The sequence below is a fragment of the Helianthus annuus genome, chromosome 13, assembly GCF_002127325.2.
Source record: "Helianthus annuus cultivar XRQ/B chromosome 13, HanXRQr2.0-SUNRISE, whole genome shotgun sequence".
Taxonomy (NCBI): domain Eukaryota; kingdom Viridiplantae; phylum Streptophyta; class Magnoliopsida; order Asterales; family Asteraceae; genus Helianthus; species Helianthus annuus.
Genome location: NC_035445.2, coordinates 2,867,571 through 2,939,659, shown reverse-complemented (window position 1 = coordinate 2,939,659; position 72,089 = coordinate 2,867,571). Strand labels below are relative to the sequence as shown.

The window sequence follows — 72,089 nt, the reverse complement described above, 5'->3', positions numbered from 1 at the left end:
CGGATGATTATACAAGATTTTCATGGGTCGTTTGTTTGGAAAAAAAGGATGAAACGTTCGAGGCTTTAATGGTTTTGTTCAAAAAGATGGAAACAGTGTACAAGCTGCCGATCAGAAGAATTCGAAGCGATAATGGAACTGAGTTCAAAAACAACAAAATGTACGAATTCTGCAATGAAAAGGGGATACTTCACGAATTCAGTGCGCCATATACACCACAACAGAACGGCGTGGCTGAACGAAAGAATAGAACCCTGATTGAGACTGCACGTACTATGTTGGCCGATTCAAAGCTTCCGATTTTCTTCTGGAGTGAAGCGGTGTCAGCAGCTTGCTATACTCTGAATAGAGTTCTGACAGTGAAGAAATATAAGAAGACTTGTTTTGAGTTGTTGCATCGCTATAAGCCAAATCTTGAGTTCTTGGAACCTTTTGGCTCTCCGTGTACGTTCATCGATGCTGATGGTAAATTCGGAGCGAAAGCAAATGAAGGATTTTTCGTAGGATACGCCAGCCCATTAAAGAGGGTATTTGTACCGTTTCTGGGGAAGGTGATTCAGGTCCTTCATGTGGATTGTCAGAAGCACACGTCGTCGCAACAACTTCCCGGACAAAGATTCCTATTTGATTACGACAAACTCTGGGAATCATTTCATCTGCCGTCCGAGCCGAGTGAGGAGGAAATTGCTCTTATGTACCTATATCAACAAAGTCAGTCGCCAGAGCCATTATCTAGTCCGCTAGATATTCCTACGCCCACCGTGGGTACTCACGATGATGAAGCAGGACCAAGTGGAACTGTTCATATATCGCCAGAGGAGCCAGAGGAACCAGCTCCGTCATTTGACGTTTCTGACGACTCAGAGGAGGAACCCGCTCCTACCTTTGAAGAGGAACCAGAGGAGGCTGTTGATCAAATCGTTGATCTCGACATTTCAAATCTGGAATCGGAAGTTGTGGTGCCTGATACTGTGATGCCACGGACACTGACTTATCATCCTTCAGAACAAATTATCGGCGATTTACAGAGTGGTGTCAAAACAAGACATCAGATAGACCAAGCTTTTACATGTTTTTATTCTGATATAGCTAATATGCAGAAAGAAGTCTCATACAAATGTTTTATTTCGCAGATTGAGCCCAGGACTTACAAAGAAGCATTGACCGAGGACAGCTGGGTGAATGCTATGCAGGAGGAACTGCAACAATTTGAGAAACTGGGCGTCTGGAGACTGGTCGATCTGCCGAAGAATCAGAAGCTGATAAAAACAAAATGGGTGTTTAAATGTAAACGTGATGATAGAGGAGTCGTGGTGAGGAACAAAGCACGTCTCGTGGTCCAGGGCTTCAGCCAGCAGGAGGGAATAGACTATGAAGAAGTTTATGCGCCGGTTGCAAGGCTTGAACCAATCTGCATCTTTCTAGCCTTTGCTTCATGGAAAGATTTCAAAGTCTATCAACTCGACGTTAAATCGGCATTCCTGTATGGCAAGATTCGAGAAGAAGTTTACGTGGGGCAACCACCGGGGTTTGCAGATCCGCTAAACAGAGACAAAGTGTATCTGCTGGATAAAGCTTTATACGGTCTCCACCAGGCCCCGAGAGCCTGGTATGAGACGCTATCGACCTACTTGCTGGACAACGGGTTCACAAGAGGCACAGTAGATAGCACCTTGTTTACAAAAGAAGTAGCTGGCCACTTGCTGATTGTGCAGATCTATGTCGACGATATTATTTTTGGTTCCACCAACGACGAGCTATGCAAAGAGTTTGAAGTTGTGATGAAGAAGAAATTTGAGATGAGTTCTATGGGGGAGATGAAGTTCTTCCTCGGGTTACAAGTTGAACAACTACCCGACGGAATCTTCATTCATCAATCAAAGTATGTAAAGGACGTGCTGGATAAGTTTGACATGACAGAATGCAGTCCTGCATCAACCCCCTCGCACAAAATCATGGTATATGTCCGGATGAACAAGGTGTGAAGATGGATGAAACATTATACAGATCGATCATCGGCTCGTTGATGTATCTTACAGCTTCCCAGCCCGACATCATGTATCCGACATGTTTGTGCGCACGATATCAGTCAAACCCGAAGCAATCACATCTGACAATCGTCAAACGAATTCTACGGTATTTGAAGGGATGCCCAAGCATCGGCTTGTGGTACCCTCGCTCGGGTGATTTTACATTATCTGGTTTTGCTGATTCAGACTTCGGTAGTTGTAAGCAGAACGCCAAGTCCACCACTGCTGGGTGCCAGTTCTTCGGAACTCGGCTCGTTACCTGGCAGTGCAAGAAGCAAACTGCAGTCGCGCTCTCAACTTGCGAGGCTGAGTACGTCTCAGCCTCTAGCTGTTGTTCTCAGATTCTCTGGATTCAACAGCAGATGCGCGATTTCGGTGTGCAATTCTTGGATACACTAATATTTGTGGACAACGAAGCGGCCATCAATGTTACGAAAAATCCGGTTCACCACTCAAAAACGAAACACATAGAAATCCGTCACCATTTTATTCGAGATTGTTACGAAAAGAAATTAATACGGATTGAACATGTGTGCACCGATGATCAGAAAGCTGATTTTTACACAAAACCGTTTGATAAATAGAGATTTTATTATCTTTTAAGGTTAAATGGGTTAAAAAATCTACAATCTGGGAGGGTTATCGAGTGTGAAGCCGAATTGGGCGGCGATCTGACTTGAACCGTATCGTGTTGTCAACTTTTGTTTGTTCAGTTGTATTTCCTGCTTTTCGTTAAAAACAAAAACACAAAAATATGTTTTAGTTTTAGGGGGAGATATTCGCAGAAAAATACAAAAACATGATAAAATCATAAAAATCCAAAAACATTAAAAATGCAAAAAGAGCTGTGTAGTATAGGGGAAATGATAGTACATCAGCTAGACATGCACAGTACGCTAGTGATATGTATTGTAAAAATGCAATTAAGCAGTCTCGCTAAAGATGTGCCGGTAGGTTCTTACAGATTTAGTAGATCAGTTTGGGATATAAACTAAATTTAACTTGCGTTTTCGTGGGGAACACCTCCAGGATATATAGGTAACCCCTGAAATCCTGTTTGAAAGGTCCCGTATTCTGAGATACTAGGTCTTTATACTCGGTGATATCTGGGGTACTATCCCGGGACTTCTGCTGTATGGAAATACTGACCTAGTCCCCGGATAATACTTTATGCAAAAAGCTTTGAAACATAAGCTTCACCCTCAGCATGCTGATGAAACAATAAAATTGGTAGTCGCTGCTGTTGAAATGCAAAAGATCCTCTAAAGGGGACCCACCGAAAAGTCGAGCCGTCATCTCTCTGCTGAACGGAAGTTCTGACCTGAGCTCTCACGTTTCGCATCTAACCCCAACAGATATCAGCTGTGGTATATTCACCTGTAAGACTGAATACTGGGATCCGGATACGGGAGTATATACTGAGGTGGGAACACACGTTGACGTTTAAGTCTCTAAAACACTAAATAACGTATCCCGAACAGATTGAAAATTCTGTGAGAATTTAAAGTGGATCAATATACCGACAATCAATACGAATTGCTTAAATGTTTAAAATGAAATAAGCTTAACGGTGCTTGTATTCTGTCGGCAGCTGATATGATCCCCTAACACGCTCGAAAAAATATTGTGTGTATATATTTCTGTTTGTACAGCTTTAAACCCAAAAAGATTTTTTTTCTCATTTTAGTTTCGACACCTGATACTGGGGATTGGAAGTTCAAAGCCTGTGTGCAGATCTTGTAAGTGTCTGATGAGGGTTGGGTAAGCTGTGATTGCAAACATAGATCTGGTATGATGTTTGAAAGATAAAAGGTGCAAATGTTTGAAAAGTTGAAAAGTTCATTAATTTGAACTGTTTTTGAAACAAAACGACAATGAACTTCATAAATCTGATCAACGAGGGCCATTAATTTGGACTTGGTAGGTCAAACAGCTGTCCAGGGTCATTAACTTGGACTTGGTCAACTGGGTGCCAGCATGTGATATCGAAAAAGTTGAAAAATGTATAAAAATTAATTTCTTGAAAAATCAAAGTTTGGATCGCTTTTGTGTCAATGGGTCGCTCTTTTGTCATAGTAACATTGTGGACCGCTCATAAGAACATGACAAATAAGCGGTTCAGACCTCATATATAAGGAACATGGTCCGCTTTTTCTGTCATTACCTAAACCGCTTTTACGTCATCTTCTCTGGGCGATTTTGAGCGATCCCATCTGGTTCATCGTGTTCATCGAGATTTACTGCTATTTGATCTGATTTTCCTCTAGTTTTTGATAGATCTCCATTGTTTACATCATGGGAAAGGTAAGTATCCTCTCAATTTCAGTTCTTTTGTGTTAAAACCTGTTTGTCGGTGTGTTTGTATGCTCAAAGCATGTTTTAAGCCTTTTAACTGTCATATTTGTCTAAACTGAATAGTATAGTTGTGTCGTATAATGATTCCGAGTATAGTGTTAGGCTTTAGATGATGTAATTTGAATGTTTAATGAGTGTTGTCGGAACTGAGTGGGTTCAATCTCAGATCTAGAGAGTTTTAGGCATGATTGTAAGAATCCAAAGACACCATTAGACTCAGATTTCTTAGTAGAATCTGATTTTAGAATCAATTTTAGGGTATAAGATATTTTTACATGTTGTTAATATGTGGACCGCTTTTACAATCAGGTAGTTTGAACCGCTCATAGGTCAATAGGTTGAATCGCTCTTAGTCACATCTTATAGAACCGCTTTTATGAACAGGTAAATCAGGATCGCTCATAGATCATCTGTTGAACCGCTTATAGATCATTTGTTGAACCGCCTATGTGTACCATGTTAGAACCGCTCATATGTACTAATTTCAGGATCGCTTTTAGGGCTGTAAAGGGTTGAATCGCCTATGTGGTTAGGGAGGTTCGCTTTTTGAGTATTTTCTAAGTAGGACCGCTTTTTAAGTCATATCTATGGTTCGCTTATAGTGTGCAAAGTGTTTGAACCTCTTTTATGGTAGTATAATCTTTGAATCGCTTATGTGGTCCGCTTTTTAGACATTGATCATAAATTCAAAATTTTCTAAGTCTGTGTTTATGATGTTGTTGTGCAGGCATCTCTAAATGTTTTATTTGATCCAGTACACAACAGTTGTGTTGATCTAGATGTGGAAAAGTGTCCGTTACTTTCAGAATTCAGCAGTATATTGGACTATATGAATCGTATTCCAGTGAAGAAAGCGATGACTGATCAGAGGCCTTTGTACCGATCTCACATTAGTCGATTTTGGCTGAATGCAAAGTATGACGATGCAAGCAAAGTGATATCATCTGTGGTGGAAGTGGATGGAAAATTGGAGACCATACTGGTGACTGAAGCGTTAGTTCGCGAAGTGATGAACTTTCCTGATGAAGCCAACTATCCAACAAGATTTCCTGAACGAATGGTGAAGGGGTGTATGCTATGTTTGGGATACAGAAGCACATTGAACACCGGGAACTACTTAAAGTCAAAATTTCAAAAATCGTTCAAGTTTTTAATCCATTGTATTTTGATTTCTCTAAGTCACACGAAGGGCAGTTATGATCAGATGAGGGATTACCAGATGAACATGCTAACGGCATTGGTGTTGAATAAGAAATATAACTTCTCACATATAGTATTTCATTATATGGTGGAAAACCTCTCGTCGGATGTTAGAGTCTGGAGATATCCACGTTTTGTACAAATGATGATTGATCGTGCATACCCTGGAATTGATAGAAACATTAAGGATGATCTTCTTGTTCAAGCTCACATGTCTAATATCTCGTTAAAGAATCTTGTCAAGTATCATCCTCATCATCCAGAGCCGGAGTTAGTGATTGAAAACTTCGGATTGCTTAGAGATGCGAACTATGTGGATCCTGATCCAGAAAATCATCAGAATTGGAGAAATCAAGAAGAAATGAAAGAAGCATTGTATGCTATGGAGTTGAAGATAATTCAGGGTTTCAAACCAACAAAGAATGAGTGGTATGTGAAGGAGTATGGACGCAGACGTAGACTTGCAACTCCTGTAGCTGAAGGTGAAGGTTCTTCTTCAAAGCCAAAGAAGAAACAAAAGAAGCAGGCTGAAACTGTGTTAGTAGATGAGTCTGAAGAAGAAGTTCCTGAGGAAAGAGAGAAAGCAGTAGAAGATGTTGAAGGTGATGATGTTGATAAAGACACTACTAGTTCTTCTAGTGGGTCTGTTTTTGAAGTAGTTGATGCAAAAGAACGTGAAAGGCGAATGAGAGAGGAGGTAGAAAAGGAGAAGTTACTCAGAAAGAGGAAGAGAGAAGAGAAAGAAGATGCACCTTATGAACCTTCTCCAGAGCATGTTTCAGCATCACAATCTACTCCTAAGAGTAAAAAGAAAGCTGGAGGTCGAAAGAAGGCTACTCCAAAGATTAAAGTGTCAAAGCGCCCTCAGAAGATTATGCAAACACAATCTACACCTCCACGTCAACAAACACCTCTACAATCTCCAATACATCAAACTCCTCCTAGACAACCAACACCACAACAATCACCAAAACAACCTACTCCTCCATCACATTCAACACCACCCAGACAACCTACTCCACAACAACAACCATCTCCTCTGTTTCCACCATCACCACCTCCACATCAACAATATTATTCTTCACAAGATCTTTTTGGCACACCTCCAATCGCCCAAGCACAACCTGGTTCTTCAAGTAGAGGTCTTGCAATACCGCATGATAATCTGCTAGATGTTGATTTCGATTTTGCAAAAAATTCTCAAGTATTGAAGTTAGAAAAGAGAATTGATGAGGTGATAGCAGAAAACAAAAAGTTGGCGGATGAATGAAAAAAGATTGCTGAAAGAGAAAAGTCTCTTGCTGGTAAGGTGCAGAGGTTAGAAGGTGAAAACAAAGTGTTGGCACTGAAGATTGAAGTTGATCAGACGGAAATTGACGTTTTGAAAGCTCGAGTGTCTGAATTAGAAGAGGAGAAGAATCGTCGAGAAAGTGAAAACGAGTACTATAAGTTGAAGAATAAAGAGCTTATGGCTGCTAAAGCGTTGCATGAACACAAGTTCTACATGCTGAATAGAGTTGTGGAAAGCATGTTAGAAACAACAGTGGATCAGAAGTATGAAGAGTTGAAGTTAGAGGACCTTCGTGCAGAACGTAAAGCAGAAGTAGAAAGGCAAATGAAAGATAAAGGTAAAGGTGTTGAAGGAAGTTCTGTAATGTCTATTGTGCCTTCAATGGTGATAGATAATCCAGTGCCTATATCTTCAGTTCCTGGTATAGTCGAAGAAGAAATTCCATCGCCAAAGTTAATTAGTGGCGAAGAAGAAGAGGATGATGAAGATGATGATGAGGAAGAGTTTGTTTATTCTGCAAGCAGTCACAGTTCGAAAGGTGATGATGATGATGACGCTGCAGGAGGTTCAGGTGTTAGAATAACCGAAGCTTCAAAAGAAAAAGTCGTTGAAGATCTGCTAAACGATACAGTCAATGAAGAAAGTGGGGAAGCTGAGAGAAAGGGGGAGTCGAGTAAGACTCAGATTGTAGAACATCATGAACCATTGTTCTTATGTCTAGATGTGTATAGGGAGATGTTAAACGATGTAAATCCCGAGAATCCAATTGATCTTGAAGCTGATCTGGAATCTTTTGATATCAATAAACAGAAAGATTACAAGTATAACTATGTTGAGGATGCAGATCAGTATGATAGGGTTGAAGTAGAGGTTGGTTCGGATAATGAAGATGTTCCTGAAGACACTTCAAAACTTCCGACGTTAATGGAGTTCTTCGCAGCAGAAAACAGAGAAGAGTTGCGACAAAAGGTGACTGAAGCTGTGAATGAAAAGGTGTTGAAAACTTGAAGAAAGATACTGAAAAAGAAAGTCAATCAAATGTTGAAAAAGAAGATCATTCAAAATGGTTTAAAGACAGTCATGAGAGAAAGTTCAAAAGGCCTTTGAAGTTTTTTCAACGTGATAGATCTATTTCTCTTGGTGACATTATAAGTTGGGGTTTTCTTCCACAAGTAAATGCTTATGCTATTCGTAGGGAGTATGGTGTACAATACTTTAAACGTTTATATGACATTATGTCATTACCATGGTGGGATGTCGATGAGTTGTCTCAGGTGAGAACGTTGGAGTATCAGGTGAGGCAGAATGATAAGGCGATGTGGGGATATATTAAGTACGAGACTCTGAGAAGATATCTGAAATGGAAGCCTCATCGTCCAAGACGCATTCAAAGAATAGATCCAGTGACTGGTGTGACAGAAACTATTTTGAATGTAAAGCCTCCAAGAACCATGACAACAATTCCTATGCCAGAAATGGAGCAAGATTTTTATAAAGGGTTCATTGATTGGGTTTACAGCTGTTTGACAACTGAAGCAATCATAACGTACAGAGCTGGTGGTGAACTGAGATATATTCGTGTCTATGATCCGATGTGGCTGGTGAATTGTTCGGCAAAAGACATCGAATGCTTGTTTATTCACAAGATTCGTTATAAAGCAGAAGATAAAGATCAAGCTCAACAGTTGACGGGTGGTCCTTTGGACAACCCTTAAGCATGTTAAAAGATGAAATAATCCTCCATTTAATCGTGTAATTATCTTGAATTAGATAACTACGATGCTTATGTTTCAGGTGCGATTTAGGAGCTAAAAGATGGATCAAACGCAGCTTTGGAGGCTTTGGTGAAGAACGGGTCAAGCGTGGAACAAAAGAAACAACAAAGAAGACAAGGCAGCTGACCACCGTAAATTACGGTCCTGCCGTAATTTACGGTAGACCTGGATTTTGCATTTTTCTTCACCGTAACACAGTTCATTTGTGCCGTAAAAGAACAACGTCCACCATAAATTACGGTGGAGCCGTAATTTACGGTGGAGCTTGCGAGCAAAATGTGTAACTGCCGTTTTTAAGTTGGTTTTTGAGTGTCTTTTCAGATCTTCTCATCATTGGACGGTTCTAGGATAGCATAGGGGCGATTTTTGGCTTGTGGCTTGGTTTGTGAACAATTTCTATCATTCGGTTTGTTTTCTTGATTCGTATGAACAATAGTTTGATTATGATGATGATTCACCGAGCCATGTCCGGCTAAACTCTTCGGTGATCATCTTAGGTGAATGTTTCTTGAACTTTTGTGTGTTTAATTTCTGCATTTCTAGAATGACAACTTGCGTTGCTTGAATGTCATGGTGTATGTTTGATTGTTTGTAGTTTGTTAATCAATATTGCAATTTCTAGTCTTAATCGTACGTTCTTGGTGCCGTTGGCAACCGAGATATCACGGGAAGGGTTAGGGTTATTGATTAATAGGTCATTGGGAAACAACCTCGCGTTTATCTAATCCGAGTACTTTGTTCCCTTTTATCACTTCAATCATATATACACGAGTTATGTCTATGTAACTCTTTCTAGTGGAATTACACACAATTGTTTAAAGAAACTGAAACCTAAGGTGATCATTGTTCTCTCCTATTTGTTTTACAACCAATCTTGATTTGAATTAGTTTTTAATTTAGTTTTCTAAAACAACAATCCAAACTCTTGAATTTTACTTTTTCTGCAATTTAGTCTAATAATTAGTTTAAGTACAAAGCTATACAATCGACACATCTTCCGCATACTCCCTGAGTTCGATACCCTACTACCACTAACTACAGTTGTTTGGGGATTAAATTTGCGTGACCCACGACAATCACGTCAAATTTTGGCGCCGTTGCCGGGGAGTAGTGCGCAACGTGTGTTAGTTTAATAGTTTTGTTTGTTATTTTCGGGTTTACGCTGGTTGTGTTTAGTGTGCAGGTACTTCAGGTGTATGCATACTAGAGGCTCTCACAGGTCATCACCGCTATCGTTTGATCCGGAAATTGAAAGAACGCTACGACAAAACCGAGTTTTAGTGCGAGAAAACAAAATCATTGGTTCACCCACTTCACCCATTACACCGAGAAACATAATGGCTGATTCTCAAATTCCACCTACAACCAGTCAATCATCCTCATCCTTTATACCTACTTCCACCCAACCATCACCAAACACTACATTACCTAATACCACTGCTGAATTTACACCATCCAATGTCACCCAACCAATCACCACTCAAACTGAGCCTACCATCACCTACGATCCATCCACCACAATCCCACCATTATCTCACTTCTTTCCCCCAACTACGGGTCAATCATCATCCACCTTCACAATTGCACCCAATTCAACTATCGTGCATACTACTTCATCTTTTAGACCACAACAACAACAATCGGGCTTTTAGTATTCGACCATCCCATTTGGGCAGACCTCGGGAATTCAAGGAGATGGTTATGATGAGGGATTTGAAGATTATGAGGGTTATGAAGATGATGGGTACGGTTATGGAGGTTATGGTGATCAAGGGGAGTTTGGGTATTTGCAAAGTCAATCTCAAGGGATGGCAAGTGTTGGTGGAATGCCACAACAACAAATTATACCACAACACATTCGGCCAAGACCACAAGGGCCACCAATACAACAACCTATTCCATTGCAACAAGTTCGGCCACAACATGTACAACCACAATTTCAAAGGCCGATTCAATACCCACCGATGCCCCAACAACCAATTGCACCACAAGGGCCTATACCAAGACCAATGGGTCCTATTCGTCCAAGGGGTCGATTGGGTGTTCCAAGAAGGCATCTTAGGGAACAAGCAAGGGGAATAGAGGCACATTTCAGGCCAATCATTACTCAAAACCCTTCACCGGTGGTTATCCCTCACAACAACCAAAGGAGAACTTTTGAAGTAAGAACAAACTCGTTGCAAAGTTTACCGAAGTACAAAGGGTTAGCAACGGAGGAGCCGTATTTCCATCTAGAGGCCTATGACTCAATTTGCAACACTTTTGGGAGTCAAGGTTTTTGGGCCGATGAAGTCAAGTTGGTCTTATTTCAGTTTTCTTTGGAGGATAAGGCAAAGAAGTGGTTCTACACTTTGCCTTCGGCATCTATTTACACTTGGGGGGAAATGCAACAAACTTTCTTAGACGAATTCTATACCGCCCAAAAGACTAATGATGCTAGAAAGGGGTTGAGGAGCTTCCAACGACAACATGGTGAGATGTTCCATGAAGCGTTCGAACGATTCAATATGATGATAAAGAATTGCCCTCACCATGGAATCGAATTGTGGGAGTTAATGAATGCCTTTCATGAGGGGTTGAGTGCCGAAGACGCACGCGATTTGATGTCTATCACCGGTGGGACTTTTGGAACAAACTATGAGAATGAAGATTGGGAGTTCTTGGAAAGCATGGCAACTACATCAAAGAGAAAAGCTCAAGCCTCGAGAAGAGCCCGACCGACCACCACCCGACCGCAAGTGCACGCCATAGATGATGGTAATGTTCAAACCACTAACCAAATATATAATGTTTGTGCTTTGTGTAATGAAATAGGTCATGCGGCTGAAAATTGCCAAGGGATGTTGGAAGGGCAATACGAGGAAGTCCATGCGGTTCAAGGTCAAGGTCAAGGAGGAGGTGGTAGGAACTACAACAACATGAATTCTAATACCTACCACCCCGGATTGAGGAACCATCCGAACTTTAGATATGGGAACCCTTCAAATCAAGCGAACCCAAATTTTCAAGGTAGCCAAGGTAATTTTGGTTCACGGCCATCTTACAATAACCAAGGTGGGTACCGAGGCGGAAATAACCAAGGTTATCAAAAGCAATACCAAACGGGTCAAGAACAAGGGGGGCTTTCGGGTGGAAACGAGGTGATGGAGATGCTAAAGAGCATGCAAATGGAGATGCAAAAACGGAACCAACTTGATGAAGTGCGAATGCAAAAAGATGAGGTTCGTGATAAAAGCATCCAATCACTAACAACCCAAATGGGTCAATTAGCAACTGATGTGGCGGAATTGAAGAAAGGAAAGGGTCAACTTCCAAGCGACACTAAGGTAAACCCTTCACATGGTTCGTCACGAGGTAATGTTAACATTAATCATGTTAGTGTTTTAAGAAGTGGGAAAGAATTTAAAGCCAATTTGTCACCCGAATTGGTTGAGGGGGTGGTTGAGGATATCACGGGAATTGAAAGTGATGATGAACTTTCACCGGTTAAACCAAAAGAAACAATTGTTAAAAAACCGGGTTTGGGTGAAAGTGAAAAGAATGAAAAAGTTGAGGGTGAACCGAGTCAAGTTCCATTTCCATCGGCCCTACTTGACCCGGGAAAGAAAAATTTTATTGTGTCGAGAGGTCCTCAAAAAGAGGAGATGTGGGATATGTTCAAACAAGTAAAAATAAATCTCCCACTCCTCGATGCAATAAAACAAGTCCCCGCTTATGCAAAATTCTTAAAAGAATTATGTACACAAAAAAGGCAAAACAAAAAGAAAGTGCCTAAGCGGGTGGATTTGACCGGGCAAGTAAGTGCGGTGTTGAATGGAGAGCTTCCTTCTAAGCTCCAAGATCCGGGCACGCCATTGATTAATGTGCAAGTTGGTAATTTTCAAATGGCTAAGGCGTTGCTAGATCTCGGAGCCGGAGTTAGCATTTTACCGGGGGGCTTATACGACCAATATGACTTTGGTCCATTAGCAAGGGTGGAGACGACGGTTGTTTTGGCCGATTTGTCTCATAAGTTGCCTCGGGGTATGGTTCAAAATGTTATTGTGAAAATTGATGAGTTTTATTACCCGGTGGACTTCTTAGTTTTGGATTACTCATCGGCGGACCCTAAACAACAACAAAATATAATTTTGGGTCGGCCATTTTTAAGCACCGCACATGCTATTATTGATTGTAGATTTGGTACAGTTGATATGGCGTTTGGAAATCGAAAAATGCGTTTGAATGTTTTTACTAACAATTCTAATGCTAACGGTGTTGATGAGTGTTTCATGGCAGACATAGTAGATGGATGCAACCCGCATGAGTATGAGGAGGATGGTTTGGATATTTGCCTGTGTGACTTTTCTGAACAAGTACATGCTTATGCATTACGGGTTGAAGAGGAAGCACAAGATGCTATGGCAATGAAAGAAGGTAGACCACCATGGACCCATCAATTCGAGGGTTTACCGGTGGAGATCGATTCGGGTACAAAACCATCATTGGAGGAACCACCAAAGTTGGAGCTCAAGGACTTGCCTAGCCATTTGAAGTACGTATTTTTAGGGGATAATGACACTTTACCGGTCATTATTGCCTCTAATTTGGAGTTGGCACAAGAGCAAGCGTTGATGGAGGTGTTAAAAGCGAACAAGGGTGCTATTGGATGGACGATTGCCGACCTCAAAGGAATTAGTCCATCCATCGTCATGCATAAAATTATCACAACCGAAGATGCCAAACCGACACGAGAAGCTCAAAGGCGGTTAAACCCGAACCTAAGGGAGGTAGTAAAAAAAGAGGTAATTAAATGGTTGGATGCGGGAATCATCTATCCGATTTCGGATAGTGCTTGGGTGAGTCCCACCCAAGTTGTGCCTAAGAAGGCCGGCATTCAAGTAGTCAAGGATGAAAGTGGTGAACAAATTGCCACCCGACCGGTTACCGGGTGGCGGGTGTGTATTGACTACCGGAAATTGAATGCCGCCACTTCTAAGGACCATTTCCCGCTACCTTTCATTGACCAAATTATTGAGAAATTGTCGGGTCAAAAATATTATTGCTTTTTAGATGGGTATTCGGGTTATAATCAAATTGCCATACACCCGGATGACCAACACAAGACCACCTTCACATGTCCATATGGCACCTTTGCCTTTAGGCGAAAGCCATTTGGTTTGTGTAATGCTCCGGCAACTTTCCAACGATGTATGATGAGTATTTTCTCGGACATGGTTGGAGAGTCGCTCGAAGTATTCATGGATGATTTCTCCATTTTTGGCACTACTTTTGATGCTTGTCTCAACGAATTGCAAAAGGTTTTGAAAAGGTGCGTTGAGAAAAATTTAGTGCTAAGTTGGGAGAAAAGTCATTTCATGGTGCAAGAGGGCATTGTGTTGGGACATGTGATTTCGGAAAGAGGGATGGAGGTGGATAAGGCAAAGATACGGGTAATATCATCTTTGCCACCTCCTAAAAATGTTAAGGGTGTAAGGTCATTCTTGGGACACGCGGGTTTTTATCGACGTTTCATTAAGGGTTTTAGTGTTATCACCAAACCCTTATGCAATTTGTTATTAAAAGATGTCCCGTTTGATTTTACTAACGAGTGTATGCAAGCTTTCAATGTTTTGAAGGAACACTTGGTCAAGGCGCCTATCTTGCAACCACCCGACTGGTCAAAGCCGTTCGAGATAATGTGTGATGCAAGCGATACCACTATTGGTGCAGTTTTGGGTCAACGGGTTGACAAGAAGCCGGTGGTTATTTACTATGCAAGCAAAACTTTATCCGAAGCGCAACTTAACTACACCACAACCGAGAAGGAGTTACTAGCGGTGGTGTATGCTTTGGATAAGTTTCGCTTGTATATTTGGGGAAGCAAGGTAGTGGTTTATTCGGATCACAGTGCAGTTCGGTATTTGATGGAGAAAAAGGATGCGAAGCCGCGATTGATTCGATGGGTTTTATTATTACAAGAGTTCGATTTAGAGATCCGAGACAAGATGGGAAGCGAGAAAGTAGTAGCGGATCATTTGTCTCGGATTCCGGTGGAGGGGACCGATGACGTAAGTGAAATCAATGAAAGTTTCCCCGATGAGCAACTCTTAGCCGTTTCCACTTTCGTTGCACCGTGGTACGCTCATTACGTCAACTATTTAGCCACGGGTGCCATTCCAACTCATTGGACCAAAAATCGTCGTCAACAATTTATGGTCCAAGTGAGGCAATACATTTGGGATGAGCCGGATCTCTTCAAGATCGGACCGGATCAAGTCATACGGAGGTGTGTGCCCGAGACGGAAGTGTTAGAAATCTTAACTCATGCCCATTCGTCCGCTTGCGGGGGTCATTTTAGTGGGCATAAAACCGGCTATCGGGTACTATCTTGTGGGTTTTATTGGCCCACTATCTTTAAGGATGCAATTGAGTTCGCCCGGAATTGTGTAAATTGCCAAAAGATGGGTAGCATATCGAAGAGGGATGAGATGCCACTACAACCAATCTTGGTTGTAGAGATATTCGATGTATGGGGAATAGATTTTATGGGTCCGTTTCCGAATTCGAATGGCTTCCTTTATATTCTTGTGGCGGTGGATTATGTCTCGAAGTGGATTGAGGCTATTGCAACACGAACGAACGACCATTCGGTTGTTTGTAAATTTGTTCAATCCAACATTTTCTCTCGCTTTGGAATCCCGCGGGTTATTATAAGTGATGGTGGTTCGCATTTCAAGAAATTTAACTTCGGAAAATTATTGAAGAGGTATAGCGTGAACCACCGAGTCGCCACACCTTACCATCCGCAAACGAGTGGACAAGTCGAAGTGTCCAACCGTCAAATCAAGGAGATCCTCATGAAGACGGTAAGAACGGATAGAAAGGATTGGTCGAGCAAGTTGGATGATGCTTTGTGGGCGTACCGTACGGCCTACAAGACTCCGATTGGCACAACACCTTACCGGATGGTGTATGGTAAGGGTTGTCACTTGCCGATGGAGTTGGCGCATCGGGCGCATTGGGCGATCAAGACAGTCAACGCGGATTACGACGAGGCGGGTAAGTTGAGGAAGTTGCAATTGAGCGAGATAGAAGAGATTCGAGATGAGGCGTACGAATTTGCATCGGCTTATAAGGATAAGCTAAAGAAAGTGCATGATGCGAAATTGCGCAAGAAAACGTTCGAAGTGGGGCAGAAAGTTTGGTTGTACAACTCACGATTGAAAATGTTCGCGGGCAAACTTAAAAGCAAATGGATGGGTCCGTATGTTATTCGAAGAGTTGGGCGATTTGGTGATGTGGACATCCAAGATGAGCAAACGTTGAAACAACAAACGGTGAATGGTCACCACTTGAAGCCGTGCTTGGAAGGAAATGACATCAACAACTTGGAGCTTGACAAAGCGGGCTATATCTTACGCCCGGTCGATGAGGAACAACCATGAGAGGCCCAGGTTTGGTGGTAGTGTACATAGTAGTGTTGTTTTGTTTTGTTTTGTATATTTGCACAATTGCCATAGTTCCTCGAAGTCCGTGTTCGAAACAAGTGTGGGGATGTTCGGGTCGCGAATTGCTCTTACATTGTGTTGAGGACAACACGGGATTTTTGAGGGGGTAGGGTAATTTTTACAAGTTTTTGAAAAAATTAAAAAACATAAAAAAATCGAAAAACTTGAAAAAATCTAAAAATGTTTCACATAAAACCTAAAATTTTATCAAAGTAGAGATGCCCAGCGAGCACCGTAAATTACGGTACAGCCGTAATTTACGGTGGGTGTTCAAAAGTTGTGGGCTTTACGGTGTAATCCTCCTGAGTTACGATGAAAAGTTGAGGTTCAGTGTTTACCGTAAATTACGGTAATACCGTAATTTACGGTGGAAGTGGAAATTGATGGGGGTTTACGGTGTAAGTCTACTGACTTATGGTGCAGTTTTGATGTTCAGGTCTCACCGTAATTTACGGTGAGACCGTAAATTACGGTACGCAGCAAGCTTATGTCCGTCGTTTGGGGTCCGCACATTGTTAAAAAAAAAAGTATAAAATCTAATACAAACAAACCCTGGTCACGTGAATCAACCCCATCCACCCATTCACTTTTCACTTTTCCATCACCATCTTCCTTCTCTCAAGACCCACAACCTCCATAGCTTCCCAAACCTTCCATCTTTCATAAACCCTTCAATTCCTGTCCAAATCAAGTGGAATCTTGGTCTAACTTGACTAATTTTTCACAAGCTTTGTGATTGTGAGGAGAGATTTCAGAGAAAACGCAATTTTGGGGTCCAAATTCGAAACCCTAGTTTGAGATAAATTGGGGGTTTTGGGGTTTTTGGTTTCACAAGCACTCTTCCATCTTTAAACAAGGTATGAACGCTTATTTTGTTATATTTTGGTGCTACATTGTGAAAAGTAAGGTGATTTAGGTTATGTGTTCTTGCCCACTTGCTTGTTGTTAAGATATGATTATGAATTGATTATGGAACATGGTTGATGGTTGTAGATGTAGGATTTGTGGTTAAAGTAGTGAACTTTTGGGATGTTCTACATTGTAGAGACATCATGCCCAATTTTTGAAAAATTCTTGATACACTTTTGGTTCACTAACATCTACAACCATGATAACAAGCAAGTGTGGGGATGATTTTGAAGAGAGGGTTTAATTTGTTGTTTGTTTCATGTGTGTAGGAAATGGCAAAGACAAAGGAACAAGCGGGATCAAGCTCATCTTCATCAAAAGGCAAGGGAAAACAAAAGGAGCAACCATCAAAGAAGAGGCAATATCTGGGTAGGGTTAGTGAAAGCGAAAGTGAAGAAGAAGAAGAGATGGCGTTAAACCCGAGTGAAAAGCCGGTATGGAACTCGGGGTCTTTGGATGATCAACCCGAGATTTGGCAGCCAACACTTTACAATGATTGCATGAACAAGTTGAAAAACAAGGCAGCCGCGTTTATTTGTGAGAAAGAAGTTGATGAGCCCCAATTTGGTCAGTTCGGGGTGTTTGCTAAGTTTCGCGCTTTAGGTTGGGAGGGGGCGCTTAAATGCTTCGACAAAGACAAGAGTAATCTGTTCATGACGGAGATACAAGAGTGGATGGCAACGCTAAAATGTCACAATTTCAACAAGCCATCACAAATGAAGTTGATCGGGATGGTACATGGGGTACCGGTGGAGATGTCGTATGATACACTGAAGAAGCTTGGAAAGTATGACAGTCTTCCATCTAGGGAATACATGGTGCCCACACTTGATGACTTATTGCTTAAACCAGAAAAGCATGTTAGGTGGAACGACATGTTGGCAGCATTGTTTTTGCCCGGTAGATACAGTGGTATTCTATACCGAAAGAACTTGAAGATTGAAGCTAAATTGCTGCATACAATCTGCCTTCTCAATGTCATTCCAAGAAGGGGAGACAAAGAACAGGTGAGGTATCCAGAGATACCCGTTCTTTATTCGTTGATGCATGGGTCCCCACGCTTCCCGATACGCTACCTTATCATGCACCACTTATGGATATGCCGGAACAAATATGGAAGAGACATCGTCCCGTACTGTCGCATAATTACGGGTTTGATGAAACAACAGAAAGCGCTAACATCCGAAGACCGAGGTTTGACAAAAAGGCACCAGCCGTTTACATTGGATAGGTTGGGGAATGTTTGGATGTATACTCAGTCGGAACGTTATCATAAGCTGAAATCTGAAGGTCAAAGGTGGAGGGCATTAAAGTTGAATGCAAGAGAGTTGTTACCGGGAGAGCCGGATGAGCCGGAGAGTGATGTAGAAATGGTTCCGAGCGGGGACGAGGATTATGCGGACGAGCCGCATGGTGGTGCAAATGTTGGTTTAGGGGGTTTTGGTGGAGGTCACGGTGGTATGTTCTACGACTATGCGCAACAACCTTATGAGCCGGGGTGGGCTTATAGTGGTTCAATGCAAGAGGTGATCGAAAGTCAACGTCCGCCGGCATCTATTTTTGATACATGGTCGGGGCCGGAGAGGACGTTGTATGATCAAAACACGAGGAATAGTGCAAGCATAGAGCGGTCGTTAAAACATAGCTTCGATCGCAATGAGTCATGGAACCGTACCCACGCATACTCTCGAGAGGTGGATGCTAATAATAGATATCATGATGATCAAATGAGGCGGATGCATGCGGATTGGCATGCCGGAAGGCCGGTTGTTGAAGATCCACAACATGTGGACTATGCCTCGTTGCCGCCTTATGATGGTAGCATTTCATATCCGACTCCACCACTTCACCATTCTCAAAGGCTTGACCCAAGGCAACAGGAGGGACCACAACAACAAGAGGGGAGTAGCAGCGGCGCATTCGGATTTGGAGAGTGGAATGATATGATGTCATCCATCTTTGGACCTCCGGGACCGCGCTACTATTAATCAGGTGGTATTCTCTCTTGTGTATAGTTTGTACATATTTGTTGGTTTATGTTGGTTATGGTAGGGAGGATGGGTGGTGTTTGATTATGTGGTTGATTGTTGGGTTGGTGTTTGTTGGTGGTGTCGTGTTAAAAAAAAAAAAAAAAAGAAAAACATAAAAAAATATAAAAAGAAAAATACAAAAAGAAATTTGGGGTTTGAGAAAACAAGCTTTTGTTGATGGTGATTGAGTTTAGTGATCAAAGCCTCCCAAAACCATACATTGGGGTCAATGTATCCCAAGTGTGGGGATGGGGGGAAATTTTGAGGTTTTTGAAAAATTTTGAGCCAAGCGAAATGATGTGAGATTTTGAACGCCCTAATTTATCCCCAAGTTGATGCACCGGCAACCCTTGATCCCTTTTTCGTTCTTGGTGAGAGTTGTAGCCACACTTGTATATAAATAATTGTCTTTGATGAGAGTGGCTACGGGTGGGGGTGTGTTAGAACTTGTGCTTGAATGCGATTTGAATCCTTAGTTAAACATGAATGTAGAAAGGATAAGGGCATTAGGTAGCCTCGTCGTTGGTGTGAGCGAGTGTGGGATTTGGGGGGTTGGACCTCATAAGTATATATATGAGCATGGTAGTGAGAGGGGCGGGGGTTTGGTCATTTAGTTGCCCAGTTTGTGCCTTTAAAGCTTATCATTTGTTTCCCCTAGCTACTTACCTAAAATTTACCCAAATTTGACCCGGTCTTATAGTATTAGTGATAGTATCTGTAGTTTTGCTAGTTTGAATTAGATCTGGTTAATGCGTTATCGTATGTTTGTTGATTGAAAAAAAAAAAAAGAAAAAAAAAGCAATGAGAAAAAGAAAAAAAAAGAGGGGACTTAATTGTCTTGTATATAGTAGTGCGTTGATTGTTAGTTTGTTTGTGTTTGTAATAAAAAGACCGGGTCGAATTTTCATTACTCATATATATTCCATTTCCTACCTATACACCTAGCCACGTTACAACCTTGAAGTCCCTTTGATTTGCATTCATGTTTGACCCATTTTAGGAGAATGATCGATTCAGGTACAAGAAATTGCATGCTTTGCTTGGTTTGATTTGATCACTTGTTTTGAAATCATGTTGATGAGTTGCTTGGGACAAGCAACGGTTAAGTGTGGGGATGTGACGGGTGGTCCTTTGGACAACCCTTAAGCATGTTAAAAGATGAAATAATCCTCCATTTAATCGTGTAATTATCTTGAATTAGATAACTACGATGCTTATGTTTCAGGTGCGATTTAGGAGCTAAAAGATGGATCAAACGCAGCTTTGGAGGCTTTGGTGAAGAACGGGTCGAGCGTGGAACAAAAGAAACAACAAAGAAGACAAGGCAGCTGACCACCGTAAATTACGGTCCTGCCGTAATTTACGGTAGACCTGGATTTTGCATTTTTCTTCACCGTAACACAGTTCATTTGTGCCGTAAAAGAACAACGTCCACCGTAAATTACGGTGGAGCCGTAATTTACGGTGGAGCCTGCGAGCAAAATGTGTAACTGCCGTTTTTAAGTTGGTTTTTGAGTGTCTTTTCAGATCTTCTCATCATTGGACGGTTCTAGGACAGCATAGGGGCGATTTTTTGGCTTGTGGCTTGGTTTGTGAACAATTTCTATCATTCGGTTTGTTTTCTTGATTCGTATGAACAATAGTTTGATTATGATGATGATCACCGAGCCATGTCCGGCTAAACTCTTCGGTGATCATCTTAGGTGAATGTTTCTTGAACTTTTGTGTGTTTAATTTCTGCATTTCTAGAATGACAACTTGCGTTGCTTGAATGTCATGGTGTATGTTTGATTGTTTGTAGTTTGTTAATCAATATTGCAATTTATAGTCTTAATCGTACGTTCTTGGTGCCGTTGGCAACCGAGATATCACGGGAAGGGTTAGGGTTGGTTATTGATTAATAGGTCATCGGGAAACAACCTCGCGTTTATCTAATCCGAGTACTTTGTTCCCTTTTATCACTTCAATCATATATACACGAGTTATGTCTATGTAACTCTTTCTAGTGGAATTACACACAATTGTTTAAAGAAACTGAAACCTAAGGTGATCATTGTTCTCTCCTATTTGTTTTACAACCAATCTTGATTTGAATTAGTTTTTAATTTAGTTTTCTAAAACAACAATCCAAACTCTTGAATTTTACTTTTTCTGCAATTTAGTCTAATAATTAGTTTAAGTACAAAGCTATACAATCGACACATCTTCCGCATACTCCCTGAGTTCGATACCCTACTACCACTAACTACAGTTGTTTGGGGATTAAATTTGCGTGACCCACGACAATCACGTCAACAGTTCCAACGTGTTATATCACTGTGCTTTCAAAAAGGAATTAATTCCGAAAGCAGGTGGAAATCGTCATGGTGGGAGTTAGATGAAAAGATGAAGAAGAAAGCAAAACGTGAACGTGAAGGTGAAAATCGTAGAATGGAAGAAAAAAGAGGAAAGTTTTTGAAGAAACAACAGGAAGAAGAGAAGGCAGAGAAGCGAAAGAATGAAAAGATAAGAGTTGCATTAAGCAGGAAGCCTAAAGGGCGTGAAGAACATTACAAAGCTGCTATCTGAAGACCAATTTTCAAGACAAAGACTGCGGCTTCATCCAAGGGGGAGTTTGTTGGTGCATAATGTCTAAAGCCTGCGTCTTTGTAAAGTTAGATTAACGTATATGGTCTAGATAGGTTATTTTGTATTAGTTCAGGGGTTAAATGTGTAAATTTATGAAAGTTAGAATGTCGGATCGCTTTTGTGACATGTGTCCACAAAAGCGAACCAGGCTGGATCGCTCATGTGGACATGTCACAAGAGCGGTTCATGATTCTTATAAATACCCCTGAAGTTGTCTTCATTTGTAACGTTGTCTTGAACTCTACGTCGAACTGCTGACCGTGTGGCAGTCGTTATCAAGTGAAGTAAAAGTGTTTAAAGTGTGAATTCATCTGTTTCTACTCCTTTCTGTTACGTTTATCTTTGTATCATGCTGAAAATGTGTTTCCGCCACATTTTCAGTAAGCACTAGCTCTGATTGACTCATTCGTGTGGTCAAAACTGATCCAACATCTTTGATTCCTCGATTGGGTTCGATTCCCCGACCGGTTTCTTGTCACCTTTTCGAAAAAGTTTACCTTTCCTGATCTTTGATTCAGTCAAGGTTGCAGATAGCTCAATGGCCTGTCTAACTGTAGTAGGGTTGCTACCAGTCACAATGTCTTGTATTGAGTCAGGGAGGCCATCAATGTACTTTTCGATTGCCTTATCCAAAGGTGTAACCATATCCGGGCATAACAAACTTAACTCCTCATAACGGTCTGTGTAGGCTCGATGCTCACCGCTAACTTGCTTAAGATCGTCGAACTCCGTTTCCAAGGCCCTGATCTCGTGACGAGGACAGAATTCCTTCATCATCAGAGCTCGAAGCTCTTGCCACGTTTGAGCCAGTGCCACATCGGCACCCCTATCTCTCATCACACCATTCCACCATGTCAAAGCTCGTTTCTCGAAGACGCTAGATGCGAATTCTACCTTTCGCTCGTTTGTACCTTGAACATGTCTGAAGGTGTTCTCTAAACTCTCGAACCATTGCAGAAGTGCAGTCGCTCCTTGAGACCCAGAAAATTTTGATGGCTTAGCTGAGTTGAACGTCTTGAAGTTGCAGGGGGCATTATTGTTGTTGTTGGCTTGGTTCCATTGAGCAAAGAGGTTTGGGAATTGAGCAGCCATTTGCTGTGAAATGATCTCTGCCAGTTCGGCAGTCGCTATCTGGTTTTCGCGTCGAGGAGGCATTCTAAAAGAGAAACAAGAAAGAAAGCAAATGAAATGGCATTGGGTAAGAATAGGATGTTGCAATTACCGGCCATAATCATGGTTGATGGTCACTTGTTTGAATCCACGAAGCAAATAAACAACACCAAGGCTGAATCAAAGCAAATAGATCCTCATAGTGTATCGCGAAGACATGCTTGCCTATAAGTGGACACTCACCCCAAGAGTTCCCAGGTAAGAGTGACTGGTCCGATTATGTGGATTTGTACGAACACTCTAACCTTAGACAGAAAACCCAGGGTACAGGCATTCACTCTTCCAGTTTGCACGTGTTCACACTATTTAGGACCCAAAAATTTGACGAGAGTTTTGAAAATTCAAAGGGGTTCAAAACCTTATAACAGAGAGTTCAAAACCTAGTAATCAATCATCCTAGAACAAATGATTAGTTTTCAAAGCGGTTTTCAAATTTATGTTCTTGTTGTGGTCGTCGCCCAAGGATATGTGACGGTATTGTTTTATGACTAAACGCAAGTAAACTCGCGTTAGGTTCCTAGGAAGGTTATAGACTAGGTCAAAGTATTACTAATAACCTAATTCCCTATAACCATTGGCTCTGATACCAACTTTTCTGTCTCACCCCGACCACGTAGAACATACAGAACGTGGCGGAAACGTCGGGGAGTGTTGTAACAGAATCAATTGTTTCAAATCCATGGCAATTGAAGTTTCGTTTTATTAATCAAACATGAATGTTTACATTGTTTAAACAAGAATCAAAGTGTTCATAACATAAATTAACTAGTTCTTGTCTCGTTTTAAGTCACTAAGGCACAGGTCCGCCTAAGTATGTCTTGATAAGTCCTATGCATCATCTCCTGAAAACACATGTGAAAATAGGTACGTCAGCATAAAAATGCCTGTGAGATACATTGGTTTTGTGAAAACGGAATTCATGACTTATGTTTAGTCATGAACCTTGTAATTTGCTTTGTCTTGTAAATCATTTGAAAAACGATAAAATCAGATGATATGTATAAATAAGAAGACACTGTATGGTTAAACGGATAACCATGTAAAATGTGTTTGTATAACATAAGTCGTTTGTAAAACAATGTCTCGTGAAAAGTGTGTTATTTGTATAAAATGTCATATGTCTCAAATTGAAATGATTCAAATAACGTTACGATATGTAATACCATACAAACACTTATATATAGGAAGTACCAGCGGCGTATCCACCATGCTTGTATCATATTACACACGCCTCGTTACTTAATCACTTACTCAAACCAAACCATCAAGATGAAATGTTTAACAATTGTGGAAATGTTTATCTATAGTCAAATGTCTATTGTCAAATGTAAATCATGTCAGCGGATACAACTGGTTTACACGGTTCAATGGTTACAAACGGTTCATATAATCGAAGGGTTAAGACGGTTCACATAGTCAAATGGTTACAACGGTTCAAAATGTAGTATAATGTGTTCATATGCTGGATGAGCATATGCAACAGAAATGCAATGTAAAACAATACTAAGTACGCACACAATGGGCATACATAGCATGTAATGTAAAGCAATGTACTAAGTACGCACACAATGGGCATACATAGCATGTAATGTAAAGCAATGTACTAAGTACGCACACAATGGGCATACATAGCATGTAATATAAGGCAATGTACTAAGTACGCACACAATGGGCATACATAGCATGTAATGTAAGGCAATGTACTAAGTACGCACACAATGGGCATACATAGCATGTAATGTATTGTAAAGAGATGTACTAAGTATGCACACAACGGGCATACGTAGCATGAGATGTATTGTAAAGAGATGTACTAAGTATGCACACAATGGACATACATAGCATAGACACAATGAAATCATGTACTATATATGTACTATCGAACATAGCAAGTATATGATGTGAAATTCGGAAAGCATGAAAGTAACAAGTAGGCACGTGCGTTTCACCCCAAAACAGTTTGGAAAACAGTAAAAGAGGGGTTCAATGTACTCACATGAGATTGCTTCAGAGTTCTTGTATAATAACCAGATAATGCTAGAGATCACGGAATATCAAACGACACCTAATAGGTAGCTACATTAATATACCGGACCAAAATCGGAAGGATCGGATAGTATGCGGGTTCGTAAACCAAACGAGTATGGAGACTCGTGTAATATGGTTTAACAAAGCCTACATACTAAAATGAAACCTAACCTCAGTGCTTGCGACCCATTACGACCCGTTTAGGTAGCTTATGCTACCTTACGCGTCGTTCGTGTAGAACGCGTCTGGAACGCCTAACATCGTGACCACAAGGTATAACCTCGGAAGGTTATAGCTATGGTCACCTAATGTGTTTGGTCGGATCCTAATGATCGGCCAAATGGGTCGGGTTCGAAAGTATAAGCGATGGTTTAGATCGCTTACCTTACGACCCTATATATGCACTAAACTAAAAGTGACGAGCTAAGCATGTTAGGACATGCTTAACTAAGTTTAAAAAACAGGTTTGGCACCAAAACAAACGGCTTTGATGCTCACGAGTAGTTTGGTTACAAAATATGCAAGAATGCACATTTTGGCCGAAACTACGACTCGTCACTGAGCCTAGATAACGTGGTAATCAGTAGGTATAGTCACTACGGACTATAACCATCGTGATCACGCTCACGTTATGAAGTTCTAATGAACTTCGGGTTGACCATAGGCTGGTCAATGCAGAAAGTCAACAAAGCGTTGATTTTCGGACTTGAAAAGCGAATAAAAGAACGAAAGAATACTTACGGAGGGTCCCCGAATGCTAATCTAGATCAAAGTGCTCAGGTATGAAGCAATGGCATCAACTTAGAGCATTTTGATCAGATTTGTGTGGGTTTTACATCAAAGGGGGGGGGGGGGTATTTATAGGAAAAGTAGAGCCGTTAGTATCGTTTCTTGAATATCGTGCCACGATCTTGAGCGTCCACTTGTCAAAATGTTGTGGTTACTGAAAATGGCCCTTGGCTCTTGATTGGGTGAAAGGGCATTGCCCTTTGGTGTGTTTGAAAGGCCAAATTGCAAGAAAAAACAAAAATTTGGTTACTGGAAGTGCCATGCGGCCCGCATCAGGATATGCAGAAACTCAGGCGGGCCGCCTGGGCCTGTCTGATCTGCATATACTTTCAAAAATGGCAGTTTTGGTCCCTGTTGCGTATTTAAGCCATTTCCGACACTTCTAAGGCCCGTAAAGCCAACTTTAAGGCCCTAAAATGATGCCTAAACATTGTGGACATGAAACATGCTCAAAAATGTTCCGGATGTTGGTTCGTTTGGCCGTACGATCGCGATGTTCGCTTAATTACGACGGAATGCGCATAAGTGCGAAAAATGATCTAAATGACGCGACGAATGGATTTTTCTCATGCCAAACACTAAGGCATAATATAAGGATGCTTACATAAATTTTTGGATGTCCGGATGTATTCAGAACGTAAGTTATGCTCGAAAGTGCAAACTTGTGCACTTTTTGACACTTTTAGTCCCTGAATAACCCAAAAGTTTATTTTAGCATACCAAACCCCTCAAAGCCTATTTCTAAGCTATGTAAAGGATATTTATGGTATGTTTAACTTATGGACATGTTCCGGAATGTTCGTTACAGTTCAAATTGGCATACTTTCGCAGTTTGTCAAGTTTAGTCACTGTAAGCGAATTAACTTGTTTTTGCCATACCAAAGCATTCAAAACTTATTTCTAAGTCATGTAAAGATTATTTAAGGTATGTTGAGTATATGTTAGTGTTCAGGAGTATTTGTCGCATTAAACTGAGTACGTTTATGCACCAGTTTCCGTATAATTCTCCAGAAAGCGTTGTAGAGTTTGAAATTGAACAAGAATTGATATGTGCAAAAGATACACATATTTATACAAGATCCCAAGTATGAAATACAATATTTCATCGGCTTGGTATTTGTTTGATGGTCGCGGTGACACAGGTGTCACAGCCCAGCAACGACTTCTTGTTTAAGCTCAGTCCAGCTCTTTGATTTATACATTACACTTAAAACAATAAAAACCATAAAAACCATAAAACATAACAAATAATGGAATTGATATTTATACTATATAATGGACTTGATATTTATATTATACTATATTTCCAACATATTTAAATATTTTGGTACTTTAAAATAATATAATATTGTAAAAAGTGTAAAACCACAATGTTTCTACAGAAAGTTGGTACTTTAAAATACTATATAATATTGTAATTAAAAAGTTTAAAACCACAATGTTTCTACAGAAAGTTTAATACAAGCAAGTTATGCAACTAATGGCTCTTTGTTGTTACATGGATCAACATGGAGTATTTCCTATTCATTTCTTGATTCCAAAAGATTGTTCGTTAGCCATGCAGCACACCATATACGACTACCCAAAACTGATGCAAATACTAAACTTAACTTTATTCGTATGCTATATTTTTGGAACTAGGCTAGCAAGATCCAACTATAAATTGGAAACCCTTTAGCATTCTGAAGGCAGTTCAGTAACAAAGTAATTTACTACTCTTAGAGATATCTATTGTTGTACGTGAGCACCAGACTATTTATATACACATCCTTCTGTAGATGTTTGAATGATAGCTGATTTAATCTTTTTGTTTGGCAGGTTCCTTGCTTCAGAGACGATAAAATGGGAGCGGGTGGCCGGATGAATGAAGCTACGACTGACACTAATGTTCTCAAACGTGTCCCCACAGCAAAAACTCCATTTGAGATAAGTGATCTTAAGAAAGCAATACCACCACACTGTTTTAAGCGATCTCTAGCAACCTCCTCCTACTACCTTTTCCGCGACATTGCTATAAGCTATACTTTCTACTATTTGGCCTCAAATTACATTCCACTTCTACCTAAGCCCCTCAATTACTTAGCATGGCCAATTTATTGGTTCTGCCAAGGTAGTAACTTTATGGGGATTTGGAGCATTGGTCATGACTTAGGCCATCACGCCTTTAGCGAATACCAATGGCTTGATGATACACTTGGGTTTCTCCTCCACTCATCTTTCCTCACTCCATACTTCTCTTTCAAATATAGTCACCGTGGCCACCATGCGCACACCAATTCATTGGAGTATGATGAGGTTTGGATCCCCAAAAGGAAGGCGGACACCTTGTATTCCGAAGTTCTAAACAACCCATTGGGAAACTTGATCATGACTGTTGTTAGGTTGCTTCTTAGCCTCCCCATGTACTTTACCTTCAATATCCACGGACAAGAATACAATGGGTTTGCAAGTCACTTTTACCCGCAAAGTCCTATGTTCAACGCTAGCGAGCGCAAACAGATTTGGCTCTCCGATGCTGGAATGGTTGTAGCTTTCTATGCTCTATACAAGATTGCAGCTACCACTAGTGCTACATGGTTGTTTTGTATCTATGGTGCCCCTTTGTTGGTTATGAATGCGCATTTCGTCTTCTTCACCTATTTGCATCATAACCATCTGTCCCTAGCTCACTACGACTCAAGAGAGTGGGACTGGATACGAGGTGCTTTGTCGACAGTGGATAGAGACTACGGAATCTTTAACACTATCTTTCATGATGTAACTTGTGCTCATGTAGTGCACCACTTGATCTCAACGATTCCACATTACCATACCGTTGAGGCCACCAAGGCTATTAAGCCCATCTTAGGTGACTACTACAAATACGATGATACTCCGATCTTAAAGGCTTTCTGGAGAGAAACCAAGGAATGTATTTTTGTAGAGCCAGATGAGGGTGCAGAGAACAGTGGTATTTACTGGTTCCGTAAGTAAATATATAAATTAAAATATCCAAATGTAACGGACGTCTAGTGTTCTATTTTGCACACATGGTGTGTTTTTATTGTATCTCCTATATCTACTAAAGACAAATAAATACAAATAAGTAAAGGTGTGTTCTTGCGCAAGACGCCCAAAAATGATGAATTTGAGTAAAGATAGTTGACCGAGGGAGACAAGCGAGGGATGATTTTTGATTGTTTTCAAGAAAAGTTTAAATGAGCAGAGCGGCTCATTTAAAACCGAGACTTAAATCAAGCTAACATTTTCCAAGCAGTAAATTTTCCGAGCGAGCGTCGAGCGAAGTTTGAGCGATTTGGATAACCATGTCGCCCGATTTAAATTTGCTGAGAGAGATAATAACAATGTTGGGTCTCAAGTTTTTATATCTTTAAAAACAGGCACGTTTTATGGCATAATAGTTTTCTGACGAATAAGAATGTTGTGGCCGACGAGACGCTGATCATATTGCACAAACAATGACGTTGAGAGCAGAAGATGATCGACTTAGGGTATTGACATGAAACATTGAGACGATAAGCAGATAGTCGTTTATCGGTTTAGGGTTTAACTTCTATATTTGATATTAATTTTTTTAATTAGCATGATTGGGCTAGTTAGTATAGATATAGTTATAAATTTGTATATAGCGGGCCAAAACCTAATAGATTGGTATATATAAAACTATAAATTTAATTTATATTTAAGTATATGTTTGTATATATATAGGAGTGTGTATATATGTATAACTTATAATTGTGTATAAATGGGTATATACATGTTTATATATGTATGTGTATGTGTATATATATATATATATATATATATTATTAAAAAATAATTCGAACCGAAATGAACCGAGCGGAACTTTGCTCATGTTTGACTCGTTTATAAATCAAACCGAGCAGAGCAGCTCGTTTACAACTGAGTGTCAAATCGAACGAGCAATTTTCGAACGAGCATCGAGCGAGCGACGAGTAGTGAGCGAGTTGAAGGCCCTAATTGCCACCATAAACACTGATTTGGTTGAAGAAAAAAATCATCTAACTGTTGAAGAAATTTGAGTGCCATCGTTTATGGGCGTTATCGAAATGATATCACCGCAACAATATTGATACCACGTCAATTGAGATCGAACAATATCGTTACCAGTATCGTACTAACGAAACCATTACTAATATTTTATTTTTATGGTTTTTTGATCGATATAAAATATGTGTTGGCATCCTTTTGAATATAACACAAATTTATTTTGGGTTTTATCTTTTGATTGCTATTACAAATATAGGTATAATACCAATACCATAATAAACTTGGCTAATACCAATTGAATTCATGCTTTAATGCGGAAAGGATTCCACTAGTTACATTACATTCATTTATTAAAAATTAGATAAATAAGTCAACTTTTCATCTAAACTTTACATTTGAGGTAGTCTATATTTTTCGTTGAAGTTTCATTTGTGTGTGTATATAATTAACCATAAATAAGATATTTATTTAAATATCTTTGTACTTTAAAATACTATAATATTGTAAAAAGTGTAAAACCGCAATGTTTCTACAGAAAGTTTAATACAAGCAAGTTATGCAACTAATGGTTCTTTGTTGTTACATGGGTCAACATAGAGTATTTCCTTTTCATTTCTTGACTCCAAAAGAATGTTTGTTAGCCATGCAGCACACCATAAACGACTATCCAAAACTGATGCAAATAGTCAACTTAATTTCATTCGTATGCTATATTTTTGGAACTAAGCTAGCAAGCTCCAACTATAAATTGGAAACCCTTTAGCATTCTGAAGGCAGTTCAATAACAAAGCAATTTACTTCTCTTAGAGATATCTATTGTTGTACGTGAGCACCAGACTATTTATATACACATCCTTCTGTATATGTTTGAATGATGGCTGATTTAATCTTTTCCTTTGGCAGGTTCCTTGCTTCAGAGACGATAAAATGGGAGCGGGTGGCCGGATGAATGAAGCTACGGCTGACACAAATGTTCTCAAACGTGTTCCCACAGCAAAAACTCCATTTGAGATAAGTGATCTTAAGAAAGCAATACCACCACATTGTTTTAAGCGATCTCTAGCAACCTCATCCTACTACCTTTTCCGCGACATCGCTATATGCTATACTTTTTATTATCTGGCCTCAAATTTCATTCCACTTCTACCTAAACCCCTCAATTACTTAGCATGGCCAATTTATTGGTTTTGCCAAGGTAGTAGCTTTATGGGGATTTGGAGCATTGGTCATGACTTGGGCCATCATGCCTTTAGTGAATACCAGTGGCTTGATGATACACTTGGGTTTATCCTCCACTCATCTTTCCTCACTCCATACTTCTCTTTCAAATATAGTCACCGTAGCCACCATGCGCACACCAATTCAATGGAGTATGATGAGGTTTGGATCCCCAAAAGGAAGGCGGACACCTTGTATTCCGAAGTTCTAAACAACCCACTGGGAAACTTGATCATGACTGTTGTTAGGTTGCTTCTTAGCTTCCCCATGTACTTTACCTTCAATATCCATGGACGAGAATACAATGGGTTTGCAAGTCACTTTTACCCGCAAAGTCCTATCTTCAACGCTAGTGAGCGCAAACAGATTTGGCTCTCCGATGCTGGAATGGTTGTAGCTTTCTATGCTCTATACAAGATTGCAGCTGCCACAAGTGCTACATGGTTGTTTTGTATCTATGGTGCTCCTTTGTTGGTTATGAATGCGCATTTCATCTTCTTCACCTTTTTGCATCATAGCCATCCGTCCCTAGCTCACTACGACTCAAGAGAGTGGGACTGGATACGAGGTGCTTTGTCGACAGTGGACAGAGACTACGGAATCTTTAACACTATCTTTCATGATGTTACTTGTGCTCATGTAGTGCACCACTTGATCTCAACGATTCCACATTACCATACCGTTGAGGCCACCAAGGCTATCAAGCCGATCTTAGGTGACTACTACAAATACGATGATACTCCGATCTTAAAGGCTTTCTGGAGAGAAACCAAGGAATGTATTTTTGTTGAGCCAGATGAGGGTGCAGAGAACAGTGGTATTTACTGGTTCCGTAAGTAAATGTTTAAATAAAACATCCAAATGTAACGTCTTGTGTTCTATTTTGCACTCATGGTGTGTTTTTCTTGTATCTCTTTTCTACTAAAGACAAATAATACAAAGGTATCGTCAATTTTAATTTTCTTAGTAAGCGTTTTCCATTTTTTTCATTATGTTGTTCTATCTCGATCTTCCTGATTAAAATAGGATATCGATATGTTGATCAAAAGTTTATTAGGGGAGTGAGGGTGGTATCACTTGCAAAAATTCTATCACTCACAAACATCCAATCAAGTTCCACCATGTCATCAACCATTTTTTCATCACTCACATCATTTTTTAGTGGCAATGGTCATCACTCACAACACCCAACAATAAACCCTCACACCCCTCACATCCATTTATCACTCACAATCCCATAACGCGTTGATTTTATCACGCACTTGAAATCATCACTCGTAAAAAAGTTGGTGGCGGTGGTCTTCACAATTGTTCCACGCGTTGAATTGGCTATCGCGCGTTGAAAAGCTATCCGCCCCCACTCCCCTTATTGTGTGTTTTAGCAAGTGATCAAAGGTCATGTATCTACAAGCCTGATGATAATCAAAATGTGACTAAGTTCTTGTTGAATTCCTTTGATTAGACCGGCTCCAATAGGAGTTTGGGAGTTCTTGTCCAAGACGCCCAAAAATGATGAATTTGAGTAAAGAGAGGTGACCGAGGGAGATAGGCGAGGGATGATTTTTTTATTGTTTTCCGGAAAATTGAGTATGTTGTGAGAGGGGGAGATTTGAGTAGAGTTTTGTGTAGCAATGACATGACATGTTCTTTAGAGAGCCCAAGACGTTGTTGAGAGGGGTTTTGTGTAGCAATGACATGACGTTTTTTAGAGAGCCCAAAACGTTGTTTCGGTGATCGATTCTCATAGTATTAACTCAGTTGTTGTGGGCGTTTCCTCTCTGTTAAACTATTACGCCTCAAATAAGAGGGGTGCCAGGGGGCTGACTCCCCCTTTTTCATTATGCCCTTAACGAGCCTAAAGGGAGAGGTGTGAAAGAGAATATTTTTTTTGCGTCAATCATGTGGTGCCATATCACCCACCTTTAGTGAGAGTTTAGTTAAACTCTCACTACTTACATGATTGTGACGTGACAACAACTACTACTATTTTAAGTTAACCCACAATTCTTAGTCGTTAAAACTGTATTCAACATTTATTTTTTTCTTGTCAAAGCGTGTATTATGAATACAATGCAAGTATTGTAATCATATTCTTTCACATTAGTATAATTTTAATAATATTTTATTCATCATTGAAATTAGCTTTTATCTAATAACTTGCGTTTATTAAGTTTTTCAAAAATAAACTCTAAAAGTATTTTTTTCATCATATACCGAATATTGCTACCATACAGAACTCAACCGATACCTACACCTGCATGGCAGATGCTCGTTTATGAGGGTAAAGTGCTAAAAGATGGAACCATCTTGGAAGAAACAATAGTTTTATCATCTTGTTATCCAACATAAAACTGAACTTTCAATTTCACATTTTAAAATTGTGGTATTGAAGTTTTTAATTATCTTCAACTTGAGGCATTGTTTGAATTACTTCATTGCAATTGCCGCTGTAGGAATGCGAGTTACACTATTAAACGGGTAAACCTTTTGTTTAACTAAATCTGATATTTGTAATTGATTGTACAACGACGTCCCATGACATCCTCATTTCACTTCTAATTGTTTGATGCGTATCATGTTTCGCTGCGTATTGTCGACTCCGTCGCAACACACGGGTTCCCCACTAGTACATAGATACAAGCGTATTTATAAAGGAGCTCACTAACTTAATAACAGAAAATAAAAGATAATATGACACATATCTTAAAGTAGTTGTATCATTCACTTTTAGTTTCATATCTTGATGCTATCTTGCTTATAAATTATTTATTTTCTTTTAAGAAATACAATATCCAATGCCTAACACATCACATATCTATTAAAAATTTACATTACGTACTAAGTAAATTCCTTACCTTGAAATTTTATTTAAAATATTTTACTTGATTTCTAAATAATTTTATTGTGTAGATATATATTTTTTTTAAATAATATGTGTGCACAAAATTATCTTAGGTGAGACTTGACGAATCGTCTGAAAATGAAACAATATTTTAGTGTAAAACACTAGTGTTAAGTTTCAATACACTACTAGAAAACATGGTTTTTGTCATATAATTTTTTGTTACAAAATGGTAGCAATTTCTTTGTTGTCACCAGTTTGCCACCGAAAATACGGTGACAAAAACACTCGTGTCAATTGCCCTAATGCCACCAAATAGCCACCATTTTTATATTTTGCTACCTTATTTTTACCACCACAAAATTGGTCAAAATTATTTGCCACCGCTTCATATTTGCTACGCTCCGCCTTGTTTGCCACCGAGTTGTGACGCATCTTCATACTATTTAGCCACTGATATTGCCACCATTTAGCCACCATTTTTTACACAATTTGCCACCGATATTGCCACCATTTAGCCACCAGTTTTTACACAATTGTGACCACCTTGGTATAGTTATTTGCTACCATTTACTGATTTCAAAATTACATATCAATAAAACTACAAATAACATAAAAAAGTCTAATAAAATCCTAAAATTATATAAAACATCTCGTTTTCAAAAGCATATAAAAAATACAAACTAAAACATAAAATAACTAAAATTATCCTAATAAGATAAACATCTAAACATTCATGGAAGATGCTCTTTTTATATGTTTAAGGTAAGGAAAGCTGAATATAATAATGCATAATGAAACTTTGAAGCACAACTTTTTGTATGTATAAGGAAAGGAAAGCTGAATAAAATATTGCATAATGAAAGTTTAAAGCACAACTAACAACGTTTTGTCGCTGAATGCTGGCTGGGTCAACCATTATTTCTATTATATATGTTTAAGGTAAGGAAAGCTGAATATAGTATTGCATAATGAAAGTTTAAAGCACAACTAACAACGTTTTGTCGCTGAATGCTGGCTGGGTCAACCATTATTTCTATTATATATGTTTAAGGTAAGGAAAGCTGAATATAGTATTGCCTAATGAAAGTTTAAAGCATAACTAACAACGTTTTGTCGCTGAATGCTGGCTGGGTCAACCATTATTTCTATTAAATATTTGGATCTAACCACCTGAAGCAGTAGGGCACATCATATTAGACTTTAATAATTTCAACCATCAAACTAATGATCATAATATCATATGTGGTGTGTGAAGACCGATAACCAGCACAACCGGAGTTCGAAGGAAAACGCTACAACATATGTTTATATTTATTAGTTAATGGGTCATACTTAATATGTTAATTTATTTATTTTCTGTTTGGGCCGTAGGCCAATAGTATGTATGGGTCGAATTAGGGTTATGTTTGTTTAGTTTGGGCCTATAATTTGAAACGGTGTGTGTGTGAAGAGATAAACCATATGGACGGTTATCATGGGGTCGACATACCCATTCCCATGCGACACATCTCTTCAACTCACAACGCTTCATCATATATAAATAGGGCTTCAAACAATCAGTTATGTACACATTACAATTCAGTTATAAAGTTTGAAGTTTATCAAAAGTGCAGTTTGTTTCGGTTAGTATTTTACGAGTTCGTTTAGTTTCTTTCAAGTTTATTTTCGATCATGTATTGGTGCGAGAAGTGTTGTGATTATGTGGATGATTGTTATCATCCCTCTACTCCGAAATCTTGGACCTGGGAAGCCTGTGACAGTGATACCAACATTGGTATCAGAGCCGAAGGTTCTACCAAGATCAAGGAGAAGAAGGATTACGGGTTCGGAGATTGTCTGAGGGTGAACAAGACTAAATCGGTTGGTACCGATTCACGCGATACCGGAAAGAACAAGGGAAAGTGCGGCCAGGGCAGCGGAAGGAAGAGCAAGTACGCACAGGGGAAGCCATCCACTCGTTCTTGGAAGTCGCCAATTAACAAGTTCCCCAAGAAGATGATTCCGAAAGATTTCTTCAAGAAAGCAAGTTGGAAAAGTACTGGACCAATGGGAAGACCAAGGAAAGCAAGGATACGGTGTTTCATGTGTAAGCAATTCGGTCATATTGCATCCATTTGCCTGAGTAAGTATATCAATGTTAGTCCTTTACCTGAAGACGGTGATTATTTAGTAAAGGATATTTGTTGTAAGTGCACCTAATTTTGATAAACGCTGGATCCTGCCAAAGAATGAATCTTCGGGGACTTGTTCAACATTTGTTGAAAGTCTATATGTTCACAAAAGAACAAATGCGGACTAGTATATGCTTTAGTGTGGCCGCATTTGTGGTTTATACTTGTCAGAACTTATGTTTCTTGGATAGATGGTCCGAATTTGTAGTTTAGGGTTGTTAGAACTTGTATTTCTTGCAAGGTTGTCCAAATTTAGGGTTTTTAGCTTGTCAGTACTTGTAATTCTTGCACCCATGCCCAAATTTGTAGTTCTTGTATTTGTCAGTTGATGCGTGTCAGTGTGTATATAATTTAGGTGTATATTTTAAGCCCTTTTTACACTTTTTAGCCAAGTTTAAAATTTATAAACACGATATTCACTAACACTAAACACACATATGGGCAAGTGCACCCATCGTGGACGTAGTATAGTGTTGGTAAGATACCGAGGTCGTCCAAGGACACAAGAGCTTTTAGTACCGGTTTATCCTCAACGTCTAATCAAGTTAAAATGTTAGAAAAAGGTTTTTAAAGTAGAAAAATAAAACTAACTAAAATGTTGAAAATAAAATAAAAGTAAAAACAGATAGACAAGATGAATCACTTGGATCCGACTCGTGTGTAGTGTAACCTTTGATTATTTTCGCACTTTTGCACTTGTTTAAGAGATTATCTTAGTTATTGTAGTAGGCCACTCTTTTGAAGGCGACGTTACCCTCAACCCAGTAGTCTGAGTCAGCAAGGATACAATCCTAAAGGGTCAGATTATTGAAAGATAATTAATTAAGTTATTAATGCATAATGTGGTAGGCCCTTCTTTTGAAGGCGACGTTACCCTCGGCTAAGTAGTCTGAGTCAGCAAGGATACAGTCCTAAGTAGCCGGGTTAAAGTTTTAATAGTAGTTTAACTTATGTGGGGATCAAAGAGTTTGGACCCCCGCCATCCAATACCGTTGGGTATTGAAGGAGGTCCTACTAAATTTGACCCAGGTCCTTTGCAGGATCTATACACTGAACAATGGCAAGACTCTTACCAAACCGTTCCCTTAACCCCCGACCAGGTAGCCAACATACCTCCATATAGACCGTTGAGATATGAATGGTGAAAATCTTTTATTTTATATAGACAGTAAAATAATGCCAAGACACCACAGACAAACGATAAGGAAGAATCACCTTCAACATAAGAAACTAGTAATTAAAGTCATTAATACAAAACCAATTAAAAAGTGCAAAAGATTAAAAATAAAAAGTATTACACTAAACACTTGTCTTCACCAAGTGATGTAAGAGACTTAGGCAAACATGGCCTTTGATTGTCAAGAACTCTTACGATCAATCTTGGTTCCTGAGACGACTCACACACTCTATGATGGACAATGGATGATGGTGGTGGATGATGGTGTTGTGATGGTGGTGGGTGGTGGTTGAAGTGTGAGAGAGGTGGTGTGCCAAGGGATGAGTTGCAAGAGCTCCAAGAACTCCTATTTATAGGCTGAACAGAAGCTCGGGCACGACCCCGTGTCCATCCTCCTCTCTTTCTTTATTAAATGCAGTTTGTCTGCATTAGTTGACCACGCCCCCGTGTCCGCTGAGCACGACCCCGTGTGTAGAAGCATATTTGTACTATCAAGATTTGGCTGGATTCCGCGAATCTTATAGATAACCACGGCCCCGTGTCCGCTGAGCACGGCCCCGTGGTGGGCGATGGAAGCTTCTACCACTTTGTCTTTTCTGCTGACACTTGGGCACGCCCCCGTGCTCACTGAGCACGGGGCGTGTTCAGTCTTCTATCTTATTGTTTTGCTTGGAAAGATGTTGTTGGGAGGTCGGGCATGCCACATTTGTTCCTTTTCTTGTATTTATGTTAGATTTAGCTGCCTTTTTGCTTCTTTTGTCTATTTGAGCTCATTTAATCCTGAAAATACAAAAGGAAGACAAAAGCACACTTTTTCCAATATTAGTACTAAAAAGGGTTAGTTTTATGCCACAATTGATGTAATTTATATGTTGCATTTTGTGCACATCATCAGTACATATTTGTTAAGTACTGACTAGGGTTTTGCATTGTAAGGGCTTATGTGTCCGTATTTAGGTGTGTATATTTTCTAAGTGACTGTGCGCAGACAAGGGACTCAATAAACAATGAAATTTTGGAGAAAACTTCTTGTGCAAACAAACCCTAACTTTGTGTGTTCTTCATTCACTGTGTGTAATTGTTAATTGTGAATACTCTGATTCACTGTTCTCTCGTCTTCTACACCTTCTGTACGAGCTCTACGTTGCGGTACAAGACACGCGGTGGTTTCCGCACATCACGTGTGTGTTCGATCGGTCCGGTTCGGGTGTTCGTTGAAGGAAGACGACCTTACAAGTGGTATCAGAGTAGGCTCTATATACAGAGTGCTCTTACCGCTGTAGACTTCGTGTTAGAGGTTAGATTTTGTTCAGTTTTGTTCATTCTAGTGGGTTTTCAAGTTTCTAGGGTTTTCTCACACTTTTCTCATGATTTTCATGGATTCTTCATGTGTTTCTTGATTTTTCATCATGGATGGTGATTAGGGTTTAGTTGTGAGTGTTTGTGCTTGATTTGATTATTGAGATTTTGCTCAGATTGTGTCCGATTTATAGTTTTTCTTCAAATTCTCTGGGTTTTTGAAGAAGATTGCTGAGGTAAGCAATCATTTGTGTTCAGATCTATTTTGGGATGGTTGTTTTGTGCGAATTTGGATAAACACATGTTAGTACTTGTGTTTTTATCCGAGTTTGTGGTTTTCTCTTGTCCGCACTTACGGTTTTGAAATCCTGGTCCATACTTGTGAGTTTTCTCCTTCTCCGCACTTGTATTTCAAAATTTCATCCGAACTTGTGAAACAGAAATCCTTTGTCCCCACTTGTTTTAAAATCATTGATCCGCATTTAGCTCAATTATATCCATCCAAACATAGTGAGTGTTAAGTCCGCACATAATCATTTAAACATGTTCGAACTTAGTTCTTTTATTAGTGTCCGCATTTGTGATTTGTCTCAAAGCTGTCCACACTTAATTCACCAATCATGTCCGAACATATTCCCATTCAGACTTGTCTGCATTTAAATGCAGCTTTCACCACTGAAACGAAATAACTCGTTTAAATATCAAACCACATCGAAAATTTTTTACTCCAGCGCCATTAGAAGCGTATTTCGAAATACTACGTTTTAGACTCAAGAAAATCCAGTTTTCGTTACGTTATGACCCGGTTACAGCCAACTGAATCTGGCTGAAATCCTTGGACAGATTTCCTGTTTCAGCTCTTAGTGACATAAAACGAGTTTTCGAGTTTACTTGACATGTTTTTGCGATTATAGGTACATAATCAATCACCCCAAGCAGTTAATAGTTTATTTATCTCAGATTTATCTTACCAAGTATCAACATCATCAATAATCTCAAACCCTAATTAACCTTTATATGTTAAGTATACTTAAACGATAAAACGAACCACCATACATGATTTTCATGCATCCTTCACTACAAGTAACATTATAACCATCATGATTATCAACAAACTCAGAAAAACACAACCAAGTTTATAAAACTTCAAACCGAATCAAAAACAAAATACATACTAACCTTGGAGAGAGATGAGAGAGAGCTAGAGTGAGAGATATCGAGAGAGAGAAAGAGGGAGTAGCGACGGTCCAGGGGGGGTCGCCTGCAGCCGTGCGTCGAGGGGAAGGAGAGAGGGTTAGGGTTTTTTCTTTGTTTTGTGATACACAGATTACACGCACACACACATGCATACGTACATGAGGGGTGGTAGGGGTTTGGGGCGGTTTGGGTCACATTGGCCGAAATCAAAGGGAGTTTCGGCTGGGTCATACTTGGGCCGAAACGAAAGAGGTTGGGAAAAGGGGTGGCGGTTTGGGTTGCTTGACTTGGGCCGAGAATTTAAATGGGCCGCAAGGGGTGTGGTGAAACGGGTTGAGTGTATGTTTATGTTGGTCGACGTTGGTTTGGGTCAGGTCATGATAACCGGGTTTCGGTTATACGCATACGTATATAAATATATATTCCTAAGATAATGAGTTTGGATGTTTATATATGTATATACGATAATATATATAAGATAATTTTATATCAAATCACATGACGTGGAAGAGTAAGGCGTTATAAATATATATAAGAAACGACAATTTACAATTATCACACAAAGGGTGCTAACCTCAAAGATGCGGGTTGTCACAATACTAATGCAAACTACATGACCACCCATTTTGTACAACCAGCAGTCACCACATACATTCGCATCATTAGCACACATTATATATATATATATATATGATTCATAATTATAGGGTCTCATCACATTCTATTCTCATATACATTACATTCGGTTATCTTTTTAAATTCAAGCATTTCATCTTGGTGTCTAACCATCAGTGAGTCTGTCACATCCCCAAAATCCACCTGCGGAGTATCACCGCTTGGGAGCGTGACTGACCAGGATCAAGCCACCAATCATATTGAACATGTAATAAATAGTAATAATTATCCATCAATACGAAAGGTGTTTATCAAACCAACATAATTAAGTGTAGCGGAAGCATTAAAGTAAAACCCAACATAAGTGTTAACGTATGAAATATCATAAGTGTTTAGTAAGCATTCACGAATCCTTGTCCACAACGACCCGCTCCTCCTTGTGCAAGCTCCATATGATACCTAAGGTCCTGCAAGGCATGCAGCAGATAATCAACAACTAGTTGAGCGAGTTCACAGAAAGTAAGTTCATAACAATATTGCGTAAGTTCATCTAGTGGGGGCTTCCCGTACAAGTATATACTACTGGTGAGGGGTTCTCACATTTATCCTTTATAATGGGGGCTTCCCATTATGGTACTTACTAGACTATTTGCAACCATGTGTTCTTCTTAAACCGAGAACATGAATACGTACTAGGTCACGCAGGATTTACGTGAGTGCCCTTCCCCGAGGACAGTGGTACGCGTGGGGTTTACGTAGGATTTACGTAAGTGTCCTTCCGACCCGGAAGACAGTAGTGGGTGTTAGGTTACACAGGATTTACGTAAGTGTCCTCCCGACCCGGGAGACAATGGTAGATACTAGTTTACGTAGGTTTTACGTAAGTGTCCTGACTATCCTGAGGACGATGGTCTATAGTCTAGAGATTGCGTAAGTACGAGTAATCATTCCATATTTAACATTCCAACCCAATTCCCAACCCGGGAATCCCATGCCTTGGCTGTGTGAACTCACCTTGGTTTGCTCGGCAGATACACAAAAAGAGAGGGTTCTTGAACTAACAGTGGTCAACCACGTCCTAACAGGGTTATCACACAAGTCAGGTTTTGACTTCAAGTAATGCACGTATGTATCACATAAGTTAACACGTTTTCAAACACGTATAGATCATGGCAGCATTTTCCAGTTAATCAGGTGTTTAACATATTCAACATGTGCGACTAAACAATTGGGCTCATTAACAATCGGCCCAACCCCTTGTGCGATCTGCAAGGCTTGTGCGATCCACAATGGGTTGTGCGATTGATCACTAACCCGGCCCAACTATACTTAAGCCCAACAGAAGAGAAGTCCAAAACATAACATACTCGGCCCATATAAAAGTCTTGTGCGATCCGACTGGTCTTGTACGATCGGATGAGCCCAACCCAAATCAACATCCGGCCCAAACAGTTTAAGCAAGCATACAGCATGTGCGGTCCAGCTTTATTACCCAGCCCAAGACTACGGCCCAGTAACTAATCATAGGCCTTGTGCGATTCCAGTGGGTTGTGCGACTGGATTTGGGCTTGTTCGGCCCAACTGTTAACAAGCCCGATAGCTTGTGCGATCCCACAGTTATTGTGCGACTGAGGATCTCTTGTGCGACATGCACTTGTGTGATCGGATCAAGTCTCTTGTGACTTGTTTCTTGTGCGACCAACTTGTGTGATTGTGTTAAATTTCCGAATATTATGCAATCAGTTACAATTATCTATGTTTCCAAGTTTACCAAACAAGTTAACAAAATCAATCAACATAATTCCAACTAATCAGTTACATACACTCGATCGAACAAGATAGTTATCATCCGATTCCTAAGAACCCTAAATCAATTCAACATGAACAAACATCAAACCCCTAAAACATATCAGCATGAATCCTGAATTGTTAACATGTATTCGATCTTAAATCATCATATAACCGATCTGTAAACAGAACATGGCAGCCGATTACTTATTACCTCATCATGATTTCTTGCACAACATATGATAATAACAACTAATAAGAACCCTAATCATTAACAAGATCATCACATAGCAACCGATTGACAAACATACACTCAATCCGATCATATTACACAACACGTAAACAATTCATGCAATCAACTCCAATTGGCTAAAACCAAACGTGAAATCATAACATCATCAATTCGAGAACACAAACAACATACTAACCGATGAAGAGAGTGAACAAGGATTAATCCAAATCAGGAGATATCTTCGATAGTAAAGGTGTTGTTGCCGTCGGGTTCCAAACAAACGAGAGGAAGATCTAGGGTTTGAGTGTGTGTATTGTGTTTTGTAAAAGTGAGAAGTAGTTGCCCTACCCTAAGTGTATACGAGTAGAGGATGGGCCGAACCCTCAATGGGCCGCCCATTGGTCCAAACACAAAGTATAGCCCAAATGGGCTTGTGCGATTGATATGTGTTGTGCGTTCGGATCATGTTGTGCGGTTTGGGTTCATGTAACATATATACATACCCATACATATCATGTATACATTCATTAAAACACATATCACATAACATTCAATAAGCATTCGCTTAGTCAATCAAGTTCATATAGTCGAGTCATGTTTATAAACGTTACACAAAAATAGGTTCAGAATTTCGAGTTGTCACATTATCCCCTACTAAAAAGAAATTTCGTCCCGAAATTTGGTACGCACTCACTGAGGAAGCTAGGTAAATTGTATTGTTCACTGGTTTTCCTGGGGTGTCACATCCTCCCCCCGTTGATCTGGAATTTCGTCCCGAAATTCCGAAGTAGTAGCTTCAGCCTCAGTAGTGGTTGCATTGGTTCCGAATAACTGGGGGTACTTTTCTGTCATCTTGTCTTCGCGTTCCCAGGTGTACTCTGGGCCACGTCTGGAGTTCCAACGTACTCGAACAAGAGGGATTCTCTTGCTTTTGAGGACCTTCACATCCCGGTCCGTGATTTCAACTGGCTCTTCGACGAACTGCAACCGCTCATCGATGGTGAGTTCCTTGAAAGGAACTATGAGGGTCTCATCTGACAGGCACTTCTTCAGATTCGACACGTGAAAGACGTTGTGAACTGCACCGAGTTCAGCTGGTAGGTTCAACTTGTAGGCCACCTTGCCTATTTTCTCAATGATCTCGAATGGTCCGACGTACCGCGGATTTAGTTTGCCCCGTTTGCCAAAACGTACCACACCCTTCCAGGGTGAGACTTTAAGTAAAACCCGGTCCCCGACCTGAAATTCCAATGGCTTTCTACGCTTATCCGCGTATGCTTTCTGACGGTCGCGTGCTGCCGCCATGCGTTGTCGTATCTGTGCTATCTTTTCCGTGGCGTCCACTACAATCTCTGGACCCGTAATCTGACTATCCCCCACCTCTGCCCAACAGAGAGGTGACCGGCATTTACGTCCGTACAATGCCTCGAATGGAGCGGCTTGTATGCTAGTGTGATAACTGTTATTGTATGAGAACTCCACCAAAGGGAGGTGCTTTTCCCAGCCATTGCCGAAATCGATAACGCATGCCCGAAGCATGTCTTCAAGAGTTTGAATTGTTCGCTCAGACTGCCCATCCGTCTGAGGGTGATACGCTGTGCTCATGTCCAATCGTGAGCCGAAAGATTTGTGCATCGCTTGCCATAGTTCTGACGTGAATCGTGCATCGCGATCCGAAATGATGGATGTGGGCACCCCGTGCCTCGAAACAACTTCTTTAAGATAGACGTCTACGAGAGTGGAGAATTTATCCGTTTCCTTTATAGCTAGGAAGTGTGCAGACTTGGTGAGTCGATCCACGATCACCCATATGGTATCATTCCCACGCTGGGATCTGGGTAAGCCCGTAACGAAATCCATGGAAATTTCTTCCCATTTCCATTGAGGTATCTTGGGCTGCTGAAGTAGGCCAGCTGGTTTCTGATATTCAACCTTGACTCTCGCACAGGTCAAGCATTTTCCAACGTACGTAGCGATGTGGGCCATCATGCTAGGCCACCAATAAGTAGTTCTGATGTTGTGGTACATTTTGTCCGACCCTGGATGTACCGAGTAACGAGACTTGTGAGCTTCGTCCATCACAAGTTCGTGTAGACCGCCATAAAGTGGGACCCAAATACGTCCCGTTACATAGTAGGCACCGTCTGCCTTCTGTTCCATTCGTTGTCGTGAGCCGCGTAGGGCTTCAGCCCTGACGTTTTCTAGTTTCAATGCTTCTGCCTGAGCATCTCGTATCTGTGTAGGAAGACTGGACTGAATCGTAAGCTGTAGCGCTCGCACGCGCCGAGGTAAAGTGTCTTTCCGACTGAGGGCATCAGCCACAACGTTGGCTTTGCCTGGATGGTACTTGATGGCGCATTCGTAATCGTTCAGTAGTTCGACCCATCGTCGTTGACGCATGTTCAAATCCTTCTGCTTAAGAATATGCTCGAGACTCCTGTGATCGGCGTAAATCGTGCACCTGGTACCGTACAGGTAGTGTCGCCATATCTTAAGCGCGAAAACAACAGCTCCCAGCTCTAAATCGTGCGTCGTGTAGTTCCGTTCGTGAATCTTAAGTTGGCGCGAGGCGTAAGCAATAACCTTGTCGCGCTGCATCAACACACATCCAAGTCCCTGGATGGATGCATCACAATATACTACGAAATCGTCTGTGCCCTCTGGCAATGAGAGGATAGGTGCACTGCAAAGTCTATCCTTTAAGTGCTGGAAAGCAGTCTCCTGGGGCTCTCCCCAGCGATAGGTGACACCCTTCTGTGTCAGTAGCGTAAGTGGCTGAGCAATCTTTGAGAAATCCTTGATAAACCGTCTGTAATAACCCGCCAAACCCAAGAATTGGCGTATTTCCATTGGCGTACGTGGTGCAGGCCAGTTTCTGATCGAGTCTACCTTGGATGGATCGACATGGATCCCATCCTTGTTCACTACGTGGCCTAAGAAGTGGACTTCACGAAGCCAGAAGTCGCATTTCGAAAACTTAGCGTACAGCTGTTCCTTCCATAGGAGTTCCAAAATAAGGCGTAGATGCTGCTCGTGTTCCTCCTGACTCTTGGAGTAGATCAGGATGTCGTCGATGAAAACAATGACGAACTTGTCAAGATAGGGTTTGCACACCCTGTTCATAAGGTCCATAAATACGGCAGGCGCGTTCGTTAACCCGAACGGCATGACAAGAAACTCGTAGTGGCCATAAGGAGTTCTGAATGCTGTCTTGGAGACGTCCTCCTCTCGGACTCTCAGCTGATGATAACCTGACCTCAGGTCTATCTTCGAATAGTAGCACGACCCTTGCAACTGGTCGAATAAATCATCTATGCGTGGAAGAGGATAACGGTTCTTCACCGTCACCTTGTTGAGTTCCTTGTAGTCTATACACATCCTGAAGGTACCGTCCTTCTTTTTCACGAATAGTACTGGAGCTCCCCAAGGCGAAGAGCTTGGACGAATGAAGCCCTTTTCCAAGAGCTCTTGTAGCTGCTTTGACAGTTCCTCCAATTCTGATGGAGCTAGACGATACGGTGCGCGAGCTATGGGTGCTGCTCCTGGAGCGAGCTCGATTTGAAATTTGACCTGACGGTGAGGCGGTAATCCAGGTAAATCTTCAGGAAACACCTGAGGGTAGTCGCGTACAACTGGAATGTCTTCCAATTTCTTTTCCTTCACTGATGCATCCGAAACGAGTGCCAAGATTGCGGTGTGACCCTTCCGCAGACACTTCTGAGCCTTCAAGAAAGAGATGATGCCAACCAAAGCACCACTCTTGTCGCCTTGAACTTCAAGAGGTTCTTGACCAGAACGTGGAATACGAATGATCTTCTCACTGCATAAGATCTCTGCCTGATGTTGGGATAACCAATCCATCCCAATAACGATATCAAAACTTCCCAAGACTATGGGAATAAGGTCGATGGAGAAAACTTGACCAGCTAAGACAATGCTACAACCCCTGACTATTTGCGTGGCTTCTAAACTCTTACCATTAGCTAGCTCTACGACATGTTTGGTGCTTAGGGGTGTTGATGTACGTTTTAACAATTTACTGGCTTTCACAGAAATATAACTTGTATCCGCACCCGAATCAAATAAAACAGTAACATAAATATCGTCAAGGAGAAACTTACCCATAACCACATTGGGATCGTTCATTGCATCTCCTCGTCCTAACACGAAAGCTCGACCCCTTGCCTCGTTGCCATTGTTGTTGTTGTTTCCCCCGTTGTTGTTGTTCCCGTTGCCCTGGTTATTGTTGTTGCGATTCTGGTTCTGGTTCAGTTGAGGGCAATCGCGTTTGAAATGACCTTCAGCCCCACACTGGAAACATCCCCGGTTTCCACGCTGTGGCTGCTGCTGCTGTGGGTTCTGTGGAGCTGGTTGTTGCGGTTGCTGGTTCTGATTTGCAGGCCGTGGACTCCTACAGTCTTTGGCCTCGTGACCCATCTTGAGACATCTTTGACAACGACCCTTGTTGCACTGGCCGCTGTGATGTCTGTTGCAGTTGTGACACTTGGGGTGAAACCCTTGATACCTTCTCTGCCTATGACCACCAGAGGATTGCTGACTGGGACTCTGGTAGTGGTCAGTCTTCTGCTGCTGAGCTTAAGACTGAACTGTTGCTGAACCTTTGCTAGAATCCCCATACCACTTTCTTTTGTTGTCACTGGGTGTAGTGGGAGTAGCGGCTGAAGTGGTAGCACTGATGCGTTTGGGCAACTTGTTTTGTTCCACCGCCTGATCCGTGAGGCGATGAGCAAGACGCTGGATGTCTTGGATATTGTCGAGGTTAGCCGATGTAACATGGCTCTGAATTTCTGAGGCTAGACCCTTGAGGTACAACTCGATGCGTTTGATGGGAGGGTCTACCATGGTAGGGCACAAAATAGCCAGTTCGTTCGATCGCTTCGTATAAGCTTCTATCTCTGACCCCGTCATCTTCAAGTGATAAAACTCATTCTCCAACTTGTGGATATCATCCCTTGTGCAGTACTCACGCTTGATAAGTTCCTTGAATTCGTTCCAGGGTGTGGCGTTAGCATCTGCCAACCCTAAGATCTGGACTTGGGCGTTCCACCAAGTTAGTGCTATTCCTTCTAGCGTGCCAGTGGCGTACTTCACCCTGCGAGCCTCAGGGCATTCACACATCTCGAACACTGACTCTAGCTTCTCAAACCAGTGGAGGAGTCCCACTGCCCCCTCTGTGCCGCTGAAAGTACTTGGACGACAGTCCATGAAGTTCTTAAAGGTGCAAACTTGCTGCTGCGCTGGTTGACCTATCGTGTACGAATAGGGCAAAGTTTAAATACAAGGGCTAGTTTAGGAGTGTAGGATCTAAAGATCCTAGTGTAAGTTATGACTACAGGATATACTACCTGCTTGAGCAGCTGCAAGTGCCGCAGCAACTTGAGCTTGAACGAGAGCCTCTAGCTGGGCTTGAGTCATGTTAATTCGTCCAGACATGATCTTCATAGTAAAAGTAACGTAAGTGAGAGTGGTTCGCGAATAGGGCGATGACAGAAAAGCGTAAGCACGTAGGTATTCTCATGTAATAAAGTCATGTGTATCTAATCGTAATGCGAGCAAAGTTCTATATAGTTCTAGCATGCAGGTAATAAACATAAACCTTATTACCTAGGATGTCGAGTCTTGCACGTGGAGCGAAGCGTCGTTGTGGATCGTTGAGAGCACTGTTCTGGTTATAGTCTAGTTTTAATAAAAACGTTTTCCCATATCAAAACCAAGTTCTCTATAACCAATGGCTCTGATACCAATCTGTCACACCCCCAAAATCCACCTGCGGAGTATCACCGCTTGGGAGCGTGACTGACCAGGATCAAGCCACCAATCATATTGAACATGTAATAAATAGTAATAATTATCCATCAATACGAAAGGTGTTTATCAAACCAACATAATTAAGTGTAGCGGAAGCATTAAAGTAAAACCCAACATAAGTGTTAACGTATGAAATATCATAAGTGTTTAGTAAGCATTCACGAATCCTTGTCCACAACGACCCGCTCCTCCTTGTGCAAGCTCCATATGATACCTAAGGTCCTGCAAGGCATGCAGCAGATAATCAACAACTAGTTGAGCGAGTTCACAGAAAGTAAGTTCATAACAGTATTGCGTAAGTTCGTCTAGTGGGGGCTTCCCGTACAAGTATATACTACTGGTGAGGGGTTCTCACATTTATCCTTTATAATGGGGGCTTCCCATTATGGTACTTACTAGACTATTTGCAACCATGTGTTCTTCTTAAACCGAGAACAGGAATACGTACTAGGTCACGCAGGATTTACGTGAGTGCCCTTCCCCGAGGACAGTGGTACGCGTGGGGTTTACGTAGGATTTACGTAAGTGTCCTTCCGACCCGGAAGACAGTAGTGGGTGTTAGGTTACGCAGGATTTACGTAAGTGTCCTCCCGACCCGGGAGACAATGGTAGATACTAGTTTACGTAGGTTTTACGTAAGTGTCCTGACTATCCTGAGGACGATGGTCTATAGTCTAGAGATTGCGTAAGTACGAGTAATCATTCCATATTTAACATTCCAACCCAATTCCCAACCCGGGAATCCCATGCCTTGGCTGTGTGAACTCACCTTGGTTTGCTCGGCAGATACACAAAAAGAGAGGGTTCTTGAACTAACAGTGGTCAACCACGTCCTAACAGGGTTATCACACAAGTCAGGTTTTGACTTCAAGTAATGCACGTATGTATCACATAAGTTAACACGTTTTCAAACACGTATAGATCATGGCAGCATTTTCCAGTTAATCAGGTGTTTAACATATTCAACATGTGCGACTAAACAATTGGGCTCATTAACAATCGGCCCAACCCCTTGTGCGATCTGCAAGGCTTGTGCGATCCACAATGGGTTGTGCGATTGATCACTAACCCGGCCCAACTATACTTAAGCCCAACAGAAGAGAAGTCCAAAACATAACATACTCGGCCCATATAAAAGTCTTGTGCGATCCGACTGGTCTTGTACGATCGGATGAGCCCAACCTAAATCACCATCCGGCCCAAACAGTTTAAGCAAGCATACAGCATGTGCGGTCCAACTTTATTACCCAGCCCAAGACTACGGCCCAGTAACTAATCATAGGCCTTGTACGATTCCAGTGGGTTGTGCGACTGGATTTGGGCTTGTTCGGCCCAACTGTTAACAAGCCCGATAGCTTGTGCGATCCCACAGTTATTGTGCGACTGAGGATCTCTTGTGCGACATGCACTTGTGTGATCGGATCAAGTCTCTTGTGACTTGTTTCTTGTGCGACCAACTTGTGTGATTGTGTTAAATTTCCGAATATTATGCAATCAGTTACAATTATCTATGTTTCCAAGTTTACCAAACAAGTTAACAAAATCAATCAACATAATTCCAACTAATCAGTTACATACACTCGATCGAACAAGATAGTTATCATCCGATTCCTAAGAACCCTAAATCAATTCAACATGAACAAACATCAAACCCCTAAAACATATCAGCATGAATCCTGAATTGTTAACATGTATTCGATCTTAAATCATCATATAACCGATCTGTAAACAGAACATGGCAGCCGATTACTTATTACCTCATCATGATTTCTTGCACAACATATGATAATAACAACTAATAAGAACCCTAATCATTAACAAGATCATCACATAGCAACCGATTGACAAACATACACTCAATCCGATCATATTACACAACACGTAAACAATTCATGCAATCAACTCCAATTGGCTAAAACCAAACGTGAAATCATAACATCATCAATTCGAGAACACAAACAACATACTAACCGATGAAGAGAGTGAACAAGGATTAATCCAAATCAGGAGATATCTTCGATAGTAAAGGTGTTGTTGCCGTCGGGTTCCAAACAAACGAGAGGAAGATCTAGGGTTTGAGTGTGTGTATTGTGTTTTGTAAAAGTGAGAAGTAGTTGCCCTACCCTAAGTGTATACGAGTAGAGGATGGGCCGAACCCTCAATGGGCCGCCCATTGGTCCAAACACAAAGTATAGCCCAAATGGGCTTGTGCGATTGATATGTGTTGTGCGTTCGGATCATGTTGTGCGGTTTGGGTTCATGTAACATATATACATACCCATACATATCATGTATACATTCATTAAAACACATATCACATAACATTCAATAAGCATTCGCTTAGTCAATCAAGTTCATATAGTCGAGTCATGTTTATAAACGTTACACAAAAATAGGTTCAGAATTTCGAGTTGTCACAGAGTCAACAATAATGTACCTGCGTTTCATTTCATTCTCAAAGACAACCTGGTTAGCGTCGTTAATACTCGTGTATATTAACACCAAACATACTTACATACAAGACTCACACATTCGAATACCTATGGTTCAATAACGTGCGTACATATTATCTAATCAAACTCTTTCGTGTATAATAAATTCTACTTCATACACCTACCCCTATGTCCAAACTCTTACTTACAATTCACATTCTCACATGTTCGAACGAACAAATCTTAGTAACAAACTACAATACATATAAGTCTTGTAAATACCAACCTACGTGCATACTCATTTCTATTCATGCTTACCTATGGGTTCCATCTACTAACATGCAACTAAATCTATACATACATGTCTACATACTTATTTCATTCCCACACATACTTGCATGCACGCCCCATTCTTACCCGTACCTCATAAACACTCTTTAATAACATTTAGGTACATTTCAGAATCTTAAAAATGAGCTCTATACTCACCTGTACCTCATAAAACTAATTGGTAAGGTTTTGGTACATTATGGAGGTTTAACAGGGCTTGGGAATGGGTCTACAGGGTCCAGAAATCGAAGAAAAACGAAGAAAATGGGTTGCCGGCATCGGCTAGCACCTAGACAGCAGCTTAGGGTGTCAACCAACTGTTGCCTAACGTCGGCGACGCTGCTACCAGCGTCGTCGACGCTGCCCCTGCAGCACCGACGCCCGGATTTCGTTCTTTTAGAAATTTCGACCCCTATTCGCGCATCCCGAACTTCCCAAAATGTAAAATAACATTATTCCAAGCCACCAAATCATTTTAACATTTAATCCCATGTCCCCATAATCAAATCTATACGTTTATCATACTTTCTTGATTTTGACCCGTTTGATTTTACCAAGTTATTTCCGACATAGTTAACTACTTATGGCCCGCTACAACAATACTTACCTTCGTACTATGATTACCTAAACATTCTTACATGGTTCATATGCCATAACATCCAAAAAAAACCACATCCGACACATACTTTCTACATTTTGACCCGTTTGAACTTAACAAGAGTTTTTATTCATAACTAATCCACATATTGCCCAATACGACCTTACTTACTTTCGTTCTACCATTACTTACCCATCGTTTCATGATTCCCATCATTTTTGCAATCAAAACTCATTACATAATAATAAATTTAGTTTGGAAATCACTTACCTTAAGCGTCCGTATTCGCATCCGTTTCCTTGCCTCCTCTTGACCCGTTAGCCTTCCGTGCTTGTGTCCTTAACATGATGCTTATCCTCACATGTCACCACATTTACATTCTTGTCAACATACATGATATTACATATAACCAAATCATAATTAATTCATATCTTGTATTTGACTTTTAATTGTCAATCCTAACAAGTACGAGGCATAGACTTAACAATGTATCATTCCAATTTACTCAATTTAACTTACCATCAAGAATAACATATAATGACCGACAATGCATCACTCAATCCTCCTAGTCTTACAATCATATTAGGATTTCTAATCATGCTATTCTCATACTAGTTGACTTTTCATAAAGTCAACGGTCAAGTATACAAATTTCCAACTTAGGAACATATGTCGATATCGACGACAACCCTTTTTGGTGCAATATTTTGCTTTAGTGTGTTTTGTTTCAAGAACTTGTATGCATTTATAGTTTTCTTTCTGATTGGAGAGATACTGGTATTTACCACTCAGGTAAGTTCTTGTTTCATACTGAACAGTATATGACAAACATGTTATATAACACAATGGTGGTAAGGTTTGCATTGTAAACTACAAGGTCCTATAAACTTTGTATGTCTGCATACGGTGAAGCGAGTTTGAGACCATTATCTGTGGCTATGTCCACGGTCTCAATTCACGTGTTTGGTGATGTGCCTTCGTCTCATCTTGTTAGAGTGATGCTGGACAGAATTAACAATTGAGGACGCCCGCCGTGATCCTAACTTCAATACTGATTTGGCAGCTGGAATTTGGTTTACAGGTATATTAAAAATGATAAGTGTTTGATTGCTGGATGGATGCCAATGCCCCCGTATTTCCTTTTATTTCATGTATTTTTATTCCGAGTGTGGACAGATACAACGAAGACAGTGAGCATCATGTTGAGCGCTCAATCCCCAAACCACTGCTTGAGGAGGCTACGGCTTCCGGTCAACTGGTCTGAATAGTTCTCTTTCTTTTTAACATGTACAGCTATTATTATTTCGTATATATTTTTTGTTGTTTTTGTCTGTAAGTATGTTATCTAAAAGTGCCCCTGAATATGTACAACTAATCCGATGTCTGTTATTTGGCAAGTTGTTACTAAAAATTCATGTGGATGAAAGGAAAATTAATCTCCCCTTTTCTATTCGTATTCAAGATCATTCAATTAAATGTGTTGATTTTGATTGAATGATCTTGAATCATGCTTATTTTTCAATTGGGAAAAGCAATAGTTTCTACTAATTATTACCACTTTCATTTTTTTATAGTATTGAAATTTCAAATGAGAAGATATCGATTTTTGACACAGGGTCGGGTATGGTAAGATGTTACTTTCGACATTATTCTTTTATTATATGTATTCTTTGCCTTGTAGGGGAAGATGGGTGCTTCTCTCCATAGTGCATACAAAACACAAGACATTGGTGGCAAGCCTCCATATTAAAGGTAAATAATGTGGAAACTTTATGAAATATGCTTAATTTCTTCAAACATTACATTCTTCATTGTTGGTGCACTTGTGTCTGTACTTTGTCTGTATTCGGTCACGATGTAAAACGATGTCTTTGTTAGTCTTGTTAGTTTGACCAAGTCAACCATCCTCCTGGTTTGACTTGGACAAACAGTTTGAATATGGTTGTAATTGTCTGTCTCGAAGGATGAGACATCGAAGGATGATTTAGATCCTTCGATATGCTCGAAAGTTATTCTCGATAGATGCAGATGGACCTCGAAGGATATGCCATCCTTCGAGGTATATGTGTATCCTTCGATAGCTGGATGCTCGATAGATCATCTATCGAGCAGTCAACAGGATCCTTCGGACAGACATTCTGTGCTGGGTATAAATACCCATGCAGTGTGTTCATTTCATTGGAGACACTCAACACACGAGAGACAGAAAGATAGACTCGAGAGATAGAGAGAACATTCTGTCAAGAACACACATACACTTAGAGAGTTTGCAAAACTGATTTGTAAACATTGAGCTTGTAACCGAACCTTTCATACGTATTAATACAAGTGGTGTTAATCGGTGAATATTGTGTGTCTTGTGTTTGTGCTTGTTTCATCTCGGTTTGCATACTAGCTTGGATTCCGCACTTGCTAGTGTGTTTCACATAACAAGGTTAAGGTTTGACCTCATCCTCCGAGAGGGACCTACAAGTGGTATCAGAGCCGTGGCTCTTTTCCTTGTTAAAAACCGGGTTTGTACAAGACTTTGGAGTGTTTGGACACTTGGTTTAGCACCCGTTTTTAGTGTTTTTCTTGGTTTTCTTGACATAAAAACGTGTTCTAAACTTACCGGGTGTGTTCAAGGTCGGGATGGGTAACTTAAAACTTGTTTTTAAGAAACTTGGTGATTTCCGGCCAAAATTCCGGCTTATCTCCGGTGACCGGGTTCTGGATAAGATTTTCCTTTTCAGGAATATTTTATTAGTCAAATCCTGTTTGGTGAAAAGGTAGGGTCTGACCATACCTTTCTGCCGAAAGATTTCTACCAACCCATCACCTTTTCACCAACCTGTCAACTTTCTGTCAGTTGTGTCAGTAGCGATCGAAGGATATCCTTCGAAATCGAAAGATCATCTTTCGATCAAGGAAATTTCGATAGATAATCATCTTTCGAACAATCCTTCGAAGTGTGAGACTTATCCTTCGATCCAGGGAATCTATTCGAAGGATATATATTTGAAAGATAAGGATATATATTCGAAAGATAAGGATCTTTCAATTGTGAATCTTTCGAAATTGTGAATCTTTCGAAATCATTGTTCGAAATTCAACAGTGATCTTTCGAACACTGTTGATCCTTCGAACAAGCGTTGATCCTTCGATTCTTGTCTGTTTATATTTAACAAGTTTGTGTTGTCTTGTCTTTCGAGGTTGGATCCTTCGGCTGGCTGTTATCTTTCGAAGATATTCATATAGAATTCATTTTTCTGTTCAAACATGAATCCGAGTTGGTGGGGAACTCCGGCTCCAGATAGTGGAAAATACACAAGTACAGGTTCCACTCCTTCATGGTGGGGTACACCGGCTCCAGACAGTGGAAAGTACACGAGTACAAGTTTATCTCCTTCATGGGCTGAGTCTCCGGTGTCGACATCTTCACAAGCAAATGCCATATCGTCAAGTCAATGGGCATTAGTATCGAATCAAACTCCGAGCATTCAAAGTATCTTATTGAGCGAAAGCGAAACCGGAAGTTTGAATCGACCTCCAAAGTTGATGCATTTAAATGAATATCCGGGCTGGGTTGACAGATTTCGTACATACGTTCTTGGTCAAAATACCGAACTGTGGATACGTTTCACTACAGATTTCGATCAAGCTATAGAGGTTGCTGCTTCAGATACTGCTACGTTTGCCGATCTTCCTGAAGATCAAAAGAAAACGTATGATCTGGAAAAGAAAGCATACGCCATTCTCACTCAGGCGTTAAGCAAAGATATCTACCACCAGTTTGTCAGTTTCAAGACAACAAAGAAGCTGTGGGACGGGTTGAAAACCAGAGGAGTAGGGAATGAAGCAACACGTCAATTGCGTCATGATCTTCTCAAGAAAGAATTTGACTGTTTCACGTGCATGGATAAGGAGTCTTTGGGAGACATGACAAGCCGGTTTTATCACTTGCTTACAGAGTTGAACAATTTTGGAGTAGCAACAACTACAGCAGAAGTGGTGAAGAAGTTTGCTGATGCTTTGCCTCCCCAATGGAGTAGTTTCTTGGAAATCCTGAAGTATAACGGAGTCTTGAGAACTACAAACATCAACGACTTCGTGCAGCTTTTAGAAAACAAGGATCAGGAGGAAACATTAAAGGCGAAAAGAGTTCCATTGCCACAAAATCCAGAAATGTATTATGGAACTTCCAGCTCTTCGTCTGCAAGAACCGGTCCACATGCTCTACTACAAACGGCGTTTGTCACAAGCACGGATACGTATGGCAATCCAGTGCAAGTTCCTGTTAAGCCACCTCCCACCACAGACATGTATGGAAATCCAATACAACCACCTCCTCCTCCTCCTGCTCAACAACAACATGCGTGTTATGGAGGAACATCATCTGCTGGTCAGCAATCAAAACCAAATACAGTGCAGCTCGACACTTCAAGCTTCTCAAAGGTCAGTGTAGAAGTAGCAAGGGAACACATGGAGCTGCTTAACACTGTAGCGAGCGCGTACTGTGGGTTAATAGAAGGTCAGATTGGCAACATTAATCTGACACAAGAAGACTATCGGCAGATTGATAAGGAAGAGATGGACTTGATGGATATCAAGTGGGCCTTTGCTAGTGCTGTAAGAAGGGCAAAGGATTTCATGGAAAGTACTGGCAGAACCGCTTGGAGAGTAAGAGAGACACCAAGTATGGGTTCGATAAACAGGCAGTAAAATGCTTCAACTGTGGTGAACGGGGTCACTTTAAAAGGGAGTGTACAAAGCCAGCACAGCACGGGAACCAGAACCCCTTCAGAAACCAAGGCAACCAGCAGAACCAGAACAGAAACAATGAGCGTACATTAGTGCCTGTCAACAACCAAGCCAACCGGGCACTTGTGGTTCAAGTGGATGAAGGTTGTGACTGGTCAATCCAGTTGAGTGGTGATGCTCAGGATGGTACAGCTTGTTTTGCTAGAATTGTAAAGGAAGCAGTTCACACCAGTGGTGGAGAATCTTCCGCCAGTGGTGGTGAATCTTCTGAAGATGAAGATTCTTCTGGGTATAGAAGGAGTGTTGATGAAGAATCATCCAGTTCAGGTGATGATCATGTGGGTGAGACAGCAAATGTTTCGGTTGATGCTGACATTGATGAGCTCTTGGAGGAAGCTGCAGCACTAAGTGATAGAAGATCTATTCTGGTGGATCAAGCTGCTTATTCTTCGTCTTCTCTCCATTCAGCCTTTATGGCTAATGTCGACGGTTCATCAAGTCAGGTATGTGTCGATGAACCCAATGTTGTAAATTGTGATGAATGTGATAGGTTGCGTGCTAGATGTGCTGATGTAGAGAAAAGTATGTCTGAGTTGCAAGGCAAACATGATGCTTTACAAGCTAGTTTGTATGACTTGCAAGACAAACATACTACAGTGAATGAGAATTTGTGTGATTTGCAAAGTAAGCATGAAGCTTTGCAAGAAAAGTATGATGTGACTTTTATTCACAATCAGAAATTGACTGTGGATCTTTCTAAATGCACTGAAGCCAATATGTTTTATGAAAACCATGAAAAAGAGTTTAAATCGGTAATTGAAAAGTTAAAGAAAGATAAAACCGAGTTAACTAAAATGGTTTCTAGAAAACAAACTGACATTAATTTGTATATATCTCGTCTTGAGACAATGCAAAAAGAAATGGCTTGTGTAAAAACGGAAAGTGAGGCAATCCAACTCAAGTTAGATAGTTATTTGAGTTCTAGCTATGTGTTGGATCACATCATTGATGTCCAAAAGGAGAAAAGGGACGTCACGTGCATAGGCTATAAAAATTGTCCACTACCAGTGAGACATAATTATGATGCCATGCCGGATGAGGAGGACAGAGTGTTCTTTGAACCATCTGTGCCTCTAGATGTGAAAGAGTTTGCAGCAGGGCTCGGATATACAAAGGAAGTATCATCAGATTCGGATGTATCAGCAGATACATATGTGTCTTCTGCTGAACTGAATCAGGATCCTCCAGTCATTACTGAGGATGCTGATTCTTCTGATGATGAATCTGATGATGCTGTCCCAGCAAAGTCTGATGCGGTAGTCAAAAATGAGGACATACCTCTCGAGAATCACATTCTATGTGATCCTCCTGCAAAACCCGCTAAGACTGTTGCAATTGAGTCCTCGTCTGCAAAAGAGTCGGAGAGTGTGAACTTGCTGTACACTCTTATTGGTAATGATAAAATATATTCAGACAAAGACTTTCCCATTAAGAATGTGAATCAATCCTTAATCAGCAAAGTTTTTGAAAACTCGACAAGTAAGTTTTTGGGAAAGACAGGACCACGTGTTACAGTTACACAGTGTCCTCCTATTCCAAAGGCCGAAATTCGAAAACAATTTGGCAACAAGAAATTACCAACAGTGTAGAAACAGCAAAATCACACCAAGCCAAAAGCAAAATCACCGGCTCAAGCACAAAAGAAGCCGAATCAAAAGAAAAACAAGAATGTAAACTTTGTGAAATCGACGGGAACGGACAAAATTGAAACGTTTGAAAATAAATCTAACTTAGATTTTGTCAAGAAAGCTGCTGTTCTGAAAAGAAATGAACAAACCAGTTCAAAGCCTAGTACCTCGGGTTCACAAAGTTCAACATCATCGGCAAGACGATCACATGATACTTCGGGGTTTGTTGAACGAAGATCATGTTTTGAGTGTGGAACAATTGGACATATAATTCGAAATTGTCCATATCTTCATAAACAAAAAGGAAAAGTTGATGTTCCCCATGACCAAACTGACCGTAAGCGATCTGTTTCTGGAAAACAAGATCCCCGACTTGTAAAAGAAAGGGAAATGAAACAGAGACGCCAACAGGTCAAGAAAATTGAAAAGGCGATTAAAACCGATGTGGTTAACAAAACAGCTGTTTCTGTAAAACCAGACAATTCAAAAACTTCAGACAACCATGAAGTTAAAATTTTAAAGAACAACACTGGTAAAACAAAACAGACATGGAAACCAAAAACGGTTAATGAATCAGGGGGACCATCACAATTTACCAATCATCAAAGACAAGAAGTTATTGTTATTGATGAAAATGGAAGACCCAAGACCACAATGGCTTGGGTCCCCATCTCCAACTAATCATTTGAGTTCATGTGCAGGGTGTTCCAGGAGGAACTATCAGTAGTCATTGGATTGTTGATAGTGGGGCATCCAGGCACATGACAGGCGACATGAAGCTTCTCTACGACGTCAAATCTATTAGAGGAGGTTATGTTGCTTTTGCTGGAGATAAGGGAGGTTATATTACGGGTGAAGGAATGATATCCAACGGGATTGTCAGCTTTGACAAGATCAACTTTGTGCAACAACTTGATCACAATCTTCTTAGTGTTTCTCAAATTTGTGACAAGCAATTCTCAGTACACTTTGATGCTAATGGATGTTATGTGCTGAAACCCGGCTTCAAAATTCCAAAAGAATGGATTCTCTTGTCAGCTCCAAGGATAAATGATTTGTATGTCCTTGATATGAGCCAAGCTATTACCACGTCTGCACAAGCAACATGTTTCGTTTCAAAAACCACAGAAAAAGACTCAATCTCTTGGCACAGACGGATGGGCCACATTCACTTACGCAAAATGAATCATTTGGTTTCAAATGAATTGGTGAATGGTGTTCCCCTCAAAAACTTCCATCTTCAAGACGTCTGTGTTTCGTGCCAGAAGGGAAAACAAACGAAGAAACGACACCCTACTAAGAAGATCAACACGGTGGCAGTTCCTCTTGAACGTTTGCACATGGATTTGTTCGGTCCTGTCAAGCACAAGAGTATTCGAAATGATCAATACTGCCTCGTGATTACTGATGATTATTCAAGATTTTCTTGGGTGGCGTTCATGGCACACAAGAGTGAAACCTTTGGTATTATCAAAAACTTGATCATTCAGATTGAGAATTTGTATAAGTTGAAGGTTAGGCGGATACGTAGCGACAATGGTACTGAATTTAAAAATCATGCCATGGCGGAGTTTTGCACTTCAAATGGTATTCTTCATGAGTTTAGTGCAGCTTATACTCCTCAACAGAATGGCGTCGCTGAACGTAAGAACCGCACATTGATCGAGACTGCTAGGACTATGTTGGTAGAGTCGCAGTTGCCCATTCCATTCTGGACTGAAGCTGTGGCCTCTGCATGTTATACGTTGAACCGAGTCCTTACAGTCAAAAGGCACAATAAGACCTGATTTGAGCTTCTTCAAAAACGGAAACCAGATTTGTCTTATCTTGAACCGTTTGGAGCTCCATGTACAATCATCGATCCTAATGGAAAGTTTGGGGCAAAAGCAATTGAGGGATACTTTCTTGGGTATGCCACCCCTAACTTACGAGTCTGGAATCTAGAGACTAAAAGGGTCGAGGAATGGTCTGAGGTCAGAGTACAAAGGCACACTTTGCCAGTCAAATGTCCTGGTCAACCTTGGATGTTTGAGTACGATGACTTTTTCAACTCGATCAATGTTGAAGCCGTTGAAGAAAGTGCTGCGGCAAGGATGTTTTTCGAGAGTGACAATGCAACAGTTTCACCGGTGGTTCGTCCAATTCTTGTCAATCAAGAACCATCTTCGGTGAACAATAATACTCTCGACAATGAGGATTTTCACGATGCTGCTGAATTGAACGAATCTTCAGAGGATGATGAATTTCTAGATGCAGATCAAGAAGCTCCAACAACAGCAGTTCATGGTACTTCAGAGGGTACTCCTCCAGTGGATACCCATAGAACAGCTGAAGCAACTGCATCATCCTCTTCGTCAATTCCGGGCATTGATTTAGTTGTTGATCTCAATCTCAACAACCTGGGTATAAATATTCCAGTTCCAGATAATCCAGAAACAAGGATTCATAATACCCATCCTCAACAAAACATCATCGGAAATGTGCAAAGTGGCATTCAAACAAGAAACATGTTGCGAAACAACAACAATGCAGGCCTGTATGCAGCTATTCGAGAATCCGGGCAACAAAACGATTGGTCTTTCGCATGTTATGTTTCACAGGAAGAGCCAAGAACTTGGAAAGAAGCCATGAAAGATAACTCTTGGGTTGAAGCAATGTAGGAAGAACTGCAACAGTTCCAGAAGCTTGGTGTCTGGAAACTCGTAGAGAAACCTGCTGGTTACAAGAAGATTGGTACCCGTTGGGTTTTCAAATGCAAAAAGGATGACCGCGGAGTTGTTATCCGGAACAAAGCTCGTTTAGTCGTTCAAGGTTTTCGTCAGATAGAAGGGATCGACTACAACGAAGTCTATGCACCTGTTGCACGTCTGGAAGCTATTCGGATCTTTCTGTCTTATGCCTCATTCAAAGGATTCAAGGTTTACCAGATGGACGTCAAAAGTGCATTCTTACATGGTGTGGTTGAAGAAGAGGTGTACGTCGAACAGCCCCCAGGTTTTGAAGATCCTATCCATCCCGATCGGGTTTGGTTGCTCAACAAAGCTCTCTATGGTCTTCATCAAGCACCGCGAGCTTGGTATGCAACCTTATCTAACTATCTGCTGGAGAACGGTTTTCGAAGAGGTCTTATCGACTGTACTCTTTTCATCAAAGAACAAGATGGAGATCTTCTTCTGGTACAGGTATACGTTGATGATATTATTTTTGGTTCTACTAATGATGTCTTGTGTAGGAATTTCGAGCGCATTATGCAGGATAAATTCGAGATGAGTGCTATGGGGGAAATGACCTTCTTCTTGGGCCTACAAGTGCAACAAACTGAGTCTGGGATATTCATCCATCAGACTAAATATGTTGGTGACATCTTGAGCCGGTTCCAGATGTCTGATGCAACGCCCATTGGTACCCCACTGCCACTAAATCACGGAATTACTCCAGACTTGAAGGGTGAAGCTGTTAGCCCCTCATACTATCGCGCAATGATCGGATCTCTTATGTACCTCACAGCATCAAGGCCAGACATAATGTACCCAACGTGCCTGCTTTCCAGATATCAAGTCAACCCGAAGGCCTCACATCTTGCAGCTGTAAAAAGGATTTTTCGTTATTTGAAGGGTTACCCTGACACCGGTCTATGGTATCCTAGGGATAATAACTTTGAATTGGTCGCCTTCAGTGATTCTGATTTTGGCGGATGCAAAATCGACGGCAAATCCACAACGGCTGGATGTCAGTTTTTAGGAAATCGCCTAGTCACATGGCAATGCAAAAAGCAGACGTGCGTCGCTACATCAACATGCGAAGCTGAATACATTGCTGCCTCAAGTTGTTACTCCCAAGTTCTTTGGATTCAACAACAATTGCGGGACTACGGTTTTGAATTCCTAACTACTCCTATTTACGTTGATAATTCTGCTGCCTTACAGATCACTAGAAATCCTGTGCAGCACTCAAAGACCAAACACATCGAAATCAAATATCACTTCATACGTTATTGCTTTGAGAAAAGGCTAATCGATGTTGTTAAGGTCCACACCGATGACCAACGTGCCGACCTTTTTACCAAAGCATTTGACAAATCAAGATTTGACTTTTTATTATTGGTAAACGGCATTAAGGTCAAGCAAGAGTAAACCAACATCGGAAAATCATTTTTGTAAATACCTTGTGTTTTTAAATTTATCTTAGTTTATTGATTTTAGGGGGAGTAAATCAAAAATATGAAAATCCAAAAACATCGAAAAATTTCAAAAACACAAAAACAATAGAAAAACAAAAATGAGTTTCCTGGCGAGAAAAAGAGAAAATGATAGTACATCAGTGGTCTATCCAAACCTCTTTAAACCTTAAATGAAAATCGATAAGCAGCTCTGTATAAGATGTATCGGTAGGCTTACAATCATTTTAAAGTGTGCAGGGTGATATAAACTTAAACCGACTGAAGACCAGGCGGGAACCATTCATTGGCATATGGTCTTAGTACCGAAATTTCGTTTGATAGATTGCCGAGGTTCTGAGATATTCGGTCTTTATGCTGCTTATCATCTGGGTATCATGGTTGTATCTTTTACCGAAAAATAACGGGGACGCAAGTCTAGATCTTCCATGATACTATACATACGTGTACATATCTCATACTGCATTCGACCTCAATAAGTGATAAACAATCACATGTCCATATCAAATAAGTGATAATATATCACATTTATCCGGGAGTCAAGTTCATCTCTCTGCTGTACGGAAGTACTGACCTGTTCACGGACTTGCTCCTGTGCCCCTCATGCATATGAAAATCAAGTTCCTCATCAATAAGTGATTTTATCACATAGGGCTTGTTTTCAAATCAAAATAAGTGAGAATCTCACATCATATACAGTCAAACAGATGATAATCGGTATACTCACCGGTAAGATGAACCCTCGTGCATACCTTGATACGGGAATGTGTCGTGATGTGGATGAACACCGGTCGGTAAGTATAAATCATACCTTAACGTATCCCCTCGCCATGATTACATCTGATAAGTTGAGCTTAAGTGGACAACAATACCGATAATTGTTATAGGATGCTTATCTTAATGTTAACTAATTGAACAACAAGAGCGTTGTGGCATGACCGTACACTGATATGATTATCTTACCCTCGAAACTCGCAAAAAGAATGTCTGTATATATTTATCTACTGCTTTCAGTCTTTACATTTGAAAAATTCAAAAATTCCAAAAATATTTTAGGTGAGTTTTAATATAAACTTTATAAAGGCCAAAAAGATTTTATTTCTATTTTATTTTATTTTCGATCGTACGATGTTGGAGCTCGAGTCTTCGTTACCTGAAACCTGAACGAAAACCAAATTGACTAAATCTTCATAAACGGTCGAAATTTGCAATTTTTGAAAGTTAAACACTAAAACTGTCAAATTTATTAAACTTTCAAACTGTCGGACGGTGTTTGATTGTGACATGGTCATACGTGTGTCATTTGTTTATTCTAACTATATTCCAAGCAGTTGTTCTCATTACGCGTTTAGATTTCTTGCATGTGCAGATTCTAAAGGCAAGGAGAACATAGTCGATGACAAGCTTCGGAATGAAGACACGACGTGAAGGCACTCAAGTGATGAAGATGTTCGAGTTGCCGCTGTCCATCATCAACACCACAAGGATCTCAATTCATAAAGATCAAGTATTTCACAAGCATAACTCAAGGGGGAGCTTATGTTAAGGGGGAGTTTGTCAACACACTTTCTACATGATACGGGTAGTTTGTTGATACACTTTCTGCTTTCAAGACGTGAAGACTTTGAAGATCCTCCGACATTGAGGACTTGAAAGGACATCAGAGTCTTGAAGACACGAAGATCAAAGATGATCAAGATCGAGACAAAGCTACAGCCAAGGGGGAGTTTGTTGGTGCACTTGTGTCTGTACTTTGTCTGTATTCGGTCACGATGTAAAACGATGTCTTTGTTAGTCTTGTTAGTCTTGTAAGTTTGACCAAGTCAACCATCCTCCTGGTTTGACTTGGACAAACAGTTTGAATATGGTTGTAATTGTCTGTCTCGAAGGATGAGACATCGAAGGATGATTTAGATCCTTCGATATGCTCGAAAGTTATTCTCGATAGATGCAGATGGACCTCGAAGGATATGCCATCCTTCGAGGTATATGTGTATCCTTCGATAGCTGGATGCTCGATAGATCATCTATCGAGCAGTCAACATGATCCTTCGGACAGACATTCTGTGCTGGGTATAAATACCCATGCAGTGTGTTCATTTCATTGGAGACACTCAACACACGAGAGACAGAAAGATAGACTCGAGAGATAGAGAGAACATTCTGTCAAGAACACACATACACTTAGAGAGTTTGCAAAACTGATTTGTAAACATTGAGCTTGTAACCGAACCTTTCATACGTATTAATACAAGTGGTGTTAATCGGTGAATATTGTGTGTCTTGTGTTTGTGCTTGTTTCATCTCGGTTTGCATACTAGCTTGGATTCCGCACTTGCTAGTGTGTTTCACATAACAAGGTTAAGATTTGACCTCATCCTCCGAGAGGGACCTACATTCATGATGACTGATTCTAAACGTTCTGGTGGCATGTACAGCCTGCCTTTGGCATGTTTGGATATGGTGGCCTTATTGCATCGATGCATTTAGGAAGGTATGTCTATTAAAAGAATTAAAATCTTTATATTGATGTTAAAATTTTATTTTGTTGCATGTCTTACTTTAGGCGCACAAAGGTTTCCTCCAAGAAGAAAATTGGTAGAAAAGTTTACATATTACATCTTGAGAAAGATGCATTTGTCAGCAGTTCTGTTCGTGGTTCAAAAGCAACTTGGAGGGTAATTGTGTCATTTTGATCTCCTTTCTTATCTTCTTTTCAAGCCTGATTTAACTTTTATTCATTATTCTTTCTTGCATTGTAGACTTGTGGTGGTCTTCGAGACCCCACTAATAACGAGCTTGAGTTATCCCCCGGGGAAGTTTAATATCGTAGGTTAGATCAAATAGTGCAAATTATACCATTATTTAACACCCCTGTATTATGTATGTATAAGGAAGCAAACTTGAATATAATATAGGAAAAGTAAATATCCTTTAATTTGCATTTAAGCACTCTTTAACCTTTCTTATCTGATCTTGACTTATTACTACTATTTTCATATTAACTCTCATAGCACTCTTTAACCTTTTTTATATGATCTTGACTTTGTTGGACAGTAGGTAAGAAAATTCCATTTTGTGACATGCGTAAATAACTCTTTGATTGAAAATGACATGTAAGAAAACTCCAATTTGTGATTAGAGACCAATTAAATAAAAAAAAAAAAAGAGAGAGAGATAACAGAACCAACACCAACACTAATTATATTCTTTCATTTATCTCACGAAACCAGACAATGTTTATTCTTATAAAAGCAAGAAAAAAAAAATAAACAGAAAACCAAAACCAGAGTGCAAGACTTTTAACATACAACCATTTTAGTTCACTCATCAAACTTTCCATTTATACGACATATTCGTGACATCTACTTACTGAACCAGTAAATACCTTTCTTCTCAGGATCCTCTTCAATAAAGAGACAATTTTTAGTCTCTCTAACTATCGCCTTTATAATAGGAGTATCATCATAGTTGTAGTATTCACCCAAAACAGGTTTCACGGCTTGTGTGGCCTCAACTATATGATAATGCGGAATTGTGGAGAACAAATGGTGAACCACATGAGCATTAGGTTCATCATGGAAGATAGTGTTCAAAATCCCATAATCCCTATCAACTGTCGCTAAAGCACCTCTCAACCAATCCCATTCTCTTGAGTCATAGTGAGCCACAGAAGGATGATTGTGGTTTAGATATGTGAACAACATGAAGAACATACACATAACCACCAAGGGATACCCATACATGTAAAGTAGCCATTGGAAACCGGTTTTGTTACCAATTCGGTAAAGTCCATAGAGAACAGCGACAACTCCAGCGTCCGAGAGCCAAATTTGAGCGCGCTCGCTGTCGTTGAAGATAGGACCGAGCGGGTTAAAGTGGCTTGGAAAACCTTTGTATATCCTGCCATGAAGGTTAAACATGAAGTACCCGGGGTACCCGAACACTAACCTAAATGCAAGCATCATCAAGTTGCCAACCGGGTTCATAAGAACTTCAACAAACCATGTATCGTTTTTGAGTTTTGGAACCCAGTTTTCGTCCTTTTCGAGTGAACTAGTGTTGGCATGGTGAGTACGGTGGCTGTATTTGAAAGAGAAATATGGAGTGAGGACAAGAGAGTGGAAGATGAGGCCGATGGTGTCATCAAGCCACGGATAATCACTAAATCCGTGATGACCACAATCATGGACAATATTCCACAATCCCACCATGATACTACCTTGAAGGATCCAGTAAGCTGGCCATGCTATGAAGGAAAAGGGTTGAGGGAGGTGGTAAATGTAATTGTTTGCGATATAGTATAACGAAAAGATTGCGCACAAATCACGGATAAGATAGTAAAAAGAGGTTGAAAGAGATCGCTTGAAACAGTGTGGTGGTATTGCCTTCTTCAGATCAGCAATCCCAAATGGAGGTTTCTCAACTGGAACATGTTTGAAGACATCTCTTTTTGTTGCGGTCTCGTTCATCCGACCACCTGCTCCCATGGTTAATTTCTTACAAAATCGAAAAACCTGCTAAAAGAAGAAAGATCAGGACAAACTAACAAATGTATCCAGTAAAACCAGTATAAACTATAAACATGTTGGTATATATAGGTTTGAATCTTCAATATAGCTTTGAATCTTCTTAAAGATCAAATGCATACCTTTGAGAGTTTGTTGCTTGGTTGCTTTAGAATCTGAGGAAAACACTATATATAAATAAGATGGAAGGAGGTTAACGAAAATGCCACTCTGTCTTTATTTCCACATGTTCTCACGGACTGATTAAACAACAACTAGGTCAAGTGTTGCGGGCTAGCTTAATGCAAACATTAATTAGTAAAAGTGTAAATCCAGAATGTTTTTATTACATTTCTTTTGAAGGGATAACTAAATCATCGGATAAATATTATGGGATGCCCTCAACCAAGTAAATGTATCCTCTCTTCCATAACGGTCAGAGTTGAAGGCATACCCGAGCCACCAAGCCACCAGCTCCGGGGAAAAACTGCCCACCCGAAGGCTCACTGCGGTAAAACCCGGTTCGGTGTTGGGGAATTTTCAGAACACCGGATGATCAGAGAGACGTGTAATCACTCTCAGATTAAATTATTTGGGTGGTTCACCTGAATAATTTAATCGGATACAACTCTGATTTTCGAGAAATTGAACCAGGGTACGCTTATATGCGAAATTTTGTCTGAACCAGAAGAAGTGTCTTCAAAAACTGTCTACGAATCTCTGGGTTGGGGTGATCAACTGCCTAATGGCAGTTATCTCATTTTTTAGGACATAACCGTCACTAAAACTGCCTCTTAACTGCCATTATTTTGAAGTTTCGAAATTATGGCATTTTCCAGAAAGGGTGGGGATCAAATAGAAAGTTTATTTTCGCTAGGAAGTATAGGAAGCAATCTTAGACGTTCATCTGTTATTTTTAAAATTCTGGATGCGTGGGCTTTTTTGTCATTTTACATTATCATGTCTTCTTTCTAATACTATACTAGATTTTGTTACCTCTTCTCTTAGTTCATCAATTTCATAACAGAATTGAGATTGTATAACCCTAAATAGCGATCGATCGCAAATTCATCTTTTTTTCAAGCAATAATCTTGTTTCATTTGTCAATTCGACAACGTCAATGTCTTTTGCAGACTCTGTTGGTAAGTTTAGCATCAATTTTGAGTAATTTTTTGTTATTTTGCCGAAATTCAATCTTTTACGTTTTATAATTCGGCTTTCTGTTATTATTATTTGATTTTTCATAAGATTAATTGTTACTGTTGTATAATTTAACATAATTTGTTCGTTTTGTTAATTTTTGTTTGTTCATCAGTTATTGTGTTTTAATGAACTTGTTGCGTTTTATGATTTTATTCACATTATATGCATACAAACTTTAAATTCGTAATTGTCTAATATAAAGCACATAACTGTCATTGATGTACAATTTAACAGTTTTGTTGGTTTTATACATTGTTTTGTTTGTTTATCATTTGTTGCGTTTTACTGAACTTATTACGTTTTATGCTTTTAACCACATTAGATGATATACAAACTTTAAAGGTTTATATTTTTTCAATTTTGAATAACATATTTTGAGATTTAACACTAAAAACATTATTATATAAGATCTATTGCGTTTTATAATTATCTGTTAATTGTTTCATATCACAATTCCAAATGGGAGGAACGTGTATGCTTAAACAGTGGAAGAAAGTTTTACAAACCTAAAGTCAGTGGATCCATTAGACCTTCTGTTGGAATGTTTTTTAAATTATTTAATGAGGCTTTTGCGTTTTATCAGAGATAGGCATTTGCTGCAGGTTTTTCTGCAAGAAAAAATACCTCTTGAAAAAATGGTGGTGGTTTAGTGAAAATAAGATATATTGTCTACTCAAAAGAAGGATTTCATGTTAGCAAAGCAATAGATTCTGGTTCCGTTGATGAAAATAGTAAAAAGATTGTTAGACGTAATAGAGGTTCAAAAAGAGTTGGATGCAATGCTCATGTGAAATTAATATTAGAGAACAATAATATGTTTAAAATCTACTACTTTAAAGAAGAACATAATCATATCTTTGTTGAAGATGAAGATATTCATTTCTTGCCTGCTGCCAGAAGTATTGATTATGTTAAAGAAAGTTTTATATCTGGATTGTCTGCAATCAATGTTGGACCTGTTAAAACATTCAATATCTATATATATTTAAAAGTTTAGTTATATGTTCTATTTTAAAACCAAAATTTATGATTGATTTAAATTGAGTTCTTCTTTCTTTCTCTCACTCCACTAAATTAATAGGGGTTGGTGTTTAAGGATCGTTACAACTGCTACCTGCAAAACCCACATTTCCCCCAAATCCCTCCACTCGAAACTGCATCTTCATCTTCTCCAAAATATCTTCAACAATCGATCATATTCAACAATTATTCAACAAATTCATGCTCTGATATTGCAATAATCTTCACAACGATCATCAGGTACACTGTTCTTCACCTTCGTTATGATAATTTTGAAACCCTAGGTTGATTAGCTCATTTTGTTTGTAGTTTGTGTTCTGTAATTGATTGATTTTGTTATTATGCTCATTATATGTGGAGTTCGATCTCTGATTGTTCGTGAATGTTAGTTAATTTGAATCGGAGGTTTAGGTTTTAGAATCTGTTGTTAACCTGACCTAGGGTTTATGTTCTGATGTGGTTTATTAGGTGTTTTTTAAGCAACGTAAGGAGTTTTGTAGGTTTTAGAGATGAGAATTGACTATTTGCCGCTTAGAAGTCGAATGCTGACTTTGATTTGGCTTGAGGGAGTGAGAATTAGAGTTAAGACTTTGTAATGTCTTTGGTATTAAGTTATTAACTTGAAAAGGATGCTTTTGAACTAGGTGAGGAAACCTGGTACACAACTGTTGAAATCAAATGTTAGCTTGGTTTAAATAGGTGCGCCTTCGCGAGGCGTGTAGTTACGGTCAAAGAAGAAGAAGAAATTATGAAAGGTTTGCTTGATAAATAGGTTGATATGTTAAACAGATGAGAGAGATGTAGCTTATGGTCGTAAATGAAGCTTATTTAGTTTAGTTGTACACAGATGGTACATGATGCACGCCTCATGTAGTTTTATAATTGGTCAAAATTCTAAAAAAAAACAAACAAATGGGTTGAACGGGTCAACTTGCGAACCTGCTGGGTTGACAAGAACATGACCCGCAAAAGTAACGTTTCCACAGGTTCGACCCAAATCCGTATGGACCAAGCCCAAAAGTAGCGAGACATCTTGGTGTGGGTCGAATGGGCTGGGGCAGGCTGATAAAAAAAAATACATGGCAGATTTTTTGATGTATTTTATCTTGATGAGGGACCATTCTTGGTGACTGGATCCGAACCACCGGGGCTATGGTGGCCGAGGCTAAGGTATCGTTTATGTCTGTTTTTCCTAGCCTTTGTCGAATACAATAAATGATTGTGTGGAGACTGATTATTTAAGAGAAGCTTTCCTCTTTATATAACTTATCCAACATTAAAGTTTCAAATGTGATAAAATGCTGAGTATTTTTATAGGATATATACAGTTAAGTGGTTTGGTTTAGAATTTGGCATTCAAGTTGCATACACGAGCAATAGCAAAGTCAGAATCTTCGACATTTATGTTTTCCTTCCGCTTCTCATTTGGTACTGTACACTTTTAGCAAGTCAGCAGCCAACCTCTAGCAGAATTTTTAATGGCATTTGGTATTTACAACATCATGTTCTTCTGTTTGTCAATCTACAGGTATTAAGGATGCATGCTGGTTAGTTTTTATGCCCAGGGCCGACCCAAGGGTAAGTGTATCAAAGCATAAGCTTTGGGTACCCAATTTCCAAGGGGCCCCAACTTTCTATATTTTTTGTACATATTAATTTGGAATTTTGGACCATGTAATCTGTGCTAGGTTTGAAGCGTTCAAAGTTGAAATCTGGAGAGAAGATATTTGATCTTGGTGACACAAATCGATGCGAAAAGGAGGTCGTGCCCATAGTTGACAACTAGGTTCGGATTTGTTATACTGAACATGCCGAATTCGGATTTTCTAATTCAAGAATTCGAATTCTTAAGAGTTATTGAGAGGATATGATATTGGCTAATAAGAATCTATACATAACTTCCCTTTTTTGCAGAAAGATTAGTTGAGTGTACTGCTCTGAAGAGGGCAATTGAAATTGTATATGCTGCAACTCTGCCCAAAGCATCAAAGCCTTTCGTATATATGTCAATTATCTTACCTCCTGAACACGTTGATGTTAATGTGCATCCCACAAAGAGAGAGGTAATGTTGTTTCTTGCGTAATTTCTATGCTATTTCATTTTTTTTATCATCTTTAGATTTTTTATCTTATTAAGTGATGGATAATCCTTTTGACTCCAAAACTCATAACCTGTAATATTCATGCAGGTGAGCCTTTTGTACCAGGAGGTCATTGTTGAGAAAATACAGTTAACAATAGACTCGAAGCTAAGAAATTTCAACGACTCGAGCACGTATCAAGAACATGTAGTGAGTAGTCTTTTATTATTACATTTTTAGTTTGTGAATAACTGAATTTATATGAGGTTACATAATATTATATTGATTGTGGTTTTTATTTTATGTGGTGAACAGGCAGTGGATAGCTCTCCATCCAGTAAAGTAGCTGCAAACAAAGCTTCTCCTATAAACATATCAAATCCCGGTATGCAAATTGTTACTCTTTCCTTTTGATTTTTGACGTATATCGCTCTATAACTGTACATGGATCTCTTAATATTCTAACTTCTTTTTGTATTTATTTTAAGGGCCCCAAAAAGTATATGCATATAAAATGGTGCGGACGGATTCACAGGATCCTTCTGGAAGGTTGCATGCCTACATGCAAGTAAAGCCTTCTAGGCAACTTGAAAAAACTGTGGTTTGAATTCTTTGAGGTTATAATAATCATTGAAGTATTTATAGAAAACATTTTTTTTCTCAAATAAACACTCATGGGCTCACACTTGCATGTATTGTCGCCTGACTGCAGGTCTTCAATCTGGCAAAGGAGAAATCCGAAAGAAACTACTGATCTTACAAGTGTTTAGGAGCTTATCAATGAATTTGAACATGGTCGCCATTCTGGTAAGCAGTCAACTCTTCTTCTTTAGTTTTTTTTTTTAAATAATTTACATGTGTTTATAAAAACCAATTCGGATTTGTTATACTGAACATGCCGAATTCGGATTTTCTAATTCAAGTATTCTTATTAGCCAATATCATATCCTCTCAATAACTCTTAAGAATTCGAATTCTTGAATTAGAAAATCCAAAAGGCAAAGTAATCTTATTAGCCAAAAGGCAAAGTGGTAACAACTATCCTCGCCATCAATGTGACTCTTCAAATGCTTAAGTAAATTAAATGCAATTGATAGGATTTTTCAATTGCATTGGTTATTCTAAGGTTTTTTCTAGGGAGGTGAATGGTATGAATGTCTATTATATCTCCTTCTCTATTGTTGTAGGTACATATTCAACCTTGCTACTCTACTAACATCTCCAGCTCTCTTAA

The 72,089-nt window shown here is 40.0% G+C and overlaps 3 protein-coding genes and 1 non-coding gene across 4 annotated transcripts; 2 read left to right on the top strand and 2 right to left on the bottom strand.

Moving 5' to 3' along the window:
• Positions 1 to 11,084: 11,084 nt before the first annotated feature.
• Positions 11,085 to 11,190, bottom strand: LOC118486154. The gene has a single exon (XR_004878010.1). It is a non-coding gene; the product is annotated as a small nucleolar RNA R71 (small nucleolar RNA).
• A 16,329-nt stretch (positions 11,191 to 27,519) lies between these two features.
• Positions 27,520 to 28,742, top strand: LOC110897318 (delta(12) fatty acid desaturase DES8.11-like). The gene has a single exon (XM_022144071.2). It carries the CDS (start codon positions 27,538 to 27,540, stop codon positions 28,666 to 28,668), a length of 1,131 nt encoding a protein of 376 aa, XP_021999763.1. The 5' UTR covers positions 27,520 to 27,537; the 3' UTR covers positions 28,669 to 28,742.
• Positions 28,743 to 30,448: 1,706 nt separating this feature from the next.
• LOC110897316 (delta(12) fatty acid desaturase DES8.11) lies at positions 30,449 to 31,894 on the top strand. Its single transcript, XM_022144069.2, has 2 exons — positions 30,449 to 30,527; positions 30,610 to 31,894. Exon 2 carries the CDS (start codon positions 30,634 to 30,636, stop codon positions 31,762 to 31,764), a length of 1,131 nt encoding a protein of 376 aa, XP_021999761.1. The 5' UTR covers positions 30,449 to 30,527; positions 30,610 to 30,633; the 3' UTR covers positions 31,765 to 31,894.
• Positions 31,895 to 65,220: 33,326 nt separating this feature from the next.
• Positions 65,221 to 66,731, bottom strand: LOC110897314 (delta(12)-fatty-acid desaturase). The gene is made up of 2 exons (XM_022144068.2): positions 66,694 to 66,731; positions 65,221 to 66,559 (listed from the first exon to the last, which is right to left on the bottom strand). The coding sequence occupies exon 2, from the start codon at positions 66,530 to 66,532 to the stop codon at positions 65,408 to 65,410; it is 1,125 nt and encodes a 374-aa protein (XP_021999760.1). The 5' UTR covers positions 66,533 to 66,559; positions 66,694 to 66,731; the 3' UTR covers positions 65,221 to 65,407.
• Positions 66,732 to 72,089: the final 5,358 nt, after the last annotated feature.

Excerpts from the sequence above, each read along its gene's own strand:
- LOC110897318 (XM_022144071.2), top strand. The coding sequence starts at position 27,538 with ATGGGAGCGGGTGGCCGGATGAATGAAGCTACGACTGACACTAATGTT.
- LOC110897316 (XM_022144069.2), top strand. The coding sequence starts at position 30,634 with ATGGGAGCGGGTGGCCGGATGAATGAAGCTACGGCTGACACAAATGTT.
- LOC110897314 (XM_022144068.2), bottom strand. The coding sequence starts at position 66,532 with ATGGGAGCAGGTGGTCGGATGAACGAGACCGCAACAAAAAGAGATGTC.